This window comes from Sciurus vulgaris (assembly GCF_902686455.1).
Source record: "Sciurus vulgaris genome assembly, chromosome: 3".
Lineage (NCBI taxonomy): Eukaryota > Metazoa > Chordata > Mammalia > Rodentia > Sciuridae > Sciurus > Sciurus vulgaris.
In genome coordinates, this window is record NC_136463.1 from 71566663 (window position 1) to 71627610 (window position 60948).

Genomic DNA, 60948 nt, shown 5'->3' on the forward strand with positions numbered 1-60948 from the left:
CACATCAAGGCATTTCAGCTCAACTGCAATGACTCTTCCTTCAGTGTTTTCTCCTTATCCCATTTTGTGCACGTTTCTCTTGCCCTTTCAGCTGCCTCCTCTCGGAGACATTCATTCACAGTGCAGGTGCTCCAATGTGTGTAGTTAATTAAATGAAAAACCCAACAGAAGCTTATGAAATAGTTAGGTTTCCTTTATTTCCCCCGGAAGAAAACAACCAAAGGGAATCAGCTGTGCAAAAATGATTGCAAAGCAAGGAATTCAAGAGCTCAATATTTCAGAGCATTGTGAAATTACTAGTTATATCCTCTGGTATCCTCTAGTTCAAATGAGGCTGCTAACTGAACCTTCTCTGCAGCACTATGTATTCACAAACAGGCAACCACTGCCACAGGACACCCATGAGACCGTCAGCATCAATGGCTGGAAACAACCTTGTCTTCACAGCTGGAAGAACAGAGTCTGGCCCAGGACTGTGTTTGCACTGTGAAGTTAATAATGGATGACTGCATGAATGGTCCCTTCTCCTAAGGTTTGTCCTTGGCTTACTCCACTCTGTTCTTGCAGTTCCTATCCCTGACTACTGTTGGCCTGAACTCCAGTGGTGGGTCTACCTAAATCAGTTTGCTAGTTTCCTTAGGATTCTAAGTGTGGATGTAGAAAGTGCACTGAGCCTCCTTGCAGGTGGCATTATCAGGATGTAGAACTGCCATGCAGCCTGGCCTCATCATAAGGAGAAAACAGGGGCAGTAATAGAGTCATGGAGCCTTGTCCTGCATCCTCTCTCTCCTCTCCTTTCCTTTGATTTTTTAAAAAATATCTCCTTACATTTACCTCTCCTTTTCTTGGGGATTCTCTTCACTTTATGTTTTAATTTTGGGGTACTTTTTAACAAAATTTAATCATACTCACAATCACTAAGTGTTTTTGTGTCCTCCTGACCCACCTATACCTTCTTTCCCCAAGGATAACCATTATCCCAGCCTCTGACACCCTAGTTCTGCCTCTTTCTGCAATTACTTAAATAGAACTATGCAGTGTGTAGTCTTCTGTGTCTGGCTTCTTCCATACCGTGCTTTGTGGGGTTCCTTCTGGTTGTGGCCTGTAGTTACAGTCTTCCTATCTTTGACCTTCATTGCTTTATCTTTTTCCATGTCTGTCACCATTTATTTGTCCATTATTGAGCACTTGCATTCTTAGTTCTTATAGTGAATATTCTTGTGAATGTCCCTAAGGAAATCAGTTATGCTGATTTACAATCCCACCAACAGTGTAAAGTATTCCTTTTTCTTCACATTGTCTCCCACCTTTAGGATTATTTGTATTCTTAATGGTTTGCTGTTCTAACTGGAGTGGGAAGAGTGTAGTTTTGATTTTCATTTCCCTAATTGCTAATGATGTTGAACATTTTTTTCATATATTTATCATCCATTTGTGTTTCTTTTGAGAGGTGCCTGCTTAGCTCATTTGCCCATTTAGTGGATGGGTTATTTGGGGTTTTGTTGTTGGTAAGTATTTAAAATTCTTTATATATTTTGGATATTAATCCTCTGTTAGAAGAGTAGATAGCGAAGATTCTTCTCCCATTCTGTAGGTTCTCTCTTAATGCTCTTAATTGCTTTCTGTGCTGTGCAGAAGCTTTTTAAACTTGAGGCCATTCTGTTTATTCATTCTTGGTATTATTGCTGAACTTTAGGAGTCCTATTGAGAAAGTCATTGCCAAGGCCAGTATGAAATGCAGTTTTGACTTATGTTTTTAATTTGTCAGGCATTTATTGGGACATAATACAATTGTAAATTGAGGAGCATTTCTATCTATCTGTCTATCAATCATACATTTATCATCTATCTATTGAGAAACAAAAGACCTCCTTGATAAGCTGAGAAAGATTGGAGTGGGGATTTTATAGAATTTATATTGCCATTATGGAGTTTGGTAAGTACAAATTTTTGCAAAGCAGGCCAACAGGCTGAAGACCCAAGAAATTGTCACAGCTCTATTTGGAAGACAGCTATTGGAAGAATCCCTTCCTTCTCAGGAAACCTTAGTTTTCACTCTAAAGGGCTTCAACTTATTGGAAAGACCCACCCACATTATGGAGCATGATCTGCTTTATTCACAGTCTACTGATTTAAGGTTAATCTCTTTTAAAAATACCTTCACAGAAATGTCTGTACTGGTTGGTGTTTGACCAAACAACTGACACAATAATCTAACCTAGTTCACACATAAGATTAACTATTATATTGGTCAATACTCATGGATTCCAGGAATCAGGGCATGGACATCTTTTGGGGGCCATTGCTCAACCATCTCCTAGCCCCTGAGCAGAGTACCTCTGCCTGAGGTTGGCCCTTGGCTCACTTGACCAGTGCCCTGTCACCTGGAAGGTTAGTTCAAAAGGGTTGATGCACTAAGATGCAGGAGCATGTATTCTAAGTCAGATGGTCTGTTCCAAATCCCAACTCTGCACCCAGTAGTGGCATGGTTTTGGTCTCTCTCAGCCTCAGTTTCTTCAGCTGGAAAACAGGAACAGCCCTCATGGTAGTCCTTGAGAGGATTAAATGAAATAAGGGAGGGCCCCTTTCTTTTCCCTGTCCCCTCCCAGTATGTACAGCAAAGCATCCAGCAGGCCCTGACAATGCCCACTGATTGATTGTACCCACCTGGCCAGCCTGCCATTTCATTCTGGTGCGGTTGAGCTGACCCGAGGGTTTTTATTATTTCCATTTTACTTAGCCTGAGAAGCAGTAAATTTATTTTAAGGTAATGATCTTGCTCTTTTCCTCTTGTTCCCATAAATTATGACCCAACAGGTCGTGCACAAACAGTTTGGTTTGATATCTCCCATTAATCTTTGCTATATTTTGTAAGCGAACTTCAGTGCAGTGAACTGGGTTTTAATTAAATCTTGAAATTTCCAGTATTTCACAACTCACTCTCGCATTGGACTATAAAAGGAGGAGTCCATATAATTTCATGGGGAGCAATTCCCTTTACTACAAATATGCAAAGTAGCACTTGCTTCCTTCAGAATTCTTGTTCTAGACTGTTTTATTTTCCTTGTGGCACCTGCTGGAATATCCCTCTGCTTTCTGAAATGAGCAGGGCACTCAAGGCCTCCAGGAAGAGAGGACAGAAATGTTCAAGGAGAAGACCGTTGTCTGTTCATGGACCTGATCAGGGGCCACGGGTGCCCTGACACTATGTGTTGGCCACTGGGTTCCTGTAGGATCACCCATATTTGCAGAGGTCTGAGGACATTTTCTGTGTATTCTTATGTCCACCCAACCATGATTCCATCATCTGCCCACCCAGATGGTGCCCAGGGCCAATTGTGCAAGGCCTTGATGTAGGTAGGCACTGGAGGTACTGATGTTAATCACAGAAGGTAATTTTCAACACCCTGGGGGTGGATGAGGGAGTCATAGGGAGAAACACCTGAGTTTTTGAGGTCCCAGAATAACATCTGACACCCAGAGAGTAGCATAACATGTGCACTATTCATGTGAGCCTGTGCAAATATCATAAACTGCTCATCTTAGGGTGCTATGATTTTTATTTTCCTTCCAAAACTCATGTTGAAATTTAATTAGTACTATAACAGTGTTGAGAGGTGAGACCTTTAATAGGTGATTATCTCATGGGGATAGAACTTTTGTGGGTGGATTAAGGCCATTGTGGGGAGTTATTTATCATAGTAGTGGGTTCTTATTTTCCTGTGTGTTCTTTTCAGACTCATTTCTGCTCTCTTTGTCTTTTGTGTGCTCCCTTGCCCTTAGTCATGTTATAACTCAGCCAGGAGGCCCTCATCATTTGCTGGTGCCATAGTGTTGGACTTCCTAGACTCCAGAACTGTGAGCTAAATAAACTTGTCTTTTGTTTATAATTTACCCAGTGTGTGGTATTTGTTATATTATAGAAAATAGACTTAAACCTATGAAGGATAGATCCCTGTCACTGCTACCTGATTCATGCAAACCTGTGGTCAGGGCTATGGTGGACACAGTCCATCCAGCTATGGTCCCAGTATGGCCCACCTGGCCTGGTTGCTCCTGTATTGACTGAGCATTGCCCCATGTGGACTTGTGTGCTATGGGGGGGTTAGTGGGTCTTCAGGAGGAGCCTCTTTGAGTTTATGCTCTCAGTTTACTGGGACACTCAGTTATTGGGACACTTCAGGCCCATGAAGACACACAATAGACACACTGAACATGAAGCACACAACAATAGAAAGGCACGCAACAAATGCTCAGTGTTCATTGAAAGAATACATGCGACCTCATCCTATTCAGGTATTAGTAGACTAAGAGGATCTGCAGTTAAATTTCTCAAGGTGCCACTCATTCTCCCTTGGACACATCCTAGAACATTCTCCATGTTAAAAGTCATAGAATCCAAAGAATTCAGACTCTAGAACTGAAAGGCTTAGTCCTGCCCACTATAAGCACTGTGTCAGGAAATGGGAATGCATAACATTGAGCATTTCTGGTTGCTCCCTGGGAAGCTTCAGCAGCCCCTCTGTCTTCCCCCGTCTCCTGCAGTCAGGGCCTAGTACTGCTTTCAGACCTTGAGTCTGACTCCTCATGTGCCCAGGAATGAACCTTTTCTTCTCAAACCTGTCAGTGATGTGGAGATGACCTCCCAGACTCCTCCAGAAAGGAGTATGGGCAGCGTCCCATGGTCAGTCCCTGTGGGTTCTCATCTGGGGCCAGGAGGGGACTGCCAAGTCCAGCCATCTCAGCATGGTGGGGCACAATTTTGATAGGTAATGTGCTTCAAAGGGGCTGCTGCTTGGCTGAAGCTCTGCACACTGTCCAGTCCTGCTTTTTATCCATCTCTGAGTTCTTGATGGCTAATAAATGTCTTATACCCAGACTTCACAGCATCTGCTTCCATTTTATACATGCTTTGGCTTAACCAGTCCCTGATCTAGATCTCTCAGATATTTCCAAACACATCCTTTGCCCCTTGTCATCGCTTGCGTTTGGACACCGTCTTCCTAGACTTGGGCTTTTGCTACAGCCTCTCCAGGAAGGGGTCCCTGCCTACTCTGTCTCCTGAAGCCCAACATCTACACTGGACAGAATCTATTCTTTTTAAAATTCAAGCTGCCCAGTTACTCCTCTCTATATTAAGACTGCCTTGATAAAACCTAAGCACCTCATCTTGGTATGCAGGTTCTGAGTCTTGGCCTTTGCTCTCTCCAGCCCCACCTTCTTTAAGCCATAGAAGCACAAAGTCTGGTCTTGGGGGATATAGGGTCTTGTGTGGCCCTTGGGTCCTGTGTGGCCCTTGGGTCCTGCTGATGTTGGAATGTTCTCATGAGGGCTGAACACCCTGCTCCTGACTTGACCATGAGGTTCTGGAACGCAAGATGTCTCATTTATCTTGTATCCCAGTGGAAGTTCCAGAATTTTTTGTTTTTTAAATCATGGAAAGGCTTAGTAAGAACTATTAGCCAATTGGATTCATCAACCAAGTGTGTTGTATTTGTGCACATGCATGCATACATATGTGTGTGGTCTGGTATGCTTTGTGTGTATATACCCACTCATGTGTGCATGTATATGATAAGGTGTATGTGTTCATACATACGTATGTGTGTGTGTACCTGAGGTACATGGAGTATTGACCTCATTATCAGCCCAGGCAGGTCTCACAGGCACGTGGTTGGTCTGTGCTAGGTCCTGCTTATGTTGCCCACCCTCTGGAGACTTAGCAGTGGGCATCTGCCCTTGTTTCCTCTGCTCACAGATGTATGCAGGGACATGTGCTCTGAGTAGACAGTGATGCCTTTGGAAGTGGAAATTCATGTTCAACTGCTTCCCGCTTCCTGCAGGATGTCCCCAAACACTGGGTATCCTTGTGGGAGCAGGGGTAGCCATGAGGGAGAGGAAAGAGTCAGCACTTCCTACATCTATATGTCCCTCATAGCTCTTCGGGAAGGTGGGCCTCTCCTGTCTTACAGAGGAGGATGTAGGGTCATAATAGTTAGGCAACACTCTCAGGTCATATGACCACTAACAAGAAGAGAGAGAGTGTGCCCCGACTCTGGCACTCTGGTGTGCCTTGAGGTATGAGTGACATTTCTGTGCATCACACTGAGCCTTCACAGCATCCTGCTGGGCGGGGGTCCTCACCCCATTTAGCAGATGAGCACATTGAGGCTCAGATGCGTCTCACAGAGTGTCGCTCAGTAATTGGAGGACAAGGCGATCGGAACCCAGGATGTCTGCTCCAAAGCCCTCCTTCCTCTCCAAAGATGGAAACCACATTGCTGTTAGAGCTTTGAAATAACCAGACTTCTGCCAGGACTGTCTCAGCAGAACTTAATAAGTAGGAAATAGGGCTGTTAAGCGCTGTGTGCTTTATTGCTAGTGTGATTTATTAGACTGAGCAGGGTTTTCTTTTCATTTTCAGCCAGAATTACATGTTTTCATTTCTGAATTATCTTCAGCTTCTCCAGGACCTCTGTCAATTAACAGTGCTTGGAGCTACACTTTTAACAAAATTACACTTAATCATACTATCTGTGGCCATGAGGGAGAATCTGAGAGGTGTGAATGCTGTCTCTGAGATTCAGGTAATTAAAAATCCAATATTCTCCACTAAAGAACAACAACAACAAAAAGACCCAGAACCATGGTGGTCTGAAAGTAAACATGATTAAAAAGTCTTCCTTCATAAAGAATTAATCTTTAATCCTCATTCTCCTTCCCAGTGCTGAGGTGTAGAAACTATTTCTTTTCTGGTCTTGAGCTGAATGTCAAAATTTACATTTAAATAGGTCTGTTTTGTACCAAACCTGTAGCTACTGGGCTCTAATGAGTGTTAATTTATATAGTCTTAGATGTGTGGGCTTGATTAGAGATCAGCTGTGAAATAAGGTGTTGAAGATAGCTTTCAAAGCTGCTTAATGGGGCTACTGTGAGATGGGCCATCACACTTCCTAAGAGATCAGTCTCAGGTTTTGAAGGCCACTTCCTGGGGAACCTAGCAATTTACTGGTTTCTTTCTTCTGTGGCTCTCTGAATGCTGGATGATGTTCTTTTCTTTCTGCTTTGCAAACCCAGGGACAATAAGAACTAATGGGGAACAAAAGCCTGAGCCCACCAGGGTGGGGCACTTCCCTGGCTCAAGCCACATCTGCTGTCATCAGACTCTCAGTCCCTGGGGACCTGGGTCAGCCAGGTGCATTTGAGCATCTTTAAGGAAGACCAGCTTTGCTGACTCCAGAGGCTTAGAAAATCCAGACATGTCTTTTTAAAGCGAATGGCCACTGAAGCCCAGAGTGTTAAGCATTGTTGTGGTTCAATGCTTAAGGTGTTTGGATTAGGGCAAGAGAAAGGTTATTAAAGTGGGCTCCTCTCCCAGCATGTGGTTCATCGAACACATTTGTGACCATCTGACACAGAGGCCCACAAGATGACTTCATCAGCAGCCACTGTCAACTGCATACTCATGATTGCTGGCCAGTGTGGTGCTGGCACCAGGGTTGTTTCCAATGGCATCAGTGCAGTTGTGCAGTCACCCCATTTCTACAGATGGGGAGCTTGGGGTTCTGGAGGTGTCTGAGCTGCCCTGGAGTCACCATGTAAGTCCTGGTTGGAGTCCAGGTTTACCAAGGCTGACACCTGGGACAACGTAGCTATAGCCATTTTTGTGGAATCCCTCCCTGCTTCCAGCCTTTCCTCATAGCTTGGAGGCAGATGTCAGGGAGATTTGCTCTGGGTATGTCCAGGAAGAGGCACAGGTTGTACCTCCAGCCTGCCCTACAGTCTAACCGTCTTGTTTGATGTGCTGGGATTGCTTCCTCTTCCACTCCTGCGACAGTTCAAGACGATGGCATTGTCTTCCCACTTTCAGCTCCTCCCTCACCTTTCACAGGTGATGTCTACCCACCTCTCAGGGAAGATGGAAGGTAAGCAGGAGAGTCCTTCAGCCTCTGTGAATCAAAGCCACCCAGCTTATATCTGGGCCATTCTTTCTTCCCTCTTGGTTTCACTGCAGGGCTGTGTTTGTTCTCAGTCTGAAGCCAATAGTCTCCTGAGCTCTGGATTCTTCCCCTTCTTTCTACTCCTGGACCTCACCCTAACTGTGAACCCCTTTTCCAACCACATCCTTCCTATTCTCTGTCTCTCCTATCCTACACAAACTGACCAAGCCAACCAGAAGCTGAATTTCTGAAGTTCTTTACCCCTCTCCCTGTGTCCACAGGTGGGTAGTTTGCATTCCCTCCCTGTGGTCTGCCAGCTCCAGAGATACCTTTAGGACTTCCTAAGGCATGCCTGAGACTAACTGGACACTTGAACATGCTGAGTTTCATTTTGATACATGCAGGGTGCTTCCCTCATCTCCTCCTTCCTTGCGTCCACCAGTGGTCAGCACAGGTCTCACACTCACAGCTGACCCTGTAGATGGGTCAGCTTTGCCTATCATGTTGCTGCCCACACCCCTGTTAGTGCCTCCGTAACTCTTAGTCTAGCTTATGACTGTGTGTTTCGGTGGAGTCCTGGCTCCCTCCTCAGCCACAGTCTCCATGAGGCTGGACCTGTGGTACTGTGTTTGCCATCATGTCCCTGGGGCAACTGCCTAGCTCTTCCAAGAAAGGAGAGTGTATTTGCTGAATGCAACCCTGGGGATTTTAATTTTCTCCCTCTCTTCTTGATCTCCCTGTTCAATTGTCTTTCTCTCCTCCTTCTCCCCTACTTTCTGCATCCTGTCATTAGACGGTGAGTCATCATGTGCACTGGTTTCCACTTAACCTTTTACAAGGGATTTACAGTCTCTGTCCAAGCTTCTTCCTGGTAGACTCCTCACAGCAGCGACTGTCAAACTTCAGTGTGCATCAGAATCACTTGGAAGGCTCATACAATACAAATTGGTCGCTCCCCTCCACCGGTTTCAGATTCATAGACCTGGGCTGGGTCCTGAGAATTTGCATTTCTAAACAGATTCCCCAGGTGATTCAGCTGGTCCAGGGACACACTTTGAGAACCACTGTTTTACAGAGATCCAAGACTAGAAAGAAGAACTTCTTTTAGCTTAGAGCAAAATTGGAAGTTTGCACTTGATGGCTCTGCCCCTATCCACCTGGAAGCTTCTAAGGAGTTTCAGGCATGGGGCATCCACCCTCAGCAATGATGGGCCTAGAATCAGGTATTGGTCAGCCCAACAGGAAGAGTGAGAAGGTGCTAGAACAAATCATCAAATGATCAATTTGCAATTGCCTTGGAGAGTAGAAGCTCCTCTGTAGCAATCAATATGCCATTGCAGACAATGGATCCTGGAAGAAGGATTAACTTTCCTCTTCAGATCAGGACCAGCTTCCTTCAAGGAGGAAGGCAGCACCATGCCTCATGTAACTAGAGCCCTTAGCTCACATGCTGTGTTTACTTATGTGCCAGGTGAGTACTGAGGAATCAAAGATGACAGGGCATGGTTCTGCCTTATAGCACTGGGGGGAGACCAGCAAGCACAGTCCATGAGGTGGGCTCTAGAAGGACGGTCATTTTTATGGATTGTCTACCTGGTGCCAGGCACTTCCGTTCAGCCATTATGTCACCTGCAAAGGTAATGCCCTTGTTTTCATTTTGCAGGTGAGGGACTGAATCCCACCTCTTGTGACGTACTCATTAGGGTTCACATTTCTGGTCAACACCAGGGATAAAGGAAGGGGTTACACAGGGAGCTTATGGTGTAAAGACAATAACCTCTAAAATGAGAATCAAATAATTGCTACACTTAAATTCACCTGGATTGGACAGGTCAGCCTCTGAGTCGCCCCTCCACAACAGCCTGGTGTGAATTTGAAACACTGGATAAAGGGAAAAGAGTTCAGTTAAACTTTCAGTCCTCAAAGTTGGCAAGGAGAATCGTAATAAGTAGGGAGCAGATGCCAGGGAGTAACATTTGGGAGATGAGTTATCACTCAAAGTTGCCTGATTAATTTACTCACCTGTGAAGAGACGTGTGCAGCTGCCATCTAAATTGAAATGTCCAATTGGGATATTGGCAGAAACAACCTCAGCCAATCCATTTTCTTGTGAGGAAATTAGCAGGGTTCCCCTTGGACCCTATGAATACAGCAGTTAATACAATCCTGTGCAGTGGAATGGAGTGTCATTTTGAACGGGGACAATAATAACCTCAAACGCAGATAGCACTTACTACATGTTGGCACTGTCCTAAGTCTCTACATACGTGAGCTCAATCATCTTTACAACAACCCTGTGAGAGCGAGGAAGTATTGTTATTCCCATTTTGCAGGTCAGGAAACTGAGGCAAAGGAAGGTTAAAGGACTTCTCTGTGGTCACACAGCTATCACATGCCTGAAGGCTTGGAGAACTTGTTGAATGCTTGGGGAAGGACATTTGGGGTAGTGGGTTTCCAAATGTTGTTCCAGCTCCAGCAGCAGCAGCACTGCCAGGGGGTGTCCTGGTCCTCTGTGTCTTACCAACTCTGCTGTGAAATTAAACTTTGAGAACGAAACCCTGAGAACCTCTGGCTCAGAGTGTGCAGGGCCAGTAAGAAGACCAAGAGGAGGGGTGGTTGGTCATCTCCAGCACACCCAGCTTGGAAAATGATCTCACTGGGGGTAGTGGGAAGAGCTGTTCCCACTCACATCACAAGGCCCAGCTGATACACCTGCTCTAGGGAGAGGAAGTTGTCCTGTCCTCTCACTGGCTGGCCTTGGGAGGGACGTAGGATGAGGGAGATGGGAAAAAGGGCGAAAAGGGGGAGAAAGCTGTGCCCCAAAATCGCACTCTCTGTTGGTGCAGTACTCGGGGCCCTCTTCCCAGATTCCTGTGCCTGCGCTCTGCCCCTCCTACCTTTGCTATTCTTTTGAGCTTTCTCTGAAGGACTGACTCCTTTGCCACCCACATCCTACAAATCCCAGCCGGGTTTCTTGGCTGAAAACATGGCTTGGCTCTCCTTGGCATTTCAGTTTGCCTTCTGTTGTGGGTTGAATCCCACTATTATGTATAATTATAATACACCATTAAAACATTTAAAATGTTAAATGAACAAAGATAAAAAAATTAATCATTGAGAATCGAACAGTTTTATGACATCTAGTACTTTTACAATGTTGCACAACCACCACACTTGTGTAGTCTCAAAACATTTCTGCGACTCCAAAATAAAGCCTCACATCATCATTTCTCCCTTCCTCTAGCCTCTGGAAACCACCAGTCTGCATTCTGTCTTTAAGGGTTGGTTTGTTCATTTTGGATCCTTCATAAAAATGGAATATTTTTTTTTATCTAGCTCTTTTTACTTAGTATAATGCTTTGGGGGTTCATTCTTATTGCATATATCGGTGCTTCATGCCCTTTTAAGGCTGAAAAATATTCCATTGTTATGTACATATCACAATTTATCCATTGGTGGAAAGCTGAGGGGTTTCTATCTTTTGGCTATCGTGAATAATGCTCCTGTGGATGTGGGCACACATATACTTGTTTGAGTACCTGTATATCATATTTTTGGAAGCATAGCCATGAAGTTCTCTCCCATAAACTGAATATTTGTGTTTCCCCAAAATCCACATGTTGAAATCCTAGCCCGAAGGTGATGTATTAGGATAGTGGTAATTTTGTTTAAGGTAATTTGTTTGGTGATGAGGGTAGAGCACTCATAAGTGGGATTAGTGCAATTATAAAAGAGGCTTAATTGAAAAACACTCTAGCCCTTCTTCCCTATGAAAACACAGCAAGAAGTCACTCTAGAATGAACCAGAATGTGGGCTCTCTCCAGTTACTGGATCTGCTAACTCCTTGATCTTGGTCTTGCCAGCTTCCAAACTGTGTGTAATAACTTGTGTTATTTATCAGCCACTGGGTTTAAGGTAATTTGTTATAGCAGCCCAAACAGAGAGGGGCATGCCCAGAATTCAGATTTGGAAAGTGTGTCTGAACTGGTGGCAGCCAGGGGGAGAGATGGCAGACAGCATGTGCAGAGGAGGTAGTGCTGGTGAGCATGGAGGAAAGAGGCTTCTGTAACCAGAAACAGGGCCCTGGGGCCAGGGAAGCTGAGGGACTCACTGGCTAAGGTCATATGAACCTTGTGAACTACAAGGAGTTTAATTGCATCTGGGGGGCTACTGAGAGGCACAAGAAGGTTGAAGCTGTGATGTGGTCAAGCTGCTCTTTAGGCTGCATGGTAGGGAATGAATTGAAGAGTCCCAGCCTGAGGTGGAGAGGTTGGATGGTGACCCAGTCCAGAAAGATGGAGATCATCCTTAACACATGAACAAGATGAATTGCTAGGGTTGTGACACACACCTGCAATCCTAGTGACTCAGGAGAATGAGGCAGGAGGATAGTAAGTTTGAGGCCAGGCTCAGCAACTTAGCTAGACTCTGACTCAAAATAAAAATTAAAAAAAGGGCTAGGGATCTTGCTTAGTGATAGTGTAACCCCAAGTTCAATTCCTAGTACCAAAAAAGAAAAAAAAAAAAAAAACAAAAAAAGAGAAAGAAACAAATAAAAAGAAACAAAAAACCAAACAAACACCCCCTTCTGTTAAGACGTTTCCAGGAAAAAAAAAAAAAAATCCTTTTCCACTCACTTCTTTGAAGGAATGCTTCATTATCTATGTGCTGAAGACTGCTGCCCCAGTCTGCTGCGATAATTAGCTCCTTTTATATCACTAGCTGATACTCTTTGGGTGTCTAAGTTTTCTTTTTATTAACAAAAGATGCGTGTCTATATTTCACAAGGCCCATAATTGCACATGCCTCATACTTGTCTCTAATCCCTTTAAAATGTACCAGGCAGTGGACGGTGTACTATCTGCAGAGGACATATTGATACTTTCCTAAATTAACATTTTGCATTTCTTCAGCAGATTTGAGTCATGAAAAATATTCCAATAGATTCTTATTGTTCTGTTAATTAAAGTGTTTCTCTCTTGAATGTAGAAATCGATGGTTAGCAGACCTGTGAATAATATTTGGGACATAATGGAGACTGATGGAAAAGGTGTTGGCGAGAAAGTCCTGTGGGGGAATTTGGCCACAGCAATCCTGGGGTAGGGAGCCGGGAGCAGGACCCTGCTGACGTTACGGCTGTCTGTCAGATGGAGCGGTTGCAGCTTAACGCCATCATCAGAATTGGCACATTTTCCAGTGAATCTTTGCATTTCAGTTGCTCATAGGATGAATTATATACAGGGAATAGACTGACTGACCCACCGGACACGACTAGATTGAATCACATTTTTCTTTACATTAAAGTCAATTTTTCTTTTGCAGGGGTGGAGGGGGACTCCTAAGTCATTTATTTTTTAAAACAATCATTTTCATTGACCAATATCTGCTAATTATGTTCAACTGTTAATGGTTCCTTTCATTTATCAGGTGGGTTCATGCTTTCCGTGTTCTAATGTGAGTCTTATAAACTTTAAAAGACAGGAGTTAGAGCTATCACTTGATATATGGGGAAACAGGCACAGGGGATTTTTTTTTTTTCTTCAAGTTCATGCAGATATTGAGCCAAATTCCTTAGTCCAAAATGTAGCTCCTGATGTCACCTCTCAGAGATAAATGTGCTTTAGGTGTGAAGATGAGCAACTCGTTTAATAAAAATACTACCCAGATTCACAGTTTTGCAAGACTGTTCACAGAATGAGGGCTTGCCTTTTAGAAGAAAACAGTGAGAGCCAAGGTTTGTATTTATCACTGTTATGATTTGGATATGATTTGTGTGAGTCCCCAAGGGTTCACGTGCTGGAAGCTTGGTCCCCAGTGTGGTAGTCACTAGGTGGCAGGACCTTTAACACGTGGGACATAGTGGAAGGCAGTTGGATCACAAGGGCACCATCCTTGAAAGGTGTTAATGTATGTCTTGTGGAACTGGATTAGTTCTCAAAAGAAGGGAGATGGCATTAAAAGAATGAGCCTAGTGAATGGCTCTCTGGCCTGTAGTTTCTTGTCTTGCTGTGTGATCTTTCCTTCTCACCTTCAGCAGATTTCTACCTCTGCCATATTGTGATAGAGCCAGAAAGCCATTGCCAGGACCCTAATGCCATGCTCTTGAATCTCCAGAACTGTGAGTGAAACAGACCTTTTTATATCACACATTCCCTAGCCTCAAGTATTTTGTTATAGAAATACAATATGGACTAAGACAATCCCTCAGAGTTGGACTTTGTCTCTGACATGAAGTGATAATCACAGACAAGATATCAGAATGAAAACAGCAGAGATAAACCCTGCCCTAGGGACAGTCCTCTCTCAGGAGTCCTTAGTTCACCTGTCCCTTTATTATTATTATGTTGATATGTAGCTCCATCATTCTTGATGTGTTCTGAAGTCATTTCTCCTAACTGCCCAGAGGTAGAAACAATACAACTCCTCATTGTCAGATGACCACCACAGTTGCACCAAGTATCTTTGACTCACTGGGGTTGAAGTGTGCACGGAGATGTTGCCAGCTCATGTTCTATGTTTCCTTTGATCCTATCAGGTATCCATAGGTGAGATATATGCCCATCTTTCCCCATCTAGCCAGTACTCTGAAATCAGTCTAATGAGGAGGGGCGTGGAGAAAGTTAGTGCCTGAGCTTGTGCTTAACCAGAACCGGAACTTCCTGCTTCTCACCATGGACTCAGTGACTTTCATCCAGCTATGCCCAGCTAGGGCACTGCCCCGATCATGGCAGTCCTGCAGTAGTGAGGCTAAGACTGGGGTGTCTTTAAGGGTTCAGTGTGAGAAAGGATTGAGGAGGTTCTCGTGGTCCTTATACCAGGTACACCATTGTATCCGGCCAACCAGAAGATGAACATCCTGGGAGACCTGCTCTCTGACCTTGACCTAAGATGATGTCACTTGTAATGGAATCTCAGATATTGAGGTCATCCTTCCAGAAAACAGCAACCAAGTGAAGCTTTAACAGACATTAAGTGCCTTAGCTAAATGGCCAGCTCTGGCTATTATAGAGTGGCTGTCTCTGTGGGACAGTTTTTTACTGAGAATGTTGGATGACGGGCACATGCCTCAAAGTTGGAGACAGTGTCGCCTGGGGCTGAGCATGTTGCCTTTCCTTTTTCCTGAGCCCTTCCACTCCACCGAAGGTAACTAACATCAGAACCAGCAGCTAGGACAGCGGTGGCAGGTGGAGCGTCAGCAAGCAGTGGCTGTGGCGGGAGCTCGGATCACAGTGGGAGTTGAGCTTGTGAGGAAGAGGGGTCAGGCCTTCTAGGTGTGTGTGTGCAGATGGGAAAGCAAGCTGCCCAAGTCAGGATTTCCTCCCGAGGGCAGGGCTGAGGGGGATGGAGGTCTGCATTAGCTGTGTCTTCTGTTTTCTCTATTTTGGTACTTTGACATCTAGAGTCTTGCTGGCACTGAGGGGACAGCATCTCCCAGGAAGGGTCAGCTTCTAGAGATAGGGAGAACTCACCCAGGCGCATCCCTTGATATGCAGACTCTCTCCCTGGAACACCATTCCCTACCCTGCCCAGTGTCACATGCCCTATGCCAGAGCCCTCGGAAACTGTTCACCTAGCCAGTCCTAGGCCTGCGTACCCTCTTTTGCTTTTGTCATGGAAACCACATTAAAGGCTCCTGTCCACCTTTTCTCCTCATTCCCTCTGCCTCTGGACTGACCACAGTGTGTGCTTCCCCAGGTGGCCCTGTCTAGGTGCTATACCTCGTTTGGGGAACTGTAAAAAGATATCTTTTCAATAGCCATGACCTCCCGGTCTGTTAACTCCAAGCCCTAACAACCACTGATCATTCTTTATCACCTCACTGCATCTACCTGGCTCATCTTCTTCCTGGACTATAGCAGGAGTCTTTTCACTGGTTATTTCATGTCCAGAATCCAGACCCTTGTTTCTGAAATACAAAGGAAACCCTGCCAAAAACCCTCTGGAGGCCTCTCATAACACCTAGGAAAGAGCACAGCAGCTCACTGAGAGCCCAGGCTCCTGTCCACACTCTGGCCTCATGCCCATTTACTCACCTTCTTGTTCTCTCAGATGTGCCAAATTCATTCCTGAGCTGCCTCAGGGCCTTTGCATCTGCCATTTCTGCCCCATGCCATGGCTTTCCTCCCATCTGCATGTGACTGCTTTTCTCATTACTCAGGTTTCATCTCAAAGATCACCGTTTCAGCAAGGCTATCCTTGATCACTTCCCTGAGATATACTTTGTGCGTTTTCTTCATGTCTGAAATTGTCCCCTTAATCTACTTAAGTATTTATTGGCTGTCTTTGCCTGGTAGACTGTAAATTCTTTGAGGACTGTCATTCTGCCTTATTCAGTGTTTTCAGTACCCAGCACAAGACTTGATGCTCATAAATAAATAAACTCACTTGCCTGCTGAATTGTGGGGTGATAGAAGATGGAGAAATATAGTCTCTACTAATTCCATGTATTGCATTTAAAAAAATAAAATTCCATGCATTATGGTCTCCATCAATGTTGCTTTGCTTCCCAATGTGAGTTTCTATTTCCCAGTTTGGTGAAAGATTTAGCACACTCTTGTTCTCCCTTCTCTGATGTGGTATTCCTGATATAGCTAGAGTGAATGCTGGGGTGAGGGAGGGCTACCCAGGTGCTTCCCAGCACCACAGTAGTAACACTAAACTGCCCTCTCTGGAAGGCTCCATCCATCTCAGACATGCCAATTAAGGTGGAGAGGTTCTCGCCCTCAGAAAAAGTAATCAAACACCACGTCTTGGAAACAAATCGACACCTGGTTGTAGGATCTATAAAACAAAGCGAGGTCTTAATAAAGCAGAAAGGAAATAGATCAAATTCTAAGACAAATGGAGTGTTCCTTGCAGCAAACTCATTCTTTCTTCTTTTATACTCCCTCAGCTCTGGAAAGCTCTGTAATTAAAAAAAGTCAATATATGTGGAACTTTAAATAATTGATTGATATTTAAAACCCTGTCAGAAGGCTCTGTAGTAAGGTGCCAAGTAATATTTAGTTTCCCCATCTGAAGTATCACACAAATAGCTCTGCCAACCATTAATATATACTCAATCCCTTGATAAACACTTGTGGTTCTTTTTAATTAGTAAATAATTACAGGGACTATAAATGGTGAGCTGTTACCTACTTTCACAGTTCCGTTAACCTCCTCCACACCGTGGGGCTGTGTGTAGGGGTGGGGTCGCTGAGTCCTGGGAAGAGCAGGGTCCTGGGGCCAGCAGGATGCTCTCCCCACACAGTGAACACGTTGGTCATGGGACAACTTGCCTCATTTTTCTGAGAGGGATCCCAGAGGGATCTCTCTTCTACCCATGCAGAGGAGCTTTGCAATTTGGGGAAAACTGAGTTTGAAGTAGTGGTCGAAACAAGTGGAAGGCAATGCCCAGACAGAACTGGGACGAGCGACAAGATGGGGAGGAGGCGGGGGTGCCCGACCTGCTTCTGTAGACCACGGTGGTTGGAGGAAAGGACCAATCGAGGGCCATGCTTTAACATAATTGTTCACCTGAGATTTTTCAACATGGTAAAAGTTTTTTCAATAGGGTGTCCTTTCAAGAGGGTGATATTGTCTCCACAGGAGTGAAAACTGGTTCTTAAGAGGGCAAAACAAAACAAACAAACAGAAAACCCCAAAGACAAAAACTGAGCTATTACAATGGCTTATGGTTCTCCAAAGCTCAACCCTATGTGGCAAACTCTTATTCTCCAGTATTTAATGTCTCCATTATTAAATTAATGCTCACTTGACATGGTAGTCATTAGACATTACTTCTCTTCCCTGTTAGCAACGACACCCTCTTTTCCTAATCTTGTTTATTTCTCTCTTAATGTGAATCTTAAGTTTTCTTCTGCAGTGGTGGTAGTGGCAGTGCAGGTGGTATTGAAAGGCTGACACACTCTGCTTTTAGGGAAGGTTAATTGAATCTGATCTCTTACCTGTAACACAATCATAGAAACCCACAGAAAGACAGGAAGAAGGACAATCAGTAATAAGACAGGGAGTCTCCGTGGGCAGGGTCTGCCCTAGGGGGTATCAGCAGAGCCTGTGGGCCAGTTGAGTGGTGGCAACCTGCCTTCAGCTGGGCCACTGTGGAGAGAGACTTTGGAGTGTGGCCTTGAGCTGTCCCCGAAGCCCTACTCCAGGGAGGGCGAGAAGACAGAACCACCTTCTCCTGGAGGGGCTGTGCCAGTCTGTGGTCCAGATAGCACTGGGCTTTCTGAGCTCCTGGGAAGGATTCAGGTTGGAAGGATGGAGCCCAGAAATTGTGTTGGGAGCGGGCAGGTGAACTCAATGGCAGCAGGTAGGGAGGGGACTCTGCCAGACTCTGATATGGCGAGGCCCCAAAACTCTGTGTCCTGGGGTCAGAAGTGTGCATAGGTACCTCATTCTCAACCTGCTTTGAAGTGAGCTCTATCCCCCAGGAGGACAGGAGGGTAGGAGGTGAGACCCTCAGGGCCACAGAGTCAGTGATTTTCAAGGAGTTGTCCAGGCAGGGCTAGGGAAAGGAATCTGAGTCCCTCCATTCCAAGTTTACTTGTGACATATTATTATAAGAATAATAAATCAGTCTGGTGAGCTTAGGGTGGACAGGCTTATGGATGCTTACCACCTCTTGAAATCCTGGTGAACTCCTGTTTTTCTCCAACACCCAACATAAGTCCCTCACCCCAGGAAGAAATCTCCTTGCCTCCAGACCATGGATAACACAGATCTTAACAGATCTGTGGGTGTGGCTAACCTTGGGTGTGGTTTTGCACCTCAGTGACAGCAGGCTGCAATTTGTTTGTTCTTATGTGCCTGCTGACTCTGAGCTCCTCCAATATTCTGCACAGATTGCTCAACAAATATTTGAACAGTTGCACTGAATTCAGCGATTTAATATTTTTGAGTCTGTTTCAGCCACTGCATTCTTTTAAGTCTGGAGGAAAAGAGACATATGTGGTCAGTGATTAAGGATGTTTGAGTGAGGACATTGACCTGGTGATTTGGCTTGATGGTGGAGGTGTGACTGGTGAGCATGGATTAGTGGGCTGGGCAGGCAGTTGTGGGTTGGGAGGGTGGAAGTCACCGGCCTTGGGGCTCAGAGACCTGGCCTAGGTTCAGATCTGCCAGCTCTGCTCATTTATACAATGTGATCCTCCTCCTCCTCCTCGTTCTCTTCCTAGTAGTCTCGACCATCTTCAAAATTTTTTTGTGAGTCTCAAGTAAGCCAATATAAACAAATCATATGAGATTCTCATCTTGGTCTTTACCACTAGGGTCAATCCCTTAAGAACATCCCTGATGGCAGAAGAGGTGGTTTATTAGAAAGTACAAAAATATCCAGTCAAAGTTTGAGAGCTACCAAGGACAGTTCCATGGAACTCCATAAAGTCAGGGCAGTGCCTCAAACAAGTCTGCCACTCTCTGGTGCTCATCCCAGGACTGTGCAGGTTATAGTAGGAATTAAGGAAACCTACATTGTCCCTTTCCCTAACTAAATTCAATAGGTGAAAGTTGGATCTTTTCTAACAGAAACAGGAAGACTCATTCATGAATATCTGGCTCCTTAAATACATTTAAAATAGATTTTAATTTTCAGAAATTGCTTTTTCAAGGACTATATTGAACTAATTTACATATTATATCAAAATTGAAGTACATTATCCATCTTGGTCATACAAGAGCCCTAAAGAGAATACAATACATATTCAAGGGCTCTTTTCCTTCTTTCACTGTGGAGCAAATCTTTAAGGGTTGGGAGACCAAGGCTAATTGCTGTACATCTTATAGCACTTTCAGAATCATAGCATCATTTCCCAATAGCCTTGGAAAGCTTTATGAACAGACCTGGTTATTGTTTGGCTATGAGATGTACCTCAAAACCTCCTGTTAATGCAGGAATGTTCAGAGGTAAAATGACTAGATGGTGAAGAGCTATAACCTAATTAGTTCCTCCTAGGTTGAAAGGACTGGTTGGTAACCATAGGCAGGTGTGGTGTGTTTGGAGGAGGTGGCTGACTGTGGGCATGCCCTAGTCATGCCCTAGAAGAGTTGTCCTTCTTGAAGCCCCTTCCCCTTTCCTGATTCCTGACCCTGCCATAAGCTGAGCAGTTGTCCTCCATCGAGCTCTTCCCTGATGAGGTTCTGCCTCACCTTGGGTCCACAGCAATGGAGTCAGCCATCCACCGACTGAGACCTCTGAAACTATGAGCTCCTAATAAACTTATACTTTTCGAAGTTGTTCTCAGTTATTTGGGTCATTGTGATGCAAAAGCTGACTAAAACAAAAATTGGTACTAAGCAGTGGGATAGTTGCTGTGACTAGCCTGACCACGTGGTTCAGAAGACTATGGAGCTTATTTGCCAGAGGAATTTTGGAAAGCTTGGAGTTGCAAGCTGGAAAAACTTTAGAATACTGTAAACAGAGCTTAATGGCAATTCTGTTGGGAGCTCAGAAGACTGGAATGCTGTTAGGAATGTGGACTGAACTCATGAGGTTTCAGAGAGGTGAGGATTTTATTGTGAATTGAACTAGAGGCCATTTACATTATGGTCTGGCAAAGAAGTTGTGTGTATTTTTCCCATGTCCTGAGACTTTCTGTGAGGCTGAATTTAAAGAGGGCTGGATCAATTAATCTGGTGGAGGAAATTTCAAGGCAACACAGCATTCAGTCAGTGGCATGGCTATTGCTGGTAGTTTTTTAGCCAGATTTACTGTGAGAAGAAAGATTTGGTCAGAAAAGTGCATATAAAACTGGGGCTGAGGAAGACATACTTGTTAAAGAGATTAGAGCCCCCAAAGAGATCTAAGTACTTTTCACAGGAACAAAAGATAGCTTGAGGGCATCTCAGGAATTTGCAAGACCACACCTGTTAGAGGCTCCAGGGTACAGAAGAGAAAATTTCTTGAAGCACCTTGCTTTCATACTGGTCCTAGGAAGTTGTTTTTTACCTCGCTGAGTCAAATGGGCCCTCAAAACCTGCTTCAATCATGATTCTACGGGGCCCAGGTTTTGCAAGAGCTGTTGGGAGACCTGGTGTCATCTATGTGGTACTGGTTCTGCAGGAATGCAGTATGTTTGAGTTAAGGGGTCATAGAAGCTCCCATCAAAATTTCAAAGGAAAGCTTGGGAGGACAGATAAAGAGTGGCAGGGTCAGTATCCCTGTGGACTGCACCTGAGAGGGTGATGTGTGAAACAATGATGGTGACATCAAAGCTGGGGTGCTAATTGGCAGTGATATATAATTCATTTGTATATTTTATACATTCTTGGGCCCACTTGCTAATATTTTATTGAATATTTTTGCATCAATAGAATGTCAATCAGATATTCTAATCTGTAGCTCTTCTTTCTTATAATATCTTTAACATGGATTTAAATTAATATAATGCTGGCCTTAGGAAATAAATGTGTTAGAAAGTGTTTCCTGTCCTTCATTTCCTGAAAAATATTGTGGATAATTGGGTTCAGTTCTTCCTTAAATGTTTGGTAGACTTCTCCCATGAAACCACTGGCTTTGGTGTCTTCTTATCTCCAAGGTTATTAATAATTGATATTGGTTTATCAAGTAAACAAACTGAATCAATACCAAGATTTTTCTGTTTCTCCTGTTCTGTTAAGTCTGTTTAGTGTGGGTTAACTGATTTGTGGACATAAGGTTGTTCATAACATTCCTTGATTATTCTTTGCTGTTTGTGGGTTAGTGCTATCCCCTTTTACATTATATTAGCATGGCTTCTTCATATCGTTTTTGATAAGCCTGGCTAGTGGCTTATCAATTCTATTGATCTTTTCAAAGAATTGGTGATAAATCTGGGGCCCAGTCATAAAACTTCTACCTGTAAATGACCCACGTTTTATCTTACAACATATTAACCAAAAAGTCAAAACACCAGAAAAGAGAAGTAAGCATAATTCTTCTATTCTATCAACAGCTTGTGAAGAGTACCCAAGGCTACCACACTCATTATAACGTTTTATTGTTTTCCATCTTTTTTTAAAAAATTATTTGTTCTTTTTAGTTGTACATGACAGTAGAATGTATTTTGACATATCATACATATATGGAGTTCAACTTTCTATTTTTGTGGTTGTACATGATATGGAGTTACACTGGTCATGTATTTAATGAACATAGGAAACTTCTGTCTGATTCATTCCACTATAGCATTTTATATTAACTATATACTAATCTAAGAATTGTGAAGTTAATATTCCACCACCATCTGGCTTTTACTAATTCCTTGATAATACTGCTATCAATGTAATTATCATTTCTTTGTAGGCTATTTCTATTTTGTCTTGCTTCTTTTATAATCTTTCTTTAATATTCTGAGGTTTCTCATTCATGTTTCTTTCTGGTATTATTTTTCTTTTTAAGATTTGTTACATTCTTGAGTTTGGGGATTCATGTCTTTAATCAATTCCAAAAAAAAATTCCATTCCTTATCCTTGAATATTGCTTATTTTCAATTACCTTCTGAACTATTTCTGAAATTTGAATTAGCTATTTATTAAAGCTACTCATGGGGCTGGGGATATAACTCAGTTGGTAGAGTGCTTGCTTTGCATGCACAAGGCCCTGGGTTCCAGCCCCAGCTCCACACACATACACAAAGCTACTCATGGTCCCTTACAATACTATATAAATTTTAGGATGAGTTGTGCCATTCATGCAAAAAAGAGCATTGGGATTTTGACAGAGATTTCATTGAATCTTTATATCACTTGGGAATTTATTGCTGTCTTTTTTCTATACTTTTTTTTAGTTGTAGATGGACACAATACCTTTATTTTATTTTTTTTATGTGGTTCTGAGGATTGAACCCAGAGCCTCACACTTGTGAGGCAAGCGCTCCGCCACTGAACCATAACCCTAGCCACAACCTATTGCTATCTTAACAATATTAAATCTTGCATCCCATGAACAGATGTTTTCCCACTTAGTTAAATCTTCTTCTTCTTTTTTGTGGTTTCAAGTATAAATAAGTTTAATCTTCTTGGTTAAATTTATTCCCAGGTATTTTATATTTTGGAGGCTATTATAAGTTAGATTGTCTTCTCAATTTTCTTTTTCTTTATTTTTTTTCTATTGGTGATACATAGAAACAATTGATATTTGTGCATTGATCTTTTACCCTACAACATTGCTGAATTTGTTGACTAATCTAGTAGTAATAGTTGTTATGGATTCTTTGAACTTCCTTTAAATATAGGATCATGTCATTTGTGAATAGAGATAGTTAGACTTCCTTTCCAAACTGGGTGCTTTTTAGTTCTTTTTATTTTTCTTTCTTTTTTTGCCTTATTGCTGTGGCTAGTACAATGCACTAGATGAAAATGGGCTTTTTTGCCTTGTTCCCAATCTTAGGGCAAAAGCTTTCAGTCTTTCAGCATTGAATCTGATGTCAGCTATGGTATCATCATAAATGTCCAGTCCATGTTGAGGAAGTTCTCTTGTCATTCTAGTTTCCAGTGTTTTTATCATGAAAAGCCAAATTTTATTAAATCATTCTTTATGCTATGGGCATGATCATGTGTTTTTTTTTCCTAATTCTATTAATACAGCATATTACATTGATAAAATGTAGTTAACCAGTGCATTTGGAGAAATGAAATGAGATAATGTCAACGATATTTCTAACACAGGGCTTGGGCAACATGGGCTATTACCCTTTCTTTTACTCCCTCCCATTTTGAAGTCCTTGGATCATTTTTTCCCATAAAAGCTTTACTTACTGTAGAACTTTTTGGGAATGTTTATTATTTAAAAACCTATTTCTGTGTTATGGAAAGTAATTACCTAATACACGATTACCATTAAAAGCTCATGGTGCACATTCATCAATATTAGTGGAGGAAAATTAGAATCAAACACTAATTTTTAATCATTAAATAATGTTAAACTTGTGTGACAACAATATATATGCAGTCAGGTGTCTTTTAATGATGAGGATGCAGTTTGAGAAATGCACCATTAGGAATTCCGTCATTGCCTGAACATCATATAGTGTACTTGCACAAATCTAAATGTAGTCACTTCACGTGGCCTCTTGGTACAATCAAGAGACTTGGTAAACATGAGATGGAAAAGCCTGCCGCCAGCATAACTTGACAGACTGTTTGCAATAAACATTTTTCTTATGAGGAGGAGTGGACTGTACAATAATGACTAAATGTATGGCATAGTAACACATAAACCATTAACAGTAATTATCATTGCCAACTATTATGTGCTGTGCATAGTTATATGTGCCATACTTTTATGACTGGCATCTCAGTAGGTGTGTTTATGTCAGAATCACCACAAATGTGAGTAATACCTTGTGCTGCAATGTTCTCACTAGTTGATAGGAATTGATCAGCTCCCTTGTAATCTCATGGAACCACCTATCCTATTTGCAGCCCATCACCGACTAAAATGTCATTACGCCGACACGACTGCATTTTCATAGGAACTGCAATCCTCTTATGGCGGAAGAGCAAGCACTCCTGCAGTTTCTTTAGCTCTTCCGTATCTGTACAAGTCATAGAGCTGTTGCGGGCAGCAGGCCTTGGCGTTCCACACCTTGCTCTTCTTCTTCCTTCTTTCTGCCCTAGGTCGCACAAGAATTTAAAAACGACAATAGCAACCACGAAACCAGAGCAAAGTATTCTCACGTAAGCCTCACACATCTAATGTTTATCATGTCTCTTGATTGCATTAACAATCAAAAAAGGCTTCCAGCACTTTTTAAAAGCCACCTGCTATGAGGTAACACCAACACCACGTTGGCATCTGTCTCCTGAAGAACCCTGTGAGTGTCTGCCACAGGTTTTGCATGCAAGAAAATAATTTTAAAATACAGATTTATTCATATGAGTTTTAGAATGGTGGTGCTGACTGCAGCAGTAAGAGGTCTGACGGTGAGAGGTCCCAGGCAGCATGGAGGATGACAACTCCTAAGGAAGGTGGAGTTGAGTAGGCAGGAGTATTGCAGAGGTCATCGTCCCCAGTGCTTTTCTCCTTCTGTCCAGAGTGCCCCAGTCCCTGGCCCAGACTCTCCCGCAGTGGTACAGGAAGCCTGGGTGCTCCACACTGTCCTGGTACCACCTTCATTGAAAATCTCTGAGCTGAATCCTTTGTAATCAAGCGCTGTGGTTTGTGAATCTTTTGTTGAATGATTTCAGTTTAACTCAGCAAAGCTTTATCTTAACTTTGATGTCAGAGCCAAGCAAGTTGTCCTGTTTTTAAGATCATTTCAATTGTCCAACCAAGATGGTCAACCGTCTTGACCAATGATCAAGCAGGAGTCAGTTGCTCTGTTGTTGTGGGTTTCCCTGCTGACCTGGACAGAGGTGGCTGGTTCTGTGCTGGCCTCACCCACCTCACCTGCCCACCCGCCTTTGGGATGCCCATTACTTCCCTGATGCGTCTCACTGTGCCACACTTTATCTAGTTGAACGCGTGTGTGTGCTCTGAATACTGTTGCCCCTGCCCTTCTCCTCTAATACTTTCTGTCTTGTTGAGTAATCATTACTTGACTCAGTTATCTTAAGAGTGACTTAGCATCTGCAGTTTCTGACCTTGCTGAGTAAGCAGAATGTAGGATAATAATCTTGTAATGGCTGACCAAAAAAGTGCAATGCCTCATCAGGGTTCCCAGAGCTGTGAGGATCTTGGTTCCATCCCCAGCCCTCTCTCTTCGAGGCTAATTGTAGTTGCCTGTCACACACTGTCCTCTTTCCACGCCACTCCAATGTCTCTAGAACAGTCCCTGGTTCCTTTTGCTTCTTTTCCCTCTATTTCTAATCTGCTGCCCCATCAATGTACACATGCTTATCTCTTGGCTATCTAACCTCATCACTTTGGCTCAATGTTTCTCTTTAGCTATTGCCCCATCCCTCTTCAGCACCCATGATTCTTGAAAACTTCCTATTCTCACCTCTTCATTTCTTTGCTTCTCTTTTTTGCTCAACCCACTGAGTTTGGCTCCTACTGCATCACCAGTACACTGGGACATCATGGGCTAGAATTACAATTTAGTTACCAAATGTAATGGACATATGCAGAACACCTTTCCCCTTCTGCAGCATTGGACATTACCTCTTCTGTGAGAGAGGCTTTCTAGATATCCTCTTGTCTCTTTGCTGAGCTCTTCTGGTAACCCCCTTCAGCAGCTCTTAAAATCCTAGCACTGCCTGGAGGCCTGGCTTGCCTTTCGCTTTGGGCACCTGAAAGGCTGATCTTTCCCAGTTTCCTGTTCTTGGTGTGGCCCTGTGTTTAGATGTGGGCAGTGAGTTGTATCATGTTGGGGCTGGAACATTTAACTGCTGCCCTGCAGTCTTCCAGAGATTTTTTTTCTCTTCTCCGACCTTGTAGCTGCTCTGCCCATTTAGCTCCCCACTTGATTGTGGCAATGGAATTTCCCTGCTAATGCACAGTGGACTTAAAATTTAAACAACAACAAAAAACACTTCATTGTTTTTAGCCCAGAGATTTTAGTTGCTGGATGCCATAGCTCAATCCAGCTTACACCGACTCTTCCTTGTACTTAGTAAATAAATAAATGTACAAATGAAAATTAAAACCACAGTAAGATATCACCTCATTCCACGTTAAAATATCTATTCCCAAAAAGTAAAAAAGTCAAAATACAGCAAGCGTTGGCAAAGATGTAGAGCAAAGGAAGCCATCATGCATGGTTAGTAGGAACCTAAGTACAGCCATTAAACAATATGAAGTTTCCTCAGAAAATTAAAAGCAAAGCTACAACGTGATCCACCAATCACACCACTGGGTATAAAAAGGAAATGAAGTCAGTATGTTGAAGAGACATCTGTAGTCCTGTGTTTATTGAAGCATTATTCACAATTACCCAGATATGGAATCAACTTAGATGTCCTAAGAGTCCATCTATAGATAAATGGATAAAGAAAATGTGGTGTATATAAACACAATGGAACATGATTCAGTCATAAGAATGGATGAAATCTCGTCCCTTGAGGCTGCCTGAGTGAACCTGGAGGATTAAATGCAATAAACAGGCACTGAAAGATCAATACCCCAGGATCTCACTCATGGGAAACCTGAAAAAGTTGTTCTCATAGAAATGAAGATTAAAATAGTCACTACCAGAAGCTGGGGAGGGTAGGGGCATTTGGGGGTGGAGTGAGGTGGGCCAGGGGCACAGTGCTGTGGTTAGACAGTAGCGATAAGCGTGGGTGTTCTGTTTCTTAGTAGGGCAACAACTCTCTTGACAGAGAGGACTTCAAATGGTCCCACAACAAAGAAATGATGAATGTTTAAGGCGAAAGAAAGAGATATTAATTATCCTGATTTGGTTACTACGCAATGTATCATGTATTGAAACCTCACACTGTACCTCAGAAATACATATAATTATAATGTCAGTAAAAATGAAAAATAAATCTAAAATAATTAAAAAATGGATAATAAATAAGTGAATTCAAGGTTATTCAGCAAACATTTATTGAGCTTCTTTGTTATGTTGGGTTATGGCTGAGAGCTTGATGAATGAGATTGCTATGCTTAGGGAGTTTACCTCCTAGTAGGAGGACAGATTGTGAGCAACTGAAGAGCATATGAGCGGGATGACTGCATATGGTGTCATGAAGGAAGTAAACAGGTGATGTGACAGAGCACAGAAATGGAGCAGGAATGGCCCAAGGCTGAGTGGCCAGGGAGGGCCTCCGAGGGAGGTGAGGAGTTGTGTTGTGAGCAGAGGGATATTTGGAAAACTGAAGGGAGGACAATGTGGGAAGAACAGCGAGCTTTTGTGGTTGTACTATTAAGGGTCAAGGACATGGGGAGAAAGAAAGTACCTCATAGCAGCCAAAAGAAGCAAGATTTAAGGGAAAGGGAAGGGAAGGGAATATTTGCCTCCATGGAAAATACAGTGTATTGTGTTGCTAAAGCTAGCACACTCAGCAGGTCAGGCATGTTAAATGCTTTACCGACTTAAGATTTTCAACTTGGGATGGGCTTATTGGGATGTAACCTCATCTAAATCAAGGAGTATATGTATCTGGAAGGACTTGTTTTTATATTTTTATGGGAAATTCCAGAGCATGCTGGTTTCCTGATGAGGATGATCTAGCAGAGGAGGAGATATTAAAGAACCAGTCGAAAGGGCTGCCTCAGGGGACAGTTTCACCAAGACAAGAGAATGACTGAGATCTGAGCCCCCACCCCACCACACCAGTGGACAGATAACCTCTGCATGGGAAGAGGAAGGACTTTCTCAATTGATATGAAGGATATGATGCTGAAGATGCACATACAGGGGACCAGGAACTGGGCCTTGGGTGACCCTCCCTGTTTCCACCTGTTCTTTAGTTTCTGTCTCCTGCAGTCCAGATACACACAGCTGTGTTCTGCCTGAGATTTCCATCAAAACCAAACTTGTAATCTTTCTTCACTTCCCAAACCTGCTTCTTCTCCTGGCCTTGCACAGTGGTAGGCATTTAGTTATTGAAGACTGATTAATTTAATGCTACTGAAAGTAGTACGATGTACCATCAATGCAGTCTCCTTATTTATTCAGATCTTAATAAAAAACATATTTTCCTAATACAGTGGCTTATACATCAGAGAGTGATTGCATGTGTTCTTGTATTTTCTTACAGAGTAGGAAGGATAGGCAGTCTGGATCCACCTTTACAAAGAAGGAAACAGAGGTTTGGAGAAGTTGCTCAAGTGCAGAATGTTTTTCATTCTAGAAAGCTCATTTTCTAACACTGTTCAAGATTTTGATTTGCCATCAGAAAAAGGGAATTGGCAGTGAACTTATCTTTTAGTCTATTGGGAGCAGAATGCAGTTTCCAACGCTCATGTGTGCATTATTTCTTTAGAGAGACATGTTTTAAGAAGCAAAGAAAAATGTTCTAAGAAATAAACCTATTTCAGGTCAAACAATGATTAGCTCAGAGAAGGTGGGGATGAAAAGATATCGATATATTCTGCACACAGAACAGTACATAACCCATAGCCCAGTGAAATGGCCACTGGGTTGCACTGTGAAGGAGGAGTAGTCCAAAAAAGCAAACAAAAAAACAAACAAAGGCAAAATACATCATGAGTGTACCCCTGGGGTCAGGACCAGGGTTTCCTTTACTTTCACTTCTCTTTTCATTTTTCCCATATGAAAGGAGTGTCTTCACTTTGTCCACTGATATAATTGGGTCCACATCTAGGTATCCAATCAAGAGTTGCACCTGGGCAGAACTTGATAACACCTGTCTGAGGCACAACCTCTGGTCATACCTGATATTCTGTCTGGTTCTCACAGGCTCTATTGCGTTATTTGTCAGAATATGTTACATTGGGCCACCCTCTTTCTTAGGCTGAATCTCCTTAGGAAAAAGTACTGTTTCTTTCATAGAAAGATAACAATATTTAATTAAGCACCTATTCCTGTGTACCAGCAAGGACTGGAGAATCATTCCTTTCTTTACATATGAGGAATTCAAGACCCCATACGTTGAGACTTGGTGGTCAGATGTGAGAGACAAGCTGACCATCCCCAATCTGTCCTGAGTCTGAGTCCCTGCCTGGGTTTTCCTAGGCTTCCACAGGTTTTTCTCCTGCATAGTCCCTCATACCCCATTTCTCTTCCTACTGCCCAGAACTGACTGTTAAGACTTTTTGTGGGAGAACATTTTCAGAAGCATTGACAAAAAAAAAAAAAAAAAAAAAAAGACTTCTTTCTGTTTAACTGTTTAATTATATTTCTGTCCATTGCAAGATTTCTATTTTTATTGGTGGTTGAAATGCTAAATCCCCAGGGAGAACAAATTATGCCATTAGCCATTAGTCAACAATTATCTCAATGGAACTACTTTCCCTTTTATTTATTTATTAATTTTTATTATTTTTATTTTGTTTTTAGATATACACGACAGTAGGGTATATTTTGACATATTGTATATACATGGGATGCAGCCCATTACAATTTTTTTTTAAATTTTTAATTTTAATTAAAAATCATAAATTTACATAGGGCAATGTTGTTTGATTCATTTTGTTATTTTTTCCCCTTCCCTCTCCCCTCCCACCCCTCTTTTCCCTCTATACATTCCTTTCTTCCTCATTCTTACCACCCTCCTTATCCCTAACCCTAAACCTAACCCTAACCCTAACACTAACCCCTCCTACCCCCCACTCCCGTATGTCCTCATCTGCTTATCAACGAGATCATTTGTCCTTTAGTTTTTTGAGATTGGCTTATCTCACTTAGCATGATACTTTCCAATTTCATCCATTTGCCTGCGAATGCCATAATTTTGTCATTCCTCATGGCGGAGGAATATTCCATTGTATATATATGCCACAGTTTCTTTATCCATTCATCAACTGAAGGGCATCTGGGTTGGTTCCACAATCTGGCTATAGTGAATTGAGCAGCTATGAACATTGATGTGGCTGTATCTCTGTAGTATGCAGATTTTAAGTCCTTTGGGTATAGCTGGGATAGCTGGGTCAAATGGTGGTTCCATTCCAAGCTTTCTGAGGAATCTCCATACTGCTTTCCAGAGTGGCTGCACTAGTTTGCAACCCCACCAGCAATGTATGAGTGTACCTTTTTCCCCACATCCTCGCCAACACCTATTGTTACTTATGTTCTTGATAATCGCCATTCTAATTGGGGTGAGATGAAATCTTAGGGTAGTTTTGATTTGCATTTCTCTTATTACTAGAGATGTTGAACATTTTTTCATATATCTGTTGATTGCTTGTACATCTTCTTCTGTGAAGTGTCTGTTCATTTCCTTATCCCATTTGTTGATTGTATTATTTGTATTCTTGGTGTAGAGTTTTTTGAGTTCTTTATAGATTTGGGATATTAGCACTCTATCTGAAGTATGATTGGCAAAGATTTTCTCCCACTCTGTAGGCTCTCTCTTCACATTACTGATAGTTTCCTTTGCTGAGAGAAAGCTTTTTAGTTTGAATCTATCCCAGTTATTGATTCTTGCTTTTATTTCTTGTGCTATGGGAGTCCTGTTAAGGAAGTCTGTTCCTAAATTCTTGTGGTTGAACATGTTGTAGAGTTACACTGGTCATGTACTAATATGTGAGTATAGGAAAGTTACGTCCAATTCATTTAATGTCTTTCCTATTCCCATCCCTGTCCCTTCCCTTCATTCCCCTTTGTCTAATCCAATGAACTTCTACACTTTCCTTCTTTATCTTCCCTTGTTATGTGTTAGTATTCACATTTCAGAGAAAACATTTGACCTTTGGTTTTTTGGGGCTAGCATATAGTCTCCAGTTCCATTCATTAACTGACAAATGCCATAATTTCATTCTTCTTTATGGCCCAGTGATATTCCATTGTGTATATATATCATATTTGCTTTATCTATTCATCTGTTGAAGGGCACCTAGGTTGGTTCCATAGCTTGACTATTGTGAATAGAGCTGCTGTAAACATCGAAGTGGCTGGATCACTGTAGTATGCTGATTTTAAGTCCTTTGGGTATAACCAAAGAGTGGGTCAAATGGTGGTTCTGTTCCAAATCTGCTAAAGAATCACCATACTGCTTTCCAGAGTGGTTGCACCAATTTGCAGTCCCACCAGCAACATATGAATGAACATTTATCCTCACATCCTCACCAACATTTATTGTCAAATGTATTCTTGATAATTGCCATTCTGACTGGAGTGAGATGGAATCTCAGTGTAGTTTTAATTTGAATTTCTGTAATTGCTAGAGAGGTTGAACATTTTTTTGTATGTTTTCTCATTCATATTTCTTCTGTGAAGTGATCCTTCAGTTCCTTGGCCCATTTATTGATTGGGTTATTTGTTTTTTTGTTTTGTTTTGTTTTTGTGATGCTGGGGATTGAATCCGGGGCCTTGTGCTTGTGAGGCGAGCACTCTACCAACTGAGCTGTATCCCCAGCCCTATTTGTTTTTTTGGCGTTCTTTATATAACCTGGAGATTTATGTTCTATCTGAGGTGCATGTGGTAAAGATTTTCTCTCATTCTGTAGGCTCTGTGTTCATGTTCTTGATTGTTTCCTTTGCTGTGAAGAAGCTTTTTAGTTTGATGCCATCCCATTTCTTCCTTCCTTCCTTCCTTCCTTCCTTCCTTCCTTCCTTCCTTCCTTCCTTCCTTCCTTCCTTCCTTCCTTCCTTCCTTCCTTCCTTCCTTCCTTCCTTCCTTCCTCCTTTTTACTTTTTTTGGTACTGGGGATTGAACCCAGTGGCACTCAACCACTGAGCCACATCCCCAGCCCTATTTTGTATTTTATTTAGAGACAGGGTCTCACTGAGTTGTTTAGGACCTTGATTTGCTGAGGCTGGCTTTGAACTTGTGATTCTCCTGCCTTAGCCTCCCAAGCTGCTAGGATAACAGGCATGTGCCACCATGCCTGCCCATTTATTGATTCTTGATTTTACTTCTTGTGCTCAGGAAGTCTGTTCCTGAGCCAATATGATGGAGAGTTGGGCCTACTTTTTCTTCTAGTAGATGCAGAGTCTCTGGTTTAATGCCACAGTTCTTGATCCACTTTGAGCTGCATTTTGTGCAGAGTGAGATATAGAGGTTCAATTTCAATGTACTACAAAGGATTTTCAGTTTTCCCATCACCATTTGTTGAAGAGGCTATCTTTTCTCCAAGCATGTTTATGGAGCCTTTTTCTAGTTTGAGATAACTGTATTTATTTATTTATTTATTTATTTATTTATTTATTTTTTTGCAGTGCTGGGGATCAAACCCAGGGCCTTGTGCTTGCAAGGCAAGCACTCTACTGACTGAGCTATCTCCCTAGACCTGAGATAACTGTATTTATGTGGGTATGTCTCTATATCTTCTGTTCCATTGGTCTTCAATTCTACTTTTGTGCCAATACCATGCCGCTTTTGTTACTATAGCTCTGTAGTATAATTTAAGGTCTGGAATTGTAATGCTTCCTGCTTCACTTTTCTTGCTGAGTATTTGTTTTGGTTATTCTGGGCCTCTTATTTTTCCCAAGTGAATTTCATGACTGCATTTTCTATTTCTATGAAGAACATCATTAAAATTTTAATAGGAATTTCATTAAATTTGTATAACACTTTTGGTAGTATGACCATTTTGATAAATTAATTCTGCCTATTCAAGAGCATGGAAGATCTTTCATTCTTCTAAGGTCTTCTTCAATTTCTTTCTTTAGTGTTCTGTAGTTTCATTGTCAAGATCTTTCTCCTCCTTTTTTAGATTGATTCCCAAGATTTTCTTTTTTGAGGTGATTATGAATGGAACAGCTTTCCTGATTTCTCTTTCAGCTGATTTGTCATTGGTGTGCTGGAACACAATTAATGTATGGGTGTTAATTTTATATCCTGCTACTTTGCTGAATTCATTTATGAGTTCTGGAAGCTTTTTGGTGGACTTTTTGAGTCTGTTTTCCTAATGTAGAATTATGTTGTTGGCAAATAAGGATAGTTTGAGGTCTTCTTTTCCTATTCATATCCCTTGAATTTCTTTCTTTTGTCTAATTGCTCTGGCTAGGGTTTTAAGGACTGTGTTGAATGTGGTGAAAGAGGGCATCCATGTCTTGTTCCAGCTTTTAAAGGGAATGCTTTCAATTTTTCTCCATTTAGAATGGTGTTGGCTTCAGCCCATACAGCTTTAACAATGTTGAGGTTTTTTTCTATTATCCCTAGTTTTTCTGGTGTTTTGAACATGAATGGATACTGTATTTTGTCATATGCTTTTTCTGCAACTCTTGAGATAATCGTGTGGTTCTTGTCTTTAAATCTGTTGATGTGATGAATTACATTTATTGATTTCCTCATGTTGAACCAACCTTGCATTCCTGGAATGAATGCTACTTGATCATGGTGCACTGTCTTTTAAATATGTTTTTTATGTAGTTTGCCAGTATTTTATTAAGAATTTTTGCATTTATGTTCATGAGGAATATTGGTCTGAAGTTTTCTTTCCTTCTACTTTTAGTAAAGGAGTGATTTCCACATTGTATTGTTTGATATTAGTACATATTGCAGAAAAAGAAACTCCGCTTGAGTTGTATTAACTCTAAGAAATCATTTCCTTTTTAATAGGATTTCTCCACACCTTGGGCTCTCCCAAATAGCATTTCTTAACATGTATATGAAAAGGTAAATTTCTGAAGGATTAGTTCTGGGTGCTTTTGCTCTCTGAGAAAGTCTCTGTAAAAAACAGTGCTGAATTTTCCAGGAAGATGTGGATTTGTGCTGGCCTCACACTCAGAAGCTCAGTGGCCCTGGGTAAGCTGTGAATTGCTTTAAGATTCAATTTCCTTATCCAAAAGAATGTTAATAATCCTTACCTCACATTAAATGAGAAAATATGAATTATTTTTAATGAGAAAAACTGTAGATAGGAAACATGACCATTTCATTTACCAGGTGACTTTAGTATTAGTATTTGTTCATTCCTCACAACTTTGTTGGGCACCCACTACCAAGAGGTAGGACTCTGGAGCTTGTGGAGCTCAGTGTTCATGGACCAGGTGACCCACACACATTGCTTGCTTCCAGATTTAAGTCTCTGATAGACGGATCATGTGGCAAATGCCCACACTCTGTGTTGGGGGCATGGGACTCAACAGAAGAGAGAGAGAGAGACAATATATAAACTGGATTATTTTCACATTTCAGGATAAAACTTTCTTGGTAACTGCTGGATATGATTGTGCATATTTTATTTCTGACTTACATTTGCATTTCTAAGAGTTTTTTTTTTAATGTTGATGGACTTTTATTTTATTCATTTATTGTAAGTGGTGCTGAGAATTGAACCCAGTGCCTCACACATGCTAGGCAAGTGCTCTACCACTGAGCCACAACCCCAGCCCTGGTTGGTTGTTTTGTGTGCTCTTTTCTTTAGTTTTAGATCAGGGATGGACTCATACGTTTTTGTTATGCTTGACTTGGCTTTATTTTGTTAATATTTTTGTTGTCACTTTTGTCTACATTCTTCCATGAAAAGCTTGCTATTTATTTCCAGTCTTTCTTGCCTCTATTGATACTTTCATCGTTATGAATATTCCTTTGGAAGAGTCTTTGCCTATACCTATAGTTTTGGATATGCAACATCATCACTTATTCCTCTAAATAGCTTTAAATTTCAGTTTTTATTTCTTTTTATCCTGAGTTATTGATAAGTTTTATTCTATTTTATTTTTTTAGTTTTTAGAGTTAATTGATTTTTTTTTGCTTATTATTTTATTTATTTATTTTATTATTGACTTTTACTGCATCACAGAGAATAATTGCAGCCCAAATGATTTCCACTTTAGGGGATTATTTGACATTTTCTTTGTGACACTCTATATGGTCAACTTTTGAGATTTTGTGAAAATGATATATGTTCACTACTTATATGGAACAAAATTTTATGGGCACCCATAAACACACATGGTTTAGAAGTCAATATTTATTGATTTGGTGATGTACTGGCCATGGGATAAGAAAGGAGGGGCAATTTATAGATAATTTCAAGTTCTGATTTGTGTAACTGACTGATGGAGATTCCACTGAGATAAAGACACCAGAGAAAGTCCTAGCTGGTGAAGGTCAAATGGTAGGCTCAGCTGGACGAGGTAATTTTGCTGTAGTTTTGTGATACCCGAGAGGAGGAACCAAAGTAGGGGAGGAAGGCTGATTAATTGGTCTGGAAGCTACAGGTAAGGTCAGCACTGGGCACAAAAATGGATGATGCTTTGTCATGTAGATGACATCTGTGACTGTGGCTAGACAGAGAGAAAAGAAAGAGGGGTAAGAGGTAAGAGTGGTATTGAGCAACTGACACTCAGAGGTGGCCAAGGAGCAGCGTGGGAGTCTAGAGACGTGGGGAGATAGTTCCAGGAGGCTGTCCTCACGGAAGCCAGGGAAGAGTCTATTTCCAGAACAAGATCTGGATGAAAGTCAGCTGTTTTTTTTTTGTGTTTTGGGGATGCCATTTTGATTGAATTAAAAGGAAATGATATGGTTTTATTGCTGCTTCTTTTTTATAGCTGAGATTTTTCTTCTATAATTCCAAACATCTTTTCCACAAAATAAAGAGGTTTTTTGACTGAACTGCCTGGGGATACTCTTCACTAAATTCATTAGTAGATGAAGTGGGTGCTGAAAATTTAAAGTTATGCTAATGAAAAATTTTATGGTTGTGGGGGAGGCAATGTCCACACAGGATTTCAGCATTATTCCACCATGCAGTGATTTTAGTATTCATCACGCACCTTTATGCATGGTCTGTACCGTGCCTGTTAATCACTGTTAACAACAGCGTGTGTCTGAGATCCGGGCAGGAAGCTCTGTGGTGAGGATGACAGTCGCTCACCAGAGTTAACCAAGATGAAGTGGTGGTAGACACTCCATTTAAAGTCTCACTTAGCATTTTTAATTCACCTCACCTTGGGTGGCAAATGCAGTTTGCATAATTCATGAGAGGGGTTATGGTGGGAAAAAACACAGCAGAAGGAAAGAAGCACAAGCAAATTGATTTTCTTTTAGAAAATGCAAAAACAGCTGGTGGAAGGAACTGCCAAACATAAAATCACAGTTTTTATGTCAGAGCTTAAAAGGACCCCAGAGAGCCATCATTTGGCTCACTTCTCTCATGACACACTGGGAAGAACCAAAGGGTCCAAGGTCACCTAGTGTGCCTGAGAACCTCACCCCCAGGGAGTTAGGGCTGCCACTACCAGGTCATCATAGTGTCTGCTCTGAAGCCCAAGTGGCAAATACCTGCACTGCTCATCATTTGACCTGTTCCCTCCACTGAGAGTGTTTTCCCACTAGGTTGACTTGTCATTAAGTGCTCTGTGCTCCCCTGCGGCCCTCTCTGCCCCTTTGAGCAGGGGACATCCCCAAGCTTCAGTCAGATTTCCCAATGTCTGCCGATCTGTCTAAACCAATAGGGCAGGTGCCCACTTAAAAGCCAGGGCCCCCTGCATGAACCTGGCAAGACCCCACCATCTGACTTGTACTGGGCCTTGTTAGTTAGTGCCCTTGTTGAGCTTCAGAAAATGACTACCCAAAATAGACCGCTTTGGACTCTGAATGGAGAACCTGGGGAACAGCAAATGCAGGGAAGGGCTTCCCTGATGTTCCCTTATCTACTTGAAGACCAGATCTGTCAAAGAGGATCACAACTGCCTCTTGCTGAAATTTCATTACCCAGATAAGATTAAACTCATATCACAGAGGAAGAGATTGAAAAGAAACCCCAGACCTAGAGCACAGAGGAAGTCTGTTCTAGGGCATTTTCTGTTCTCTGGGTTCATTCATCTTCCCTAAAAGTCATTTATTCTACCACTTTCCTCTCCTCTATGGAGAGGGTATTCAAGGCTCAACCATCTGGCCCTGCTTTGAGTTTCATATTTCCATATTGCTCTGGTGAACATTGGCATGCTTAAAATTTGCATGCCTTTTCTCTTATTAATCTTTTGTCAGTTTATTTCGGCAGACTCAATTATCCAACTTTCAGAGAGAAAGTTTGACCTTCCCTGTACTCTCCTCTATGGAGGTACCTGTGTATGTTCAGGAAGAGACACTGAAGGCCTGGAGTGCTGCCCAGGTCCACAGGATGGGCCACCATGCATCAGCACATGCCTGTGCCCTGCACCAACCTTCAGAGCATAAAATATCTGTTCCCGCTTCCCTCTACCTTCCAAATCTTATGCAAGTTGCATTCTCTGGCCAGGGGTACCTGGAAGCACACAGAGGCAAGGACTGGGAAGTGTAGTTCTAGTGTCCTTTCACAGACATGGTGCAAACTGCCACAGGAATGCAAGGAAGAGAAAGCAGTATTTTAAGAAGACAGTGAATCTATTTTTTGATATGTTGAACCTGAGGTATCTCTATGACTTGCTAGAAAGAACTCTGGTAGACAAATGACAGTTCTAGAATAAAGGACTACATTTAGGAAATATCAGTTATATACGTTGGAGTCAGCAAAGGGTTAGGGTTGTTTCAAGGAAGAAGAACCCTTGAAAACTCTGGTAATTAACTGGGCATCATGGTGCATGCCTGTCATCCCAGTAACTTGAAAGGCTGAAGCAGGAGGATGGCAAGTTTGAGGCCATCTCAGCAATTTTTTAAGACCCAGTTCAGTGCTAAAATGCCCCTGAGTTCAATTTTCTGTATCAAAAAAAAAAAAAAAAATAGAGTCTCTATCAGTCAAATTTACTGTATAATAAACAATCCCACAATCTCAGTGCTTTGCCGGAATTCTTATTTTTACCTTGTGGTATACATTGGTGCTGAGGTAGGAGGCTTGCTTGTTTGAGGCCAACCTGGAACCTTAGCAAGATGCCATCTCAAATATTAAAAATTGAAAATAAATAAATAAATAAATAAATAAAGTCATCGATGTCCTGCTTTATGTAAACAGATGAAGGGTAGAGTACTTTCCTGTATTTGCTTCTTATTTGCCTTTAGGCAATGATCCTTATGCAAAAAAGGCACATTTCGGAGGTGACATATTCTGGCCTGCACAATGCTGAGTTTGGTGGTCACCTCTCAGCCCTGGCTCTGCTTCCATCTCCTCAGTCAGTAACTTGCCTCATGGAGCAGCCACTGCAGGGGACATGCCAGTCGTGTGATAGGGAAGAGCAAGCTGGCAAGTTGTAATTGTTTTTTAAGTGTTAGCCTGAATGTGCAACAGATAACTCGTACTTCCTCTGCATTTGCTGAGAGTCTCAGGGATGACCATATACTAGTGTGGTAGGGATTTGCCCCTCCCACACGGGGCACCAATTATACACTCTGTCTCAGTGCCCAACTGGGGACAAAATGATCCTGACATGGTATAAAGGAAAAGATCAGAGAGACCAGAAAAAAAATTCACAGAAAATCACTGTGCTTAAATTAGAGGTAGGTAAATCACAAAGGCGAACTACCTCATTAGCAGGCAGGTAGGGTGGGGTGTTGGTGGAGGCACCAGGCACATTCGATGGTGAGTGAGAGGCTGCTGGGAGTGCTGGGCCCTAATGCAAATGTCATTGCTGCAAAATGTGGCCTCAATGCATTAGCCTTCGTCCTGGAAAGAAATCTCTCTAAGCATTAAGTGTGATTTCTTAACTGAATATGAGTTGTAAATAATTGATTTCTCCCCCAGGCTATAATTTCCAAAAGAACTCTCTCATTTTCTTATTAATGTGTAGCTTAGATGAGGAAGAGTTGAATTAAGATGCCGACTTATCCAGAGACAGCTTTGACTGCAGCTTACAAAGAACTACAAACATTCACAGCACAGATCATACACCTGATCACAGGTCATGCAATGAAGACTTAAAATTTAAAAAGCTGTTCCCACAAAACGCAGGTCTGACAATAACACATGGCAGAGCATGAAGGGTTTGTGTAGAGTGAGGGGAAAAAGTGTCCGAATTTGGTAGGCTGCCTGCTGGCCACAAGTCCTGGTGGTTGGGGGAAGAGAACTTCCTATCTCAGAGATCAAAGTTTGTTTATTTGTTTTGATGCTGGAGATGGAATCCAGAGCCTCACACATCTAAGCAAGTGCTCTACCACTGAGCCACACCCTTTGCTCTGCAAATTTTTTTTCTGTGGAGGCAGAGAGTAAACACTTCAGGCTGATGGTACCAGACCACATGGTTGATCCAGACACAGGAAACAAATGGAAGCAGACTTTCCATGGGAAATGGGCTTTCAGCAGCTCCCTCACTGTCCCTCTTGGTCTAGTGTCTTTGACTCAAAGTGAGCCTGGCCCATTTGGCTTCCCTTTCTCCCCTAGTCTGCAGTTGTTTGTGTGCCTTTAAGGAGAATTGGAGCTGCTAGTTACCCAAGTTCTGCAGTGACCCTTCCTTTCCATCACTACTGGCCTCCATCAGTGGCTGCCTGTGAATCACCTCAAATAGCACTAAATTCAGTAACAATGGCTACAAAACAAACCACATGTGCCCCTGCCGCTGGTCTGCTTCTGGGTCCTCTGCCAACCTCACCTGCTGCTTAAGGGTGAAGCTGCTTATCACACTGGGTTGATGTAGCTTTAGTAAATAATAAAGCACAACATTCCTCCTGTGAAAAATGCTCTAAGACACATGTCCAAGGATAAGAGTAAGTACGGTGTCACACAGGTGGGTGGCATGGGTTGATCCATGGGTACTAAGTTACAGTCAGATACCAGCAAGGAGTTCCTGGTATGCTCTTGCACAGTATTTTGACTATAGATAACAATAATGTACTATATATTTTATGGAGCTTAAAGAACTAGAAAAGGCAATCAGCAATCATGAAATTCATTTGGAAAAATAAGACACCTGGAATAGTCAAAGAAATCCTTAGCAAGAAGAGTAAAGCAGGAGGTATCACAATACCAGACTTTAAACTATACTACAGAGAAATAGTAACAAAAAAGCATGATATTGGTACTAAAATAGACAGGTGGACCAACAGTACAAAACAGAAGACACAGAGACAAATCCACATAAATACAGTTCTCTCATAATAGACAAAAACACAGAAAATATACATTGGAGAAAATATAGCCTCTTCAATAATGGGTGCTGGGAAAACTGGAAATCCATATGTAACAATATGAAATTAAAACTCTACCTCTCACCCTGCCCCAAAATCGACTCAAAGTAGATCAAAGACTTAGGCACTAGAACAGAGCTCCTATGCCTAAAAGAAGAAAAAATAGACCAAATCCTCATCATGTTGGCTTAGGGCCTGACATCCTTAACAAGTCTCCTAAAGTGCAAGAAGTAAAATCAAGAATCAATACAGGAGGAGGCACGCAGTGAGTTGCTTGGACTCCTAGTGACCGCACTGGAATAATGGGCGGCTGTCTGGAGGAAGAGGAGTGCGGCGGGTCTCTGGGACTCAGAGTGATTGTACGGGGCCCCAGGTGGCTGCTCAGAGCAGGGGCCGCATAGCCAGGCGATTAGGTGCAGAACAGGGTCCCAGGATCTAGGAGGCTTCTTGGTGGAAGAGCTGCACAGAGACACGCTTAGGGGCGGAGCGAAGGTTCCAGGACTGCGGGCTGATTCTCTGACGAGGGGCAGCCTAAGGAGATTCATCTGTGAAGGGTGAGGCTCCCAGGCCCAGGAGGTAGGGCCGGGCCCCGGGGAATTTTGCAGAGGAAGGCAGCCCGGCCCAGGCGGTAGCTGTAAATTGAGGGGAACCTCTAGGAAGGGAACTGACCAGCGAGACCTCCCCACCAGGTGAGTCTTCCCTACCGGGTGAGGTCTCCCCAAAAGGATGGTAAAACCAGAGACACAGGCCCAAACAGGCCTTGCCTCAGCCTGCAGCCTAGTTCCCCTTTGGATGACCATTGGTCAACAAGTGGAGACACCTCTGCCCACTAGCAGGGAATATACCCCACCTGAAGGCCACCACTCCTAGAGAGGCAGCTTCCTTGTGGAGCACTGCATTATCAACTTCCTCCAAGACTTCAGCCTACTGAACGCTAAGAGGGGATATATATAGAAATCTTCAGGGACATTGTAAGTCAATAGAGGAAATCTGCAATATCTCAGTGGTCCACTGATACCTGAACAATATGAGAAAACAAGGAAGAAAATGCCGCAAACAAATCTAGATGTTACATCAATAAAACCCAGTGACAGCATGGCAGAAGAAATGACAGAAAAGGAGTTCAGAATGTACATAATTAAAATGATCAGGAAAGCAAACGATGAGATGAAAGAGCAAATGCATGCACTGAATGATGAGATGAAAGAGCAAATGCAGGCATTGAATGATCGCACCAATCGACAGTTAAAAGAGGAAATACAGGAAGCAAAAGATCATTTCAATAAAGAGTTAGAGATATTGAAAAAAAACCAAACAGAAATCCTTGACATGAAGGAAACAATAAACCAAATTAAGAACTCCATAGAAAGCATATCCAGTAGGATAGAACACCTGGAAGACAGAACCTCAGACATTGAAGACAAAATATTTAACCTGGAAAACAAAGTTAAACAAACAGAGAAGATGGTAAGAAATCATGAACAGAATCTACAAGAACTATGGGATATCATGAAAAGGCCAAATTTAAGAATTATTGGGATTGAGGAAGGCCTAGAGAAACAAACCAAAGGAATGAACAATCTATTCAATGAAATAATATCAGAAATTTCCCAAATCTGAAGAATGAAATGGAAAATCAAGTTCAAGAGGCTGATAGGACTCCAAATACACAAAATTACAACAGACCCACACCAAGGCACATTATAATGAAAATACCGAACATACAAAATAAAGACAGAGAGTTTTTCAAGATGGCGGCCTAGAGGGTGGCTGCATTACGTGTTGCTCCAGAACTCAGGATTCAAGAGAGGAGATATTGAGACGCTTGGGACCAACTCAAAGTAGCCGGGTGACTCTCACCCCCTGGGGGGGCATCCCGGATGGGACAGGGGTCCTGGAACGCAGGAAACTTTGTGAAGTAGAACTGCCGGCGAGACGCCCCTCCCCCCGCTGGAGCGCCATAGAGGAGGCCGGTCGGCACAGCGCTGAGACTCGGAGCAGCCACTGGGGCTCCGGCGGCTGCCCGGGGGAGGAGTGGCGGGGAGAACTGTGTGGACTCAGGACACCGGGGCCTGCCCTGAGGAGGAGGAGAGGAGCGTGGCCACTTGGATTCGGAGAGACTGCGCCAGAGCTGCAGGCGGTTGCCAGAGGAGAAGCCGCGCGGCGAGCTGTTTGGAATCAGAACGACGCTTCTGAACCCCGGGGCCTGCCCTGAGGACAAGGAGGAAGAGGAGCAGCCGCTTGGATTCGGGTGACTATACGGGAACTACAGGCGGTTGCCAGAGAAGGGGCTGCGTGGCGAGCTGTTTGGACCCTGACCACTTCTGAACCCCGGGGCCTGCCCGGAGGAGTAGGAGAAGGAGGAGAAGGAGCGCGGCGGGTCCTTTGGACTCGCAGTGACTGCATTAGCGCTCCAGGCGGCTGCTCAGAGGAGAAGGCGAGTGGTGAGTTGTTTGGTCTTAAAGTGACAGCTCCTGAACACAGGGGGGCTGCCTGGAGGAGAAGCGTGGTGGGACGCTTGGTCTTGAGGGACCACACCAGAGTTCCGGGCGGTTGCCCAGAGGACCCGTGCAGCGGGTCACGTGGATTCAGAGCCACTCAGAGGGACTGCTCCTGAACACCCGGGGGGTTATCTGGAGAAGGAGGAGGAACGGGCAGGGTCACTTAGACTCGGAGTGATTGATTGCCCTGGGCTACGGGTGGTTGGTGGGAGGAGGAGGCACGAAGTGAGTTTCTTGGACTCCTAGTGACCGCACCGGCATACTGGGCAGCTGTCTGGAGGAAGAGGCCTGTGGCGGGTCTCTGGGACTCGGAGCGATTGTTCGGGGCCACAGGTGGCTGCTCAGAGGAGGGGCCACGCAGCCAGGCGATTAGGTGCAGAACAGGGTCCCAGGATCTAGGAGGCTTCTGGGTGGAAGAGCCGCACAGAGACAGGCTAAGGGCGGAGTGAAGGTTCCAGGCCTATGGGCAAATTCTCTGAGGAGGGGCAGCCTAAGGAGATTCATCTGCGAAGGGTGAGGCTCCCAGGCCCAGGAGGTAGGGCCGGGCCCCTGGAAACTTTGCAGAGGAAGGCAGCCCAGCCCAGGCAGTAGCTGTAAATTGAGGGGAACCTCTAGGAGGAAACTGACCAGCGAGACCTCCCCACCGGGTGAGTCTTCCCTGCTGGGTGAGGTTTCCCACAAGGACGGTAAAACCAGAGGCTCAGGCCCAAACAGGCCTTGCCTCAGCCCACAGCCTAGGTCCCCTTTGGATGACCATTGGTCAACAAGTGGAGGCACCTCTGCCCACTAGCAGGGAATATACCCCACCTGAAGGCCACCACTCCTAGAGAGGCAGCTTCCTTGTGGAGCACCACATTATCAAACTCCTCCAAGACTTCAGCCTACTGAAGGCTAAGGTGGGATATATATAGAAATCTTCAGGGTCATTGTAAATCAACAGAGGAAATCTGCAATATCTCAGCGGTCCACTGATATCTGAACAACATGAGAAAACAAGGAAAGAAAATGCTGCAAACAAATCTAGATGTTACATCAATAAAACCCGATGACAGCATGGCAGAAGAAATGACAGAAAAGGAGTTCAGAATGTACATAATTAAAATGATCAGAGAAGCAAACGAGGAGATGAAAGAGCAAATGCAAGCATTGAATGATGAGATGAAAGAGCAAATGCAAGCATTGATTGATCGCACCAATCGACAGTTAAAAGAGCAAATACAGGAAGCAAAAGATCATTTCAATAAAGAGTTAGAGATATTGAAAAAAAAAACAAACAGAAATCCTTGACATGAAGGAAACAATAAACCAAATTAAGAACTCCATAGAAAGCATATCCAATAGGATAGAACACCTGGAAGACAGAACCTCAGACATTGAAGACAAAATATTTAACCTTGAAAACAAAGTTGAACAAACAGAGAAGATGGTAAGAAATCATGAACAGAATCTACAAGAACTATGGGATATCATGAAAAGGCCAAATTTAAGAATTATTGGGATTGAGGAAGGCCTAGAGAAACAAGCCAAAGGAATGAACAACCTATTCAATGAAATAATATCAGAAAATTTCCCAAATCTGAAGAATGAAATAGAAAATCAAGTTCAAGAGGCTTACAGGACTCCAAATACACAAAATTACAACAGACCCACACCAAGGCACATTATAATGAAAATACCTAACATACAAAATAAAGACAGAATTTTAAAGGCTGTGAGAGAAATGAACCAAATTACATTCAGGGGGAAACCAATACGCATATCAGCAGATTTTTCAATCCAGACCCTAAAAGCTAGAAGGTCCTGGAACAACATTTTTCAAGCCCTGAAAGAAAATGGATGCCAACCAAGAATCTTATACCCAGCAAAACTTACCTTCAAATTTGACGATGAAATAAAATCCTTCCATGATAAAAAAAAGCTAAAAGAATTTACAAAAAGAAAGCCAGCATTACAGAACATTCTCAACAAAATATTCCATGAGGAAGAGATGAAAAACAAAGAAGCAAATCAGCAAAGGGAGGAATTATCCTAAAGGAATTGTCAAATAAAGGAGGAAACAAGTTGTGTCAAACAAATAAATAAACAAAATTTTAAAAATGAACCAAATGACCGGGAAACCAAATCATTTCTCTATAATAACCCTGAACGTTAATGGCCTGAATTCATCAATCAAAAGACATAGACTGGCAGACTGGATTAAAAAGAAAGATCCAACAATATGTTGCCTGCAAGAGACTCACCTCATAGAAAAAGATACCCATAGATTAAAGGTGAAAGGATGGGGAAAAACATACCATGCACATGGACTCAGCAAAAAAAGCTGGAGTATCCATCCTCATTTCCGATAGTGTGGACTTCAAGCCAAAGTTAGTCAGAAGGGATAAAGAAGGTCATTTCATACTGCTTAAGGGAAGCATAAATCAGCAAGATATAACAATCATAAACATCTATGCCCCAAACAGTGGCTCATCTATGTATGTCAAACAAATCCTTCTCAATTTCAGAAACCAAATAGACCACAACACAATAATACTAGGTGATTTTAACACGCCGCTCTCACCACTGGACAGATCTTCCAGACAAAATTGAGCAAAGAAACCATAGATCTCAACAACACAATCAATAATTTAGACTTAACGGACATTTATAGAATATTCCATCCAACCAAGAGTGAATACACTTTCTTCTCAGCAGCACATGGATCCTTCTCTAAAATAGACCATATATTATGCCACAAAGCTAATGTTAGCAAATACAAGAAGATAGAGACACTAGCATGTATTCTATCAGATCATAATGGATTGAAGTTAGAAATAAATGAAAGAGTAAAACACAGAAACTATTCCAACATCTGGAGATTAAACAATATGCTATTATATGATGAATGGATAACAGAAGATATTAGGAAGGAAATTAAAAAATTCTTAGAGGTAAATGAGAACAAAGAAACATCATATCAAAACCTCTGGGACACTATGAAAGCAGTACTTAGAGGGAAATTTATTTCATGGAGCGCATTTAATAAAAGAAGTAAAACTCAACAAATAAACAACCTAACACTACAGCTCAAAGCCTTAGAAAAAGAACAGAACAGCACCAAAAGTAGTAGAAGACAGGAAATAGTTAAACTCAGAGCTGAAATCAATGAAATTGAAACAAAAGAAACAATACAAAAAATTGACAAAATAAATAGTTGGTTCTTCAAAAAAATAAACAAAATTGATAAACCTTTAGCCACACTAACAAAGAGAAGACGAGAGAAAACCCAAATCACTAAAATTCGGAATGAACAAGGAAATATCACTACAGACAGGATTGAAATACAAAACATAATTAGAAGCTATTTGAAAATCTATACTCCAACAAAATAGAAAATTTCAAAGACATCAACAGATTTCTAGAGACATATGAATTGCCTAAACTGAACGAGGAGGACATACACAATTTAAATAGACCAATTTCAAGTACTGAAATAGAAGAAGTTATCAAAAACCTACCAACAAAGAAAAGTCCGGGACCAGATGGGTTCTCAGCCGAGTTCTACAAAACCTTTAAAGAAGAGCTCATTCCAATACTTCTCAAAGTATTCCATAAAATAGAAGAGGAGGGAACCCTCCCAAACTCATTCTATGAAGCCAATATCACACTGATACCTAAACCAGACAGAGACTCATCAAGGAAAGAAAATTTCAGACCAATATCCTTAATGAACATCGACGCAAAAATTCTCATCAAAATTTTAGCAAATCGCATACAAAAACATATTAAAAAGATAGTGCACCATGATCAAGTGGGTTTCATCCCAGGGATGCAAGGTTGGTTCAACATCAGGAAATCAATAAACGTCATTCACCATATTAATAGACTTAAAGTCAAGAATCACATGATTATTTCAATAGATGCAGAAAAAGCATTTGATAAAATACAGCACCCCTTCATGCTCAAAACACTAGAAAAAATAGGGATAGTGGGAACATTCCTTAACATTGTAAAGGCCATTTATGCTAAGCCCATGGCTAATATCATTCTAAATGGTGAAAAACTGAAAGCATTCCCCCTAAAAACTGGAACAAGGCAGGGATGCCCTCTTTCACCACTTCTATTCAACATCGTTCTTGAGACTCTGGCCAGAGCAATTAGACAAACCAAAGAAATTAAAGGGATACGAATTGGGAAAGAAGAACTCAAACTATCCCTGTTCGTTGATGACATGATTATATATTTAGAGGAACCTGGAAATTCCACCAGAAAACTCTTAGAACTCATAAGTGAATTCAGTAAAGTAGCAGGTTACAAGATCAATGCCCATTAATCCAACGCATTTTTATACATAAGTGATGAATCTTCAGAAAGAGAAATTAGGAAAACTACCCCATTCACAATAGCCTCGAAAAAAATAAAATACTTGGGAATCAATCTCACAAAAGAGGTGAAAGACCTCTACAATGAGAACTATACAACACTAAAGAAAGAAGTTAAAGAACACCTTAGAAGATGGAAAGATCTTCCATGTTCTTGGATAGGAAGAATTAATATTGTCAAAATGGCCATACTACCTAAAGTGCTATACAAATTCAATGCAATTCCAATTAAAATCCCAATTGTGTACCTTACAGAAATAGAGCAAGCAATTATGAAATTCATCTGGAAGAATAAGAAACCCAGAATAGCTAAATCAATCCTTAGCAGGAAGAGTGAAACAGGGTCATTGCAATACCAGATCTTCAACTCTACTACAAAGCAATAGTAACAAAAATGGCATGGTATTGGTACCAAAATAGAAAGGTAGATCAATGGTACAGAATAGAGGACACAGACACAAACCCAAATAAATACAATTTTCTCATACTAGACAAAGGTGTCAAAATATGCAATGGAGAAAAGATAGCCTCTTCAAACAAATGGTGCTGGGAGAATTGGAAATCCATATGAAACAGAATGAAACTAAACCCATATCTCTCACCATGCACGAAACTAAACTCAAAATGGATTAAGGACCTTGGAATCAGACCAGAGACCCTGTAGATTATAGAAGAAAAAGTAGGTCCAGATCTTCAACATGTCAGCTTAGGACCAGACTTCCTTAACAGGACTCCCATAGCACAAGAAATAAAAGCAAGAATCAATAACTGGGATAGATTCAAACTCAAAGCTTTCTCTCAGCAAAGGAAACTATCAGCAATGTGAAGAAAGAGCCTACAGAGTGGGAGAAAATCTTTGCCTCTCATACTTCAGATAGAGCACTAATCTCCAGAATCTATAAAGAATTCAAAATCTCTACTCCAAGAATACAAATAATCCAGTTGACAAATGGGCTAAGGAAATGAATAGACACTTCACAGAAGAAGATCTACAAGGAATCAACAAACATATGGAAAAATGTTCAACATCTCTAGTACTAAGAGAAATGCAAATCAAAACCACCCTAAATTCCATCTCACCCCAATTAGAATGGCGATTATCAAGAATCAAGCAACAACAGGTGTTGGCGAGGATGTGGGGAGAAAGGTACACTCATGCATTGCTGGTGGGGCTGCAAGTTGGTGCAACCACTCTGGAAAGAAGTGTGGAGATTCCTTAGAAAACTTGGAATGGAACCACCATTTGACCCAGCTATCCCACTCCTTGGCCTATACCCAAAGGACTTAAAAGCAGAATACTACGGAGATACAGCCACGTCAATGTTCATAGCTGCTCAATTCAGAATAGCCAGACTGTGGAACCAACCTAGATGCCCTTCAATTGTTGAATGGATAAAGAAACTGTGGTATATATATATATATACAATGGAATATTACTCCGCCATAAAGAATGATAAAATTATGGCATTTGCAGGCAAATGGATGAAATTGGAGAATATCATGCTAAGTGAGATAAGCCAATCTCAAAAAGCCAAAGGACGAATGATCTCGCTAATAAGTGGATGATGACCATAATGGGGGGAGGGAGGGGTTAGGGTTAGAGTTAGGGTTAGGGAGAGGGGCATGTATAGAGGAAGGAAGCACTGTATAGATGGAAAAGAGGGATGGGCGGGGTGGGGGGAAGGGAAAAAATAACAATGAATCAAACAACATTACTCTATGTAAATTTATGATTGCACAAATGGTATGCCTTTACGCCATGTACAAACAGAGAAACAACATGTATCCCATTTGTTTACAATAAAAAAAAAACTGAAAAAAAAAAATTAAAAAGAAAAAACATAAAAAAAAAAGAATCAATACAGGGGATGGATTCAAGCTAAAAAGCTTCTTCTCAGCAAAGGAAACAATAACATGAAGAGAGAGCTTATAAAATGGGAGAAAAATCTTTACTGCACATGCACCTCAGATATAGCACTAATCTCCAAGATATATAAAGAACTTAAAAAACTTAACACCAAAAAAACCAAATAACTCAATCAATAAGTGGGCTAAGGAACTGAGCAGACACTTCACAGAAGTGGCCCATTTGGCTTCCCTTTCTCCCCTATTCTGCAGTTGTTTGTGTGCCTTTAAGGAGAAATGGAGCTGCTAGTTACCCAAGTTCTGCAGTGACCCTTCCTTTCCATCACTACTGGCCTCCATCAGTGGCTGCCTGGAATCCACCTCAAATAGCACTAAATTCAGTAACAATGGCTACAAAACAAACCACATGTGCCCCTGCCGCTGGTCTGCTTCTGGGTCCTCTGCCAACCTCACCTGCTGCTTAAGGGTCAAAAAAATGGTCAAAAAAATTTAAAAATGTTCAACATTTCTGGCAATTAGAGAAATGCACAACAAAACTACTCCAAGATTTCATCTTACTCCAGTCGGAATGGCAATTATCAAGAATAAAAGCAAGAAATCAAAGCAAAAATCAATAAATGGGATGGCCTCAAACTAAAAAGCTTTTTTTCAGCAAAGGATACAATCAAGAATGTGAAGAGAGAGCCTACAGAGTTGGAGAAAATCTTTTCCACTCGCACTTATATCCAAATTTATAAAGAACTTACAAAACTTTACACCCAAAATACAAAGAACCCAATCAATATATGGGCCAGGGAACTGGAAAGACACTTTGCAGAAGAAGACACACAGGTAATTAATAAATATATGAAAAAGTGTTCAACATCTCTAGTAATTAGAGAAATGCAAATTAAAACAACTCTAAGATTCCATCTTACTCCAATTATAATGGCTATTATCAAGAACACAATAGTAGATGTTGGCGTGGATGTGGGGAAAAAGGCACACTTTTACATTGCTGGTGGAGTTGCAAATTGGTGCAGCCACTCTGGAAAGCAGTGTGGAGAATCCTCAGAAAACTTGGAACGGACCCACCTTTTGACTCTGTTATCCCACTCCTCAGTTTATACCCAAAGGACCTGAAATCAGCAAACTACAGTAACATAGCCACATCAAGGTTTATAGAAGTTCAGTTCACAATAACTAGATTGTGGAACCAAACTAGATGCCCTTCAACAGATGAATGGATAAAGAAAACTCTGGTATACAATTCCATATACAATGGAATACTATTCAGCCATAAAGAAGAATATTATTATGGCCTTTCAAATAAATGAATGGAATTGGAAAATATCATGCTAAATGAAATAAGCCAAGCCCAGAAAACCAAAGGCCGAATATTTTCCCTGATAAGTGGAGAATGATATATAATGGGGGGTGGGGGGTGGGAATGAGAGAAGAATGGGGGAACTTTTAGAATATGTGGAAGGAAATGAGAGGGAAGGGGGTATGAAAAAATCGTGGAATGAGACATCATTACCCTATGTACATGTATGATTACAATGAACGGTATGAATCTACATTGTGTACAACCATAGAAATGAAATGTTGTACCCAATTTGGTGGCAATGAATCAAAATGCAGTCTATAAAAAATTAAAAGCTGTTGGTGAGGATGTGGGGAAAAGGTACACTCATACATTGCTGGTGGGACTGCAGATTGGTGCAACCACCATAAAAACCAGTATGGAGATTCCTCAGAAAACTTTGAATGGAACCACCAGTTGACCCAGCTATCCCCACTCCTTGGTTTATACCCAAAGGACTTAAAACTAGCATACTACAGCGATGCAGTCACATCAATGTTCATAGCAGCTAGATTCACAATAGCCAAAGTGTATGGAACCAACATAGGTGCCCTTCAACAGATGAATGGAAAAAGAAAAATGTGACACACACACACACACACACACACACACACACACACACACAATGGGCATATTACTAGCCTTAAAGAAGAATGAAATTATGTCATTTGCAGGTAAATGGATGGAGGTAGCGAATATCATGCTAAGTGAAATAAGCCAATCCCCAAAAAACAAAGGCTGAATGTTTTCTCTGATAAGCGGATATTGATTCATAGTGGGGGATGGGTAGGGAAAAATGAAGGAACTGTGGATTGTGCAGAGGGGAGGGAGGGGAGGGCTGGGGCAATGGGGATGGGAAGGATGGTAGAATGAGACAGGTATTTTACCTATATGCATGTATGATCGCACTGCTGGTGTGTCTCTGCAGATGTATAGCCAGAGGAATGAGTAGCTATGCTCCATTTGTGTACAACGTGTCAAAATGCATTCTGCTGTTATGCATAACTAATTAGAACAAATAAAAAATGACAAGAAGAAGTGATTTTAAATGTTTTCACCATAGAGAAATGGTGTTTGGGGAGATAGATAGGTTTAACCTGGTTTTAGTAGTTCACTATACATAGTATGCTACTTATATATAGTATACAAAGTATACATAATACACATATATTAAAAATCACTTGTTAACCCATTAATATGTACAGAGGTCAGTGAGGAAGGGCACAGTCAGAACCCTGTACCCTTGGTGCTCAAGACATTGTGCAGAAATGCCTAGGTAGAGACAGTGCCCAGTTGAGGACTTTAACTTTGCTCTCAACCATCAGGGATTTCTCAGGGTTGTTAATGGACTGAATGGGCAAGGGTCTGCAGGGATGCTCAAGAAAGGACAGGGCCCTTGGCTGAGTTCCTTCCTGTAGATGTTCAGAGACGGGTTTGCTGAGGGTGAGGACGAATGATGCCTACCCTTCTTAGCCTTACCCAGTGCGCTTACCCAGGCATCGGAGATTGAGCTCTGAAGGCACGGATCTAATTTTATTTAGGGTTGCACAGGACATACATAGACACACCATCCAATCTGGTTAACATGCTTGTTAAAGTATAACAGAGTCAGTCTATAGGTGAACTTTAATCCTCATTGTCTGCCTTTCTTACTGTCAGTCTTTCCTACTGTCCCTCTTGCAGATCATCTCCTTTCTTTTACAAAGGGGTGATCTTGGAATACTACATCTTCTAATTTTGACCCTATATGAATAGCATCCTGGTCTTGTGTGGTTACCTGAGCAGGGAAGGGGCATGTCCCTCATTCTTGCCAGTGATTTTATATATATATGTGTGTGTGTGTGTGTGTGTGTGTATGTAATCACAATATATGTGTGTGTATATATACACACACACATATATATAATCACAATACATATGTGTATATATATATAGTGTGTATACACACACACACCCAGCTAAGGACTTTGACTTTGCTCTCAACATATATGTATGTATAGATATGAGAGTTACATGCTCAGATAAAGCATAGGGTCAGACAAGTCATGTAAGCAACTAATGCATCTGATGGAAGGCAATAAGGAGGAGTGAGGACTGGTCAACTGATAAGTATGTGCCCTACCCAAAGTCATTGACATTCTTGTTACCCAGTGGCTCAAAATCTTGCCCAGGGAGGAAATGGGCTGGGCCATAATACTCACTGCTTCAGAAATAATAGGAGCCAAATGGGTAGGAAAATAGGTTTATTCAAAGTCAACTTTGAAGGAAGATGAAAGAAACGTCATGTTTCAAAATTCCATCTCTGTAAAGCTCTGGACCAAGGAAAGCTTTTAAGAGGGGAAGGAGCAAAAGAGTGTCACAAGCTCTGCCTCCTCTCAGTCCTTGTCAGAAAGAAGTTTCACAGTCCCTGGAGCCTCCTTGTGCTATCAAAAGGAGCTTAGACTTCTGGGGCCAGCATCTTATATTTTCTCCTTTAGATGAACTTGTTATCTTTTTAACTGAGGAGAAGAAAAGGCATTACAGAAGGCTTCCTTTAGACTTAAGAGTGCCAAACAACTAGAGCAAAATAAGGGAAAAGGATGGGGTGTGTTGGATATCATAAATATAGAGGGAAGATCAGTGGATAGAAGAAGGACATACGGAGGGAGGGAGGAGTGATGGGGAAGGGGAGGAAATGCGGAATGAATTTGACAAAATTATGCCATGTGCATGTGTAAATATACCACTGTGAATTCCAGACCGATGAAAAGGAAGACCAGCAGAGTAAAGGAGGCAGGAGGATGAGGGAGAGGGGGAACACTGGGGACTGAAATGGAGTAAATTAAATTCCATGCCTGTATGATTTTGTCAGAATGAATCCAACTATTATGTATATATAACTATAATGCATTACTAAAAGGAAAAAAAAAAAAAAAAAAAAAAAAGAAATACCAAAAAGGATGTTAGAGATGGAGGAATGTATTGGAGGAGGGTTGGGAGGGGTCGCATCCTCCTGGTCTCCACTCTGCCTGAAGAAGCCATTCCCAATTTCAGGTGGGGAGCGGGGCAGATTCAAGCTGTTTCATACTCTTACAAATTCTGTTCCAAGTTAAAAAGTAAAAACGTTTGTGGGTCAAACCAAGTCCCATTTTTACACTGCCTGGATTCCCAGAAGGGAGGATGTACTGAATGTTCCTATCACGCCCATCCTCACGTAGCTTTGTGGAACACTTGCCATTTTTATCCCCCTCCAACCTCAACCCTGTGCTCACTTCTTCTCTCTGGCCCCCAACTCTAGGCCCCTTTAACAGTGTGAGCACATTTCCTCTCTGCTGCAGTTACCCATGACTCAATTTCAAATCATAAGACTCCCTTTCTGATCTTTCTTTTTTAAAATTTAATTTTATTAAAAATGTTAATAGACAAAGGATAATTGTATCTATACGTGATACAAGGTGATGTTTTGATGCAGCTATACATTGTGGAGTGAGCAAGTCAAGCTAATTAAGCCCATCAACTCACATAAAAATCATCTTTGTGGTGAGAACATTTAAATTTACTCACAGTAATTTTGAAATTCAATATATTATTCTTTTTTAAATATTTTTTTAGTCATTGATGGATCTTTATTTATTTATATGTGGTACTGAGAATTGAACCCAGTGCCTCACACATTCTAGGCCACTGCTCTGCTACTGACCTACGACCCCAGCCCTCAATTCATTATTCTTAACTGTAGCCACCATGCTGTGAAATAGGTCATCAGAACTTAGTTTTTCGGTCTAACTGAAACTGTACACTTTGACCTACCTCTTCTCTTTCCCCACTTGGCCCCCATGTCCTCCCTCAGCCTCTGGTAGCCATCATCATATGCTCTCTGAGGTTGACATTTTAGATTCCACATGTAGGTGAGATCATGTGATATTTGTCTTTCTGTGCCTGGCTTATTTCACTTAGCATAATATCTTCTAGATTCTTTCATGTTTGCAAGTGATGGAATTTTGTCATTTTAAAAGACTGAGTAGTATTCCATTGTGTCCAGCACATTTTAAAATATTTGCTCATCTGCCAATGGATACATAGGCTGATTCCACATCTCGGCTATTGTGAATGGTGCTTCAATGAATATGGGAGTGTAGACATGTTTTCAGCATATTGATTTCAATTCATTTGGCTAATATCTAAAAATGGGATTGCTGGATCATATGATAATTCTGTTTTTTTTTTTTTTTTCTTTTTTAAGAAACTATTACCAGAATTAAGGCTAGTGGCTGCTGGGGTTCTGACCAGCAAGATTCAGTTACCTGCTTGAATCAAAAGTAAGAGAAAATGATTTAAAAAGGAAAAATGAATTTAATCACAGTTTGACCTAAACTGGAAAGACTGCTCATTTGCCTTCCCCTATCTTACAGAAGTATTCCAGTTTATAGGAAGTCAAGACCAGGAAATATACATATGTAGATGTAGCCAGACTGGTTACAATTCCAGTTCTCTGACTTTGGTGCCACCCTCCTGGCTCCAGGCCAGAGCTTTTGGGGCATAGCCAGCTTCTGTTCTCAGCATGAGACGATTGACTGCAGGAAGTTGGGATGGAGAAAATAGCTTAATAAACAGGATTGCAAGAAATGGCTGGGGATAGAGAGAAAAAAAATTGAAATTTCTTTTTAAATAGATCCCATTACAGAACCACTATACTGTTTTCCAAAATGACCATATTCATTCGTATTCCCCTCAGCAGTGTAGTAAGTTTCCCTTTTCTCTGACTTCTTACCCTAAGACTTTTATCTTTCATTTTTTTGATAATAGCCATTCTAACAGGTGTGAAGTAATATTACACTGTGGCCTTAATTTCCATTTCCCTGATGATTAGTATTGTTGAACATTTTTTTTCACGTGTCTGTTGGTCATTGGTATATCTTGGGCAATGTCTATTTAAGGTCCCTTACCCATTTTTTTAAATAGAGTCATTTATTTCCTTGTATTGATTAGTTGAATCCATATTTTGGGTATGAGCCCTTTATCTGATGTATGATTTGCAATATTTTCTCCCAGTCTGTGGATTGTTTTCTTCATTCTGTAGTTTCCTTGGCTGTGCAGAAGCATTTTATTTGGATGGAATTCCATTTGTCTACTTTTGCTTTCATTGTCTGTGCTTTGGGGGTGCAATCCAAGAAATCATTGCCCCAGATTATGTTGGATAGCTTTCCCCTGTTTCTTGTAGTAATTTTATAGTTTCAGGTCTTCGATCCATCTTGAGTTGATTCCTGTCTATGATGTGAGAGAAGGATTAAACTTCGTTCTTTGCATGTGGAGATCCAGTTCCCAATAAACACCATTTATTGAAAAGACGGTCCTTTCTCCACTGTGTGTTCTTGGAACATTTGTAGAAAATTAAATTGAATGCACAAATTTATTTTTGGGCTCTCCATCCTGTTTTCATGGGTTGATGTGTCAGTTTGACCTTTTTTGCTTCTCACTTTCTGATAGGGTTAGTTCTTGTCCAGAGAACATTAGATGTCCTACACGTAACAAACAACCAAACAAACAAACAAACAGGTTCAGGAAATCAGTAACAGGACCAGGAGTGATGATGAACACCTGTAATTCTAGAGAGACGCAGAAGGCTGAGGCTGGTGGATTGAAAGTTCTAGGCCAGCCTCAGCAACTTAGTGAGAACTTGTTTGAAAATTTTAAAAAAGGTGGCTGCAGGGATGTAGTTCAGTGGTATAGCATTGCTGAATTCAATCCCAACACTCCCTTCCCCTAAAGAAAGAAAATCAGTGACAGTACATAAGGTTTTTTTAATCAATAAAGCACAATCAGGAAGGAGGAGGAAGTGAATGTTCTCATGAGACCCTCACTGATTTCTCAAAGCTCAAGCATGCTGAAAAAGCCATTTAGTCTGGGGACAATAAAATGTGGGATCAGGTGTTAGAGACCTGGAATTCCTGACCACAGTGGGTACAATCTGTCACAGAGTGGAACAGGGTCAAGGGATGGATCCTGTCTCTAAGAAATGCTTGTTCTTGCTGTAGCTGATCTCCTCTGGGAAGAATGTCCTACCAATCAAGGGTAAGCGTCCTGATGATTCTTAGCAAATGAACTCCTACTGTGAGACATCGGAGTTTCAGCAGGAAGCAGAAGTCACTCTCAAAACCAGCACTTTGGATCAAGTTTATAAAGAAGGGGCGATTCATGAAATATAACCGACAGTCTGTGAAAGAGTAAGGCTATGTCCTGAGGCTGGCAACTGCAGTCTCTGTTGTAAGCTCCGACGGACTCCGCGGGCTCAACGGCGGGACCAAATGTAAACTCGGCGGGTCCTCGGAGGACACAGTTAGCAGCCAAATAAAATGTGACAGAAAGTGGCCAAAGCAAGCTTTATTGGAATTTGCCTCTCGGGGAAATTCCCAGCCCCCTGGGGTTATAGGGACCCAGAGAAAATCGCATGTAGCCCTGGCTGCCCAGGGTTTTTATAGACTAGGAAGGGAGGGGGGTCTTGTTGAGTGACAGGTGGGTGGGAAGGGTCAGTGGAACTTTCCATCCACCTTGCTGCGAACTTTCTGGTCACCTTTGGCAGGCTGGTCTTTGTTCCGGCTGCTCAGCTTTGCCCCCTACAGTCACCTAATTTCCGACCTAACATCTGTCACCAGGGAGTCCCTTCTGGTCAGGGCCAAAGGGTGAGCAGAAGGGACAGTTTCAGAACCTAGAAGGGGCTCTCATGGAGAAGGTTTGTTGCCAGAGGCTGGGGCCTCAGGGAAGAGGATGCAGCCACCGTTATTTCCTTTCCTAACCCTCAGGCTGACCCCCAGAGATTGCCAGATCTGCTGTAGCTTTAGGGGATTCAGTGGCCTTGATAGTTTGGTTTAGAGGTTTTGTTCTGAGGGCCTGTTGGGGTCTGGCGCAGGGGCGGGGGATGGCTAATGAGAAGTGATGTCTCTAACTTTGGATGACCAAGCAGGGAGTACTGGGGGTACTCACTGGGAGGCACACTGGGGGAGCCCTTTGGTATTTCTCATTCTGGACCAGGCCTGTGGCTGCTGTGAACTGGGGTGGTCTACCGGCTACCAGCAGGAACGGCCCAGACGTCTGACCAGGGTTCCAGGTACACTTAGCCATTAGATCTAGGCATCCTCAGGAAACCTGGCTTGGGGATCACAGAGGAGCAGACAGGGTACACACACACGCGCACCACACGCGCGCACACACACACATGCATACAACATACACACGTGCGCACACACGCACACACACATGCACACACACATGCATACACACACACACACACACAACACACACACACACACTCTTCCACTTAACTTTCAGTCTGGCCCTCTGGGGAGGCCCCGTCAGATCTTTTCCTGTCATTCTCTCCTTTGTGTGTCTTCCTCCACAACCTTCTCTACTTCAAACTTTCCCGCCTCTGCTTCTGCTCTCTCCTCTGTGGACTCAGTTTCCCTCTGCCCCTGAACAAGTCTGTGCTGCTCATTCCTGTCTCTGCTTGTGCTTCTTCCAGTTTCTGCATCCCTTTCATCCTCGTTCCTTCCAGGAGATGTTCCTCATTCATGATTCCAGGCTGCTCTCTGCAAATATATACTTCCTGTAGTAGGAGGACAGCAGAAACCAGGTGCCAGAGTCAACACTGTCACTCACCCATTTCTCCATGAGCACCTCTAATGGTCTTAAAGATGCTTGTTTTAATTCTAATAAGCCTTCAAGGCAGACCCTGTCGAAATGTTGAAATCTCTAGACTGTGGGGTTGATGAATCAGTCCATGTCCACTGCCTTCCCAGATCAGGATGGGAAGAGCTGACCAAAACTTCAGAGTAATTGAAACCATTTTTCCTAATACCTTGTCACATCAATCTCTTGATGGTTAATTTCCCAGTACCAATGAATTTAAAAAGGTATCTGCAATGGTAATTTATAAAATTCTTTTGAATAATCTTGCTTGTTTTTAAAAAATGGTGTAGAATATGAGTATAATCCACATTCCCTGTATACTTCAAATCACCTGTAGCTCACTTATCACACTTCATACAAGGTGAATGCCACATAAATAGTTGCTGTATTCTATTGTTTAATGAATAGTGACAAGGAAGAAGTCTGAACATTCTTAGTACAAACATACTTTTTCCCAAATATTTTTGATCCATGTTTGGGTGAATCCAAGGAGATGAAGAAACCATGGATATGGAGGACTGTGTGTGTGTGCGTGTGTGTGTGTGTGTGTGTGTGTGTATGCAGATATATGTATATAATATTGTACATATGTATACACATATATATGAGATAATAGGGTATATGTATGTGCTGTATATGCCACATGCATACACATACATATATATCCTATGTAGCCCATGCATACACATATATTTGCACAGGTATATGCACATACTTTCACATATATGATATACGCACACACAAAAGTGTTGTACCTGACAATTGCCACCAGCTGTCCTTATGCCTCTTGAGAGGTAGGGTTTTTTTTTTTTTTTTTTTTTTTTAAAAGTTAATTGTTGATATTCTTTTTTTTTTTTTTTTTTGAGAGGTAGGGGTATTGAAGACAAGGCATATAAGTATTTCTATATAGGTAAATTTTTTTCTTTGATGAATATTCTGTAAAACTGGGTTTTCCATCTTTAGTTTCTGCCCTCTTACCTATCCTACACACTACTACTGTATTGACTTTCTTAGCCTTTTGTAATTAAAAAATGCTTCATATTATAAAAGTGGTAGAAATTAATTATAGAGACTTCCCAAAATATTGAAAAGTATGGCCGGCAGATTTTTAAAAAATCACCAATAACCTTCACATCTGGAGACAATATTTGTCAAACATTGTGGGCAATTTCCACAGGCAATAGTCAAAAGTTTAGTTTGTTGGTTTGTTTTGGAAAGTAGAAGATACTTTCTTTTATATAACTTTCTGCCAAAAGTGTTTCCAAAAATTGGTGTTTCAAGACCTTGTTTCTAGCACTGGAAATCTGGCCCCAACCCCACATACCCTCTGACTGATCTCCAGCACATATGGTCTCCAGAGTCATTGATTCATTGACTTATTCATTCAACAGATATTTCCTGAACACGTACCCTGTTCTAGAAGTTGGGAGTTTACAACTCAACAAGAAGGACAAAAGTCACTGTTTCCATGGAGTTTACAATCTGCCATGGGGTGATCCACAGCAACCAGGTAAGCAGAGAGCAAGATTTTAGGTGGTGATTCATGCTGTGAAGCAGGGGAAGGTTGGAGAAAGACAAGGTAGAGACTAGTTCTTTTATATGTGATTGTCCAAAAGACTGTATGATGTGTGGCCAGTGAGCAAATTCCAGAATGAACTAAAACAGGCTTCCCAACACCGTTTGTAAGAAAGCCCTCTCCAACCCTCTCTGCTGGTTAGCTCAAGTTCCTCCTCTTCCAGAAAGACATCCTGTTTATCAGACCCTAAATCATTTCCCTCAGAATGACTACCAGCTACTTCTCCTTTATTTTGTGTATTTTCACTGTTAACAACTTTTCTTTCTGCAGATTTGTTTCCTCCACCAAGGCAACTCTCTTGAAGTCCAAGACTATGCCTTTTTGCTCCTGTGCAGCATGTCACCGGGAGCAGCATGGTGCCAGGGTCATCAAGGGTGCTACTACGTCAGTGTTGTCTGAAGTCACTTTCAAGTCACTTTTGCAAGCTGTAGAGTAAAAGATACCTGTGGGTAAAAGGAAGGTACCTCATCATAGCAAAGGCAACATAAGAAAAGGCCACAGCTAACGTTATGACCAACGGTAAAAGACCAAGAGCTCTTCCTTTCAATCAGGAGCAAGACAGAAATGTCTATTTTCACACCTTCTTTCCAATACAGAGACAGTTCAAAAATTAAGGAAGAAAAAGAAATACAAGACACACAAATTGGAGTATTTTTGGAAATTTTCCAAATTTCCAAATTGGGAATTTTCTCTGTTTTCAGATGACATAATTTATATGTTGAAAAGCCTCAAAACTATGAAAAACTGTACGAACTAATAAATGAGTTCAGCAAAGTTTTAGGAAATGAAATTGATACACAAAAAAATCTGTTGCTTTTCTATACAACAATGAATAATTTAAATAGGAAGTTAAGACAAAATTCCATTTCCAATAGTATCAAAAAGAATAAAACAGAACTAAAACTTACAAAGGAGACAAAATACTGAAAAGTATAAAATTGTTGAAAGAAAGAAGATAAAAAAAAGATATCTCATGTTCATGAACCTGAAGACTTAATATTTTTAGTATTACCCAAAGTGATCTACAGATTCAATGAAATCACATCAAAATTATAATGACTTATTTTTTGTAGAGAAGAAATAGGAGACTTCATTCTTAAATTCATAGGGAATCTTGAGAGAACTTGAACAGACAAAATAATCCTTTTTTTAAAAAGGACAAAGTCCAAGGACTAAGAATTCCTGATTTTAAACCTTATTACAAAGCTATAGCAATCAGCA

General features: G+C 41.8%; 1 long non-coding RNA gene across 1 annotated transcript; it reads left to right on the plus strand.

Annotated features, from left to right (window-relative positions):
- Positions 1-28020: 28020 nt before the first annotated feature.
- LOC306655865 lies at positions 28021-60637 on the plus strand. Its single transcript, XR_013762331.1, has 3 exons — positions 28021-28396; positions 59543-59661; positions 59998-60637. It is a non-coding gene; the product is annotated as an uncharacterized lncRNA (long non-coding RNA).
- Positions 60638-60948: the final 311 nt, after the last annotated feature.